Source organism: Microcebus murinus, chromosome 7 (genome assembly GCF_040939455.1).
Source record: "Microcebus murinus isolate Inina chromosome 7, M.murinus_Inina_mat1.0, whole genome shotgun sequence".
NCBI lineage: Eukaryota > Metazoa > Chordata > Mammalia > Primates > Cheirogaleidae > Microcebus > Microcebus murinus.
The window spans coordinates 7,606,446-7,678,534 of NC_134110.1; positions in this window are offsets into that span (position 1 = coordinate 7,606,446).

Below are 72,089 nucleotides of genomic sequence, written 5' to 3' on the forward strand. Positions count from 1 at the left end.
GGCATGAATATCAACAGCAGCTAGGATTCATTGGGGACCACCAATATAGCAAGGTTCTACCACCTGCCCTCTGGTTTATAATTATTTATATTCTTCCCACATGTAAAATATACTAACATCCCACCCCATAGGAGCCAAAAAGTGTGACCCCTATTTTAATTTCATGCTTGAGCTTGAGGTCCAAAATATTGTCTTCTAAAACTCAAGCTTAGATGTAGTTTATTGTGTGTTCTTCTTCAGGGTCAACTCAATGAGTGTACATCTTCTTAAAATGAAGACATGTAAATTGATTGTACACACCCAAGGATATGATGCAGAAATAGACATAGAAGTAGAATAACTGCAGAGGTCATAGCCATGCAAAAGTAATTAAAAATATATTTAATAAGATGCATGTCAGTCACTGGTCTGTAGAAATTGTGCAATCTACCAACCAAGGCACATATCATTAATTCCCTTATCCCAGGGATAGGAAATATTCCTTGGTTAGTGCTGCTCAGTTCTACCTCTTGGAAAGTGTGTGTGTGTGTGTGTGTGTGTGTGTGTGTGTGTGTCTTGGCTCTGCCCTTTGCATCATTCTTCCACATATTTTTATTTTTTTAGATGGTAAGCAAGGAACTGGAGTATCATTCTTCCTTTTAAATATGAAATGGCCTATGTTGGTAACTAAGTGGTTTTCTCAGCCTACTCTCTATCTATAGGTAAGATATCCAGAAGCCTCTTATCATCTTGAAATGTCCCTAACCCTTTTAGTGCAAGCTTCTAATGCTGCCATCAATATAATTATATTAAAAAACTTCATAGGTTTTCTATGAATCGTTTCAGTGTTTACTTCATCAGACAAAAGGCACACCTTCAAATGTCTTCAAGAGAAAAGGCACTGCGCTTTGGTCTGCTGTGATACAATACCCTTAAGATTCTTAGAGGTCCTTTTATCTAACTGAGTCCACAAGGCTCCACATTAATTCTTTCTGAGGCCTCGACAAAGGATTTACAGTTGCATTTCTGATTTGATTTTGACCCAGAGGCCATCTTTCACTGACAGAGCCTAGGATTTGGTCTTTTCCTGAGGCTAATTCTTACTTTGAGAATCTTTCCTTGATGGGGAAGCTGGGGATGAAACAGTGTTTAATTTTCCAAACTAGTGAGTTCAGATTTGGATTTTTTTTCACATCTAGATTCTACTCGCAAACTGAGCAATTTATTCTTTAGTTTGTCTCCCACTATTACCAAGCACAGCCATAGAAACGCAATTGGCATGTGTACCGCTCGACTGGATATCTCCCTAGCTAGATGTACAAATTTCTGTCATCTAAGTTACCAAAGGTGACAGTGTTTCCCAATGATCTGGCACTATATAACATGCATCACCTTTCCTCTAACCTTTATTTACCATTTTGTATTAGTCCGTTTTCTGTTGCCTTTAAAAGAATACTTGAAACTGGAAAATACATAAAGAAACAACATTTATTTCTTACTCTTACAGAGGCTGAGAAGTCCAAGACCTAGGGATTGCATCTGGTGAGAGCCTTCTTGTTGGTGGGGAGCCTCTGAAGAGGCCCAAGGCAACACAGGGTACCACATGGTGAGGGAGCTGAGCATACTAGCTCAGGTCTCTCCAATTCTTCTTATAAAGTCACCAGTTCTCTCCCATGATAACCCCTGTTAATCCATTAACCCGCCTATCTATTAATTCATTCCTGAGAGTACAGCCCGTATGATCCAATCCTCTCTTAAAGGCCCCACCTTTCAATGCCACCACATTGGGGATTAAGCTTCCAATACATGAAATCTGGGGGACACATTCATACCATAGCAAATGTCTTCATGTCTTTCTATTACCCAGTAACAGGCTTCTTGTTACCCTTTAGGTACCTGTTCCCCACTATATCCCAATGACAATATCACATATATTAGATGTGTATTATGGCATCACCTATGTACAGGTATCAATTTCAGTTTTAGATATCTATGACTGCACAACAAAAACCCCCAAAACATAGTGATTTAGAACAACACCATTTTATTTTCTCATAATCCTGTGAGTCAGGAATTTGCCCAGGTTCAGCTTGGCAATTCTACTGTTCCATATGTCTTTGGCTTGAGTCATTCACTTGGCTACATTCAGCAAGTGTCTGGGCTATTTTAAAGGTACAAGAAGGTTTCACACACATGTCTAGTCCTCCTGATCCTCCATATGCCCCTCTCCCCCTGTGGAGAGGTTGGGCTTCCTCATAGCATGGTGGTTTCAGAATAGTCATACCTTTTATATAATGTCTGTCTTCTGAGAGGGAGCATTCCAGAAGCAAGGGTAAGAACTAGGTAACTCTTTAGGTCCAATCTTGGAAATTACCCAGAATTACTTCTGCTGCAGTTTTATTAGTAAAGCCAGTCACAGGCACAGCCCAAATTGAAATGGAAGGGAAGACCCAAGAACCACAGTGTAATAGATTACATAAAGATTACTACAGTTTCCTTCCAGAATCTTCCTTCTGTAACAAGGGAAGCTGGTCTGTTTTTCTCTGGTCAATCTGCTAGAACCACTATAACTTGCAACATGCCACAATGTGTTCTAACTACTGTCTTGATTTGAAAATAAATCCTTCTCTTGCCCTGGGTAACCCTCTGTCACATGGGCTACAAAGTCTTCTATCTTGTAGTTTAAGGGTCCTACAGAGATGTTACTGAATCAGCTTTCTAATTTTCTTAATTCCAGCTCAGTTTTTTGATCCCTCTCCCCAGGTCTGTATGAGGTTATACAAGCTGAGCTTACTTGATTTGAACCAAAGAAATCTAGCTCATTCCAAAATTCCTAGGAGTCTAATTTATTCTTGTATTTTTTAAAATTAATTTCATTAAATTCTATTTTATTTACAATAAAATTTTATGCATACAGTTTGACGAGGTATGATAAATATACACACAGAATTAACTACCAACACAATCAATATAAACAACATTTCTATCACTCTTTCACAAACACTAGAAGGGGGTATGTCCCCCAGATAAATACTCTCTTTTAGTGTCCTCGCCCACAGGCAATTCCTAGCCGCAGGTAACCTTTGATATTTTATATCCCTTTAGATTCGTTTTGTTACAGAAATTTACATAAATGATATTATATAGAATATATCCTTTGGTGTCTGGCTTCTTTGAAAACATAATCATTTCAGACACATCTATCTTGTTCCATTTATTGGTAGTTAATCCTTATCACAAGCAACAGTCCATCATATGAAAACAGTATATCCAACCTGTTAATCTAAACCCTTGTTGGTATTTGAGTTGTTTCCCCCCCTTTTTTTTTTTTTTGGCTATTGTGAATAAAGTTGTTATGAATATTTATGGGAAAATTTTTTTATGATCACATATTTTTATTTTTCTTGGCTAAATAACTAGAAGTTGAAGAATTGTTCAGTTGCATGGTAAATGTTATACTATTCCCATCAGCAATGTTCAAGAGTTATAGTTATTTCAATCCTTGTCAACAATTGGTATGTTGGTCTTTTTCATTTTAGTCATTCTAGTGTGTGTATAGTGGTAAACTGTTACAATATGTATGTTCATAATGATTAATTATGGTAAGCCTATTCTCAAGTGCATATTAACCATTTGTATGTCTCTTTAATCAAGTATTTGTTCATATATTTGCCCATTTATTATTTCTATCTTTATTTTATTGAGTGATAGAGTATTTTTCTGTGTTTTGGATATAACTGCCTTGTCATATACAGACATTACAAAATTTTTCATATTCTATGGCTTCATTTTCTCTAATTGAAATCTTTTAAAGAAGAAAAGGTTTTAGTTTTGATGTGGTCCAATTTATCAATTGTGTTTGTTATTTTTCAATTTTTAATTATTATGAATGCATTATGATTGTACATATTTATGGGGTACATGTGGAATTTTGATACATGAATACAATGAATACAGATCAAATCAGGGTAATTGGGGCATTCATCACCTCAAGCATTTATCATTTTTATGTGTTAGGAACATTCCAATTCCAGTCTTGTTATTTTAAAATACACAGTAAATTATAGCTAATTATACTTGGCCTATTGTGCTGCCAAACACTAGATCTTATTCTTTTTATCTAATTGCATTTTTGTACCCATTAGGCTCTTTATCTTCCTTTCCCCACCACCCTTCTCAGCATCTGGTAACCATCATTCTACTCTTTACCTCCATGAGTTCAATTCTTTTTTAGGCCCCACATATGAGTGAAAACATACAATATTTTTATTTCTGTGCCTGGCTTATTTTACTTAACATAATGACCTCCAGTTCCATCCATGTTGTTGCAAATGACAGAATTTCATTCTTTCTTGTGGCTCAATAATACATCATTGTGTATGTATGTACCATATATTCTTTATCCATTCACCCATATTGATTCCATAGCTTGACTATTGTGAATACTACTGCAATAAACATAGGAGTGCAGCTATCTCTTCAATATCTTGATTTCCTCTCTTTTGGATATACACCCAGGAGTGGGATTGCTGGGTCATATTTAGTTCTATTTTTAGTTTTTGAGGAACCTCCATACTGTTCTCCATAGTGGCTATACTAATTTACATTTCCACCAACAGTGTAAGAGAGTTCCCTTTTCTCTACATCCTGGCCAGCAGTCATTATTGCCTGTTTTTTATAAAAACCATTTTAACTGGGGTGAGATGATATCTCCATGTAGTTTTGATTTGCATTTCTCTGATGATTAGTGATGTTGAGGATTTTTTCATATACCTGTTGGCCATTTTGTATGTCTTCTTTTGAGAAATGTCTATTCAGATCTTTTGCCCATTTTTTTAGTCAGATTATTTAGGGCTTTACTATTGAGTTGTTTGAGCTCCTTATATATTTTGCTTGTTCATTCTTTGTCAGATGAATGGTTTACAAATATTTTGCTTCACTTTGTTGATTGTTTCCTTTACTATGTAGAAGCTTTTTATCTTGATGTGATACCATTTGTCCATTTTTACTTTGATTGCCTGCACTTTTGAGGTCTTACTCAAGAAATTGTTGCCCAAACCAATGTCCTAAAGAGTTTCTCCAATGTTTTCTTCTAGCAATTTCATAAAAATAGATACACATAATAAATAGCACATAGAAAATATACACTATGTAATATGCAAATATATATCATATGGTAGATTAGTTTTTAAAAAAAGTACAATAAGGTAAGAGGGTTTTGGTAGTAATGCCAGTGAGAGAGGGTTATAATTTTAAGGGAATGATCAGGCTAGGCCTGATTGACAGATAATACTTGAGGAATGTATTAAACATGGTTAAGGAGGGAAACAGAGAGTAGTCTAAAGAGGCTCAGTCATTGCAAAGGCTCCACAGTAGGGGAATATTTGGCACATATGAGCCACAACAAATGGTTCTGTGTGGAGTGAGCAAGAAGAGTAGTAGTAAGAAATAATGCCAGAGAGACATTTAGAGGTCAGATTCCATAGGATTTTATGGGGCATTTCAAGAACTTTGGCATTTACTCTGAATAATATCTCACTCAGGAACCATTTGAATATTTCGAGAAGGGGTCTTGATTTGACTTACATTTTAAAAGAATCATTATGGCTGCTGTGTTGAGAATAGACTCTAGGGCAAAAAGGATATAAACACAGATTTGCTATATCTCCTTCCAGCTAGATGATCCTGTTTATTTGTCCTGCTGCAACTTCCTGGCGTTTCCAAGATGTAACATCCTTACATTTTGTATCCAAGTCCCCTAAATTTTGATTAAGGAGTTCTACTGGACTAGGGCTCAGGACAGTGACTGTCAATGTCATTTCATGGTCTACTGGCATCCAAGTCCAGCGTGAGTGAGATTCATTGTCTTTTGCATTGACTTAGTGAGATCACAGTGTCTCTGTGCTTCGAGTACCAGTTTTCATAATAGTTAAGATTCTTTCAGTTGCAAGCAACTTAAATAAAAACAAAGCATTTATTTATATTCACAGTCAATTTCATCAAGCTAAGGGCAGAAATGAAACCAAGATTCAGAGGGTGCCAGAATCAGAATCCATAAAGCAACTGGGCATGTACCCAATCCTTAGGAAAGTAAACAGGATTGGCCCAGTTTGGGTCAAATCCATTTCCATTTAGTTAATTATGTCCAATTGGATAGTCACATTGTATAAAAGTAGCCTTAGGGAGTTCTCTTATGGAAGAGTGGGCTATTTTCATAAAAGGTAAGATGGCTCAAGAATTGTACATTTATGTTATGATTATATAGTATAATATAAAACTAACTTATTTTAAGTTTAACATTTTAGTTCTTCTGACTGTAGCACTTGGTTAAAGCCTAAAATATCAGCTCAAGAAAAGAACCCAGCCAGATCTGTGCTGTCCAATGCAGTAGCCCCTAGCCACATGTAGCTATTGAACACTTAATATGAGACTAGCTCAAATTGGGATATACAAGAAGTATAAAATACACATTAGATTTTGAAGACTATATACAAAAACACAAAGTAAAATATCTCATTAATATTTTTATTAATTACATGTCTGTCTATACTGCATAAAATAAAATATATTATTGAAATAAATTTAATCTTTTTTTTTTCCTTTTTTAATGTGGCCACAGGAATATTTAAAATTATATACTTGGTTCACATTATATTTCCATTGCACAGCTCTGAGCAAGATTTATAATACATTTTGACACTGAACAGCATACAAAACATATGCAAATATTGGGAGATGTACACATAGCGTAGCAAACAGTCAACGCTTTTCCAAGTTCCCTTTGGAATCCCTTTATCAAATCTACACATTTGCCTCAAGTTTCCATGGACTTTGTTTCAAATGGCCTGTACTTGTTATTCTCCTCAGTTAAATGACCTTTGTTTAGGACAGCCACCTTACCCTGCTTGGCTGTGAGCTCACACCCTCCCCCCTCAAGGCAGCTTGTAGCCAATGCCTGACTCATAAGAGTGAATGACCAGTGCCTGTGCTCTGAGTTTTGGCAAACTGTGAGGTTTGCGAGGTGCAAAGTACACTCCAGAGCTCCCCATAGGATCAAGGGGAGATTAGAGTATGCCTGAAATCACATCCTTAATTAACTTCTTCCCCTTCCCTGTCTTACTTTGCTTATTCTTTCACCAGTTTATCCTGGGAGTGTTACCTTAATAAATTACTTGCAAGTGAATCCTCATTGCAGGCTCTGCTTCCGGAGAACTTAAAAAGGCACACAGTAATTTTCTGGAAGTGGCAGCTGGGGCAGATTTGTGTAATAAGGCTAGGATTCCCGGTGAGCCACAATTCTCCCATGCTGCAGACAATATTTTGCATAGGGACATGGAGTCCACAGAAATCTACAACTGCAGAGTTTTAATCAATATCTCAGTTCTCAAATGAAGGGAAAATAGTAATAAGTGGATATGACACCGAAGGATGATGTATGATTGTGAAAAGACTTTCCTTTGGTTACTGAGAAAACTAACATTTTTCCAAAGAAGACCAAATTGATTTGAAAAATCTCCTCTATGAGGACAGTGTGTTGGATTGCTCTTCCAAAGTCAAGTTTTGACATGCGCAGGACATGCATGGCATGCAAGGGTACGCCTTCGACTACTGAGGCCTTAAAACTTGCCAGGCCTATCTGTCAAATTAAATATGGAACAATTCCCAGCTTTGACTCTGGCAAAAACAGAACAAAGCAACAAAACAACAACAAATGAAGTCAAAACAATACTCTGTGCTAAAGTAACTATAATAAAATTGAAGGTATTGAAAAAGAATAAAACTTTAGTAAAGAACCTGAAGGGCAAAAAGTACAACAAATAATAAAAATCCATTTTGTTGCCCATGTTTAAAAAAATGTCATTTGACGTAAGATTACATTTTTTGTTTTCACTTAAGGCTGTTTTGTGTTAGCTTAGCACAACAGGGGAGCCATGTGTTCCTGTTTGGTGTAAAGCATATTTTCAAAGAGAACTATCTCTCTTGCCTCTTAATATATCTTCTTTCTTCAATTTTGTCACTGACTAATCCCTGACTTTGTAATTTGGTTACATCAGGGCACCACACATGTTGGGTTTGAAAAAAAGAAAAAAAAAAAAAAAAACCCTGAGAGGCAAATGAGAGAAAATATCAACAATCTCAGGAAATGTTTGGAAAGTTGCTTCCTTCTATACACAAAGCTGACACATAAAAAGATAAAGGAAAGTTGAATTTGTTCTGGATTACAGAAAGCCCAAGGTATTGTAGCAAGAACTCAAGAAGCCTGCAAATATATTTGCCTAAACATGAAAAAAATCCTTTTTTTATAACAGCAAATATTTGCCTTCAGTTGAGAGCAAATCGCTGTCACTCTTCTCTGAAGTAGTGCTGGTTGTATGGAAAAATGAGACCTGTGATGCTGTCCTCTGTCATTCCTCAACTCAGCAGCAGCACCTCATCCTGGAGCGAGGGGTGTATGGATATGGGCGAGAGGATGTCGGCTAGGCGCAGGTAGAGTGATAGAGGTTAAAGACACTGAAAATTGTGAAAAATATACCCAGTGAAGGAATGATTTTACTCATAAGGAGGTAGTAAATTGGTATATTTACCCAATATGGTTAGCAATGCCATTTCACAGATAAATTTATTTAGAAAAAGCTAAAAAGCAAGTTGCTCAAAACAGCTCAGTTCCTGTCCTCAAACCACCAGGAATGATTTTGCTGAGCTTACTTGCAACAGCATTGCTCTTTCTTCTCTTTCCTCATTTATTTGCCACCATGGCAGAACTGACTTTGATTATTGTTGTTTGTTGACCATCAGTGGTTTTCACGGAATCTATGACCAAGCACAGAGTAAATAGGGTGGAACAAATACCTGTTTTCATCACTAATGTTCAATAAGAAATACTCATATGTTCAAGTTGCCTCTGTGGAAAGAAAAATAATATCTAGGAATGTGGATCTTAAAACCATTGAGTATTCAGACAATGATATTCAAAACTGAGTTTAGCTCAGTCACGAAGATGGAATCAACTGTTCTTCATTATTTTTTATCTATTCAGTTGGTTAACCTTATATACACATGTCCACTATGAGATTTCTATATCCTTATAGATTATGCAAAAAATGTCCTGGATGTACAGTAGATGCATATAGCAATAGTGATAATAGAGACATCAACTGCAACCACAAATGAGCTATTCAGTATAAGCAATTTTCCAGATACCTTAAGTTTACTTTAAGTACTAAAACTTTTAATTTTAATAATTTTGCTTAGATGTATTTTAAAAGTACAGCTATCTCTTCCACTTATACTTAGGCAAAAGGAATAAATGGAATTTCATTTTTGCTTTATTATTGAGAAATATCTTTATATATCTTAATTAATGTGCTATCCTAGAAGCCATTGAGGGATGGAGTATTGGCTGTCTCTACAATAAAATGTCCAGAACTGCTATACATTTTTGTTTTGTGATTTTCTGTGTGTGCGCGTATGTATATGTGTGTGTGTGTGTGTGTGTGTGTGTGTGTGTGTTGATGTGTCTTATCTATGATTCTCTCCATTTATTAGCTATTTTGAGTTAGGAAATCAGATACTTGAGGGCAAAGATTATAGTGTAGAGATAGATAGATAGATATAGAAAAACACATTCTTGTTTCTGTACTGATTACCTTTTTGACATTGAAAATTAAATTAAACACTTTAAATCTCAATTTCCTCATTTTAAAATGGACATAATTTTATTTATCTCATGGGGTTTGTGGGAGGATGAAATAAGATATTGAATGTAAATTCTCATGAAGGGGTAGCTGCTGTTACTATTCCTCTTGTTGCTGTCATGTCCTTATTGTTATTATATAAATACAGTGTAGCTTCTTTGAAAGAGGATCTAAGAACAAAGCAAAGGGTAAAGTATTAGCACATAGGAGCTGCATGAACTATGGGCATTCTTTTTTGACCACTTAGACTCACTTTATTCTTGGTTACTAGTTTTGGTCTGCATTTACATTGAGTTCTCCTGGAAAGTGATCTCTGGATAAATGAGTTTTTTCATTCATATGTAGAGACATTGAGCCTCTGATGTTACAAAAACCACTCGTGGCTTTTTGAACCAAGAAGAGAGGCATTGTCTCCAACATGATGTAGCCTTAGAAAGAGACATTTTTAATGCATGAGTAGAAAAGGGGCTATGTCAAGGACCTACATGATTCTGTCATCAATTTAGTGAGCACATGTTTATTGAATGTTAGTTCTGTCCTGCTACTGTTCTAGGTTCATGGAACTGTGAACCAAATGTGTGGAGTCTATTGTTATGAAGTTTGCTTGTCTTTATGTTTTCTTATGTGGGGAGATAGGTAAGGGAGAGAGCATAGAAACAGAGGGGCAACGTTTTCCTTAAGACATGCACAATACCTTATGGGTCTCAGATATTTCCTTGCAGACCTCGGAGGAGCTGGACACACAGCACAAACTTAAACACGCTAACACGCTACCTGATCCTTTGAAGAGAGTCTCATAGAGTGTCACAAACTCTCTGTGAATGAATAAAATATTGTGCTCTGGTTTGTGCCACAAGTTTGGCAAAATGAGTGACCTGAAAAAGGTAGGAAATTCCTTTTTCTTTTTTAAATTATGGATAACGACACCTAAATTTAGATTGTAGATGAAAAAGGCATCCCCACTCTGCTGCTAGAATGTAAAACTATGAGGTATGGATTCTTGTTCACTGGGTTAACCCTATTGCATGGAATAGGACCCGATACCTAAAAAATTCTTAACAGATATTTGTTGAATGAGTGGATGATTTAAGAATATAAATGGTTAGGTAAGTTCGAATATTAATATCATTAGTATTATCATTGCTATAATTGAAGTATTATTCAGTTTACACATGAGATTAATCTTATATGAAACTGTGCACTTGAATAAATTTCATTCGGTTTAGTTATGCTATCACCGCATTTGAGTGCATAAGGGCTAGGTACCCTAAAAGGTGACACAGACACTAAATTGAACAAGAAACGCAGTGTCTGTGCCTGCATGACAGTTGCATTATGATAGAGCCTATAAAATATTTTCGTTTTTCCCATAGATAGAAGTTCTCATAAAGAAAATCTCACAAGTCACTGCGTTTAATATTTTGAGGTAGGTCAATAAGCAAATGGCACCAAAGTTTCCCACTTTCCAAGGTTATCATTGAAACAGAGTATTGGAGAATGTCCTCCTATTTTAGGTAAGGAAGCAAAGGCCTTAGAGGTAAGTATTTTGTTAGGTTTTTCTTTATGGGGAACATCTTTCCACCTCTTCTCAGCCCGGCAAGCCCCCCACTCATTTTTTAAGACACAGCTCAAATGTCCCTTTGTCGAAAAGGCCATCCGTCAGCCCTCCAGGCTGAGCCAAGTGCTAAGGCTGCACTTAATTCTTGTCTTTACTATAGCCATCAGAACAATGATGTGAAATGTGACAGAACATAAGAATCACCTACATGCTTTTGTTACAAACCCTGATTCCTGGGTCCCATCTTAGTAGTAGTGGGTCAGAATCTCTGTAAGAGTTAACAAGAATCTGGGTTTTAAACAAGAATCTGAGGAGACTCTCATGATTATGTAATGTGGAAAGCATTAAATTAAATCAGTGTTTAGTTAGGATGGTTTTGGCTATAAGTGGGTGAAAATTTAGTTCAGACTAAGTTAGGCAATAAAGTCATTTATGAGTTCATGTAACATGAAGTCCAGAGACAGAGCAAGAAGGCTTCAGCTTGCTTCATCCAGCTACGGATTTATATCACCCAGGGAGCAGTGTCCTTCCCTCTCTCCGCTCTGTGGTTGGCAGCTTTAACATCACCCTGAGGGTGGTGTACCTTACTGGCATTAGATGGTCTCTTCAGACCAAGAGCTTCTTTCTCCCAGAAGTCTCTAGAAAACCATTCCTAATGCTTCAGTATCCAAATTGTCTTAGATCCAAAACTCCAGCCCTAGGCCCACCAACAGCAGTGAGGTGGAGTGGAGGAGGAAGGACGAGATTACTACTATACAATTGGCAGAGATTAGTCAGCTGTGGGAAATGAGCCACAAAACGCTTTAGGAGACGAGCAGATATATTTATACTCATCCTGTCTCCTCCACTAGACCACTTCCAACAGAGTTCAAGAAGCATGCTGTATTTATTTCTATATCTGTAAACACCTAGCATAGAAAGTACTTAATGTATGCTGAATGGTTGTTGTATGAATCACGTAGCTTGGTAGGGGCTGAATGGGTAGACCTAAGTGGCTTGATTCCCACATTACTGACCTTACCTATGTGCATCATACTAGTTCATTAGTCAGGGTTCTCTAGAGAGACAGAAGCAGTAGAGTAGATGGGTAGCTACATACATACATTCATAGATGATAGATAGATGAGAGGGGGCTTATTAGAGACATAGGCTCACATGATTATGGAGGCTAATCCTCCATAGGCCATTTTGCAGAATAGGCCACCTGCAAAATGGAGAACCAGAGAAGCCAGGAAAGTGGCTTATTCCAAGTCTGAAGTCTGCGAACTAAGAACACCAGTGGTTCTATGCTCAGTCCAAGGCCAAAGGCCTGAGAATGCCAGGAGGCTGCTGGTACAAGTCCCAGACACCAAAAGCTGAAGAACCTACAGTTCTGATGTCCAAGAGTGGGAGAAGAAGAGCATACCTCCATAAAAAAGAGAGAATTCACCCTCTTCCTACCTCTTGTTCCATCAGGGCCCCCAGCTGATTAAATGGTGCCCACCCACACTGAGCACAGGTCATCCACACTCAGTCCACTGACTCACACACCCACCTTCTCTGAAAAAACCCTCAGAGCTGTGCCCAGAAACAAGGCTTCACCAGCCATGTAGGCATCCCTCTATCCAGTCATGTGGACACCTAACATTAACCATCATGCATGGCCACAGAAAGGAGTTCCTTTAAGCAAGCTTCTAACACATGATCCAGGGAAGTAGGGAGGTAGAAATATAATAGTATTCAGGGCAGGCCTCCTTATTCAGCCGTTCCCCCACAGGGCCTGGCAGTATGAATGATAAAAGAACTCCTCTGCCTAAAATGTCCAGGAGTAAAAAGCACTGAAATATCAGGGTACTTTTCTGTACCTCTTCCTTCTGATTCTGCCTTTGTAATGGACTTTATAATCACATATCCGTTAATCCAAATACTTCTTAAGAGGTAATCATAATAACTCGCCTAGATCTAATGTTGTAGAGAAACATTTTATGGCTCTAGGATACATTTTCATCCAAGTTATTAAAGTCCAATTACATCATGTTTTCTTCCAAGGAATGCCAAGTACTTGAGGGACAATATTGCAGTCACTCTCACTCTTCTCTTGGAAATAATTACACAGAAGTAGCCTTGATATTGCAGATAAAGCCTTCAGCCCTTCCTCCCCAAAGACATGGAGAATTTTACTTACTTGCCTAGGATCACACAACAGAATTAGAGAGGGGAAATTTGGGATAATAATGCAGATTCTCTCTTTTCCTTTAATACACTCAGGCTTGTTTGTGGGATAATCAGACTATATATTGTGGTGACAATGACAAAGAAACTACCATGTTGAATAAAGAGAATAAAACTTAAAGTTTTCTAAATAACATTCCTGGACTATATTATGACTCATATCAAAAGTGCCAGCTTTGAACCAAGCAACCTGTTGGAAATAATAGTACAAGCAAGAATGATAATAGTATTTACCATTCATTATTATCTATTATAGTTTGGGTACATTAAAATTATTTTGTAATGACTTACAGACTTGAATTTGCTATTTACTTATGTATTTATTTTTGTTAGAGACAAGGTCTCACTCGGTTGCCCAGGCTGAAGTGCAGTGGAACAATCATAGCTCATTGCAACCTTGAACTCCTGTGCCCAAGTGATCCTCCTGCCTCAGTCTCCAGAGTAGCTAGGACTACAGGTGTGTGCCACCATGCCCAGCTATATATTTTTTTCATATTTGTAGAGATGAGGTCTTGCTATATTGCCCAATCTGGTCTCAAACTCTCAGCCTCAAGCAATCCTCCCAACTTAGCCTCCTAAAGTCAACCAGAATAAACCCTCATAAATCCTATAATAAATGCTTCAAAAACAAAAGAAAAATTAGTTTACTCCTTTGCTCTAACTAGTTTAGGTTATTTTCAATGTTGTTGAAAAGTGCTAAACCACCTCTAAACAGCAGCTATTTCAGCTATAGTTGTTGCAAATAAACCAGGACCCTAGCAGGCATAGAGCACCAAGCTTCCTAAAGCCCAGGACTTGGGATGCTTTGGATGCCAATGGGAAATCCACTGACAAAGAACAAAAAGACCACAGAGTTGGCTTAGTTTCATCCAGCCTCCCCATCTTGCCAGACGTTTCAGATATTTAAATTTGAAAGGCTTTTTTTTTAATGATTATTTAATAAAATGAGGATAAAGTAAGCAAATAACAGCTGAAAAGTAACATTTAATTTCCAAGAGTTCCCCGAGAGACATATCATGGAGGAAAGCCATTGCAATTACTTGGAAATGCATTGCCAGAAACATTAAAATAATTCAGGCTACAGGAAAGTACCCAACAGTATTATGAAGTAGGTGTAAGTAGCCTTGGTCAGAAAACAAGCATCGCAGCAACAGCATCCGGGGCTGGCTTGAAGACTGGAAATTCCAAATCAAAGGCAAAATATTCAGCCAATTATCTCCCAGCTCAGAATCTTATAGTATCAAAGTGCAGAGCTGGGAAGAGATTTGAGACACCCTCAAGGGCAATTGGCTCCTTCTAGGTAAGGATGTATCTTAGCCATACTGAACTGATGGAATTTGACGGGTTTTTAATTTCAAGTTTCACTTTATATTTAGCTTCTAACTCCCCATCTGGTCTACTGTACTGCTCCAAATGCCAAAATTAATTTTTTTTTCATTGACCACAATGGACATGTTTAGGACGAGATTTAAAAGTAGTTCCTTTCTCATTTTAACACCAGTATTATCCTGTAGGAAAGATGTGGATACAGCCTTAACTCACATTCAGTATTTCTGTGCTCACTTCTCAATCCTCTGTCATTCCCTTCCATGTTATTGGTGCATAAGTTCCTCTCACCAGCTGACTGTGAACACTTTCCTTCAAGCTAAACTATTATGTCTTATTCAATGTTGTATCTCTACCTTTTGCCCCACTGAACCATATATTCAGGTGAAATATATTTTCTTAAACATTTTACATATATAATATTTTTTATTTTCCCTCCCAATGTAGAAAAGTATCCCAGAAAAATAGTTGATATGGAAAATAAAAAAATTAGGAAATTTGCTTTATGTTACAACATTCTTGTTGGATTTCTCTAAGCGGCATGGGCTGAATAGTGATGCAGGCTTGCAAGCGTGTGTATAATGAATTTGTGTATTCACACACACACACACACAGACACTGCAAGAAACTAATAGAAAGGGTCACCTTGATTTAAAACAGCATCTCTAAGCCTGTTCTCTTTCTCAGCATTTATATTTCTAAATAGTTATCTCTATTAAAAATTAGAGATAGTAGCCTCTGTTGGGTCTTTTATAAACCTCAACAGAAGAAAATTAAATTGGCTATTGTTTTTTTTTTTTTTTTAAGTTTCATGATGAGATAGCTCTATGGAAAATAAATGGAATATGTACCAGCTTGTTCTCATCTTGAAAACTTTGATGACTCTTTTATAGATATTCTGCAAAGTAATTAAAGTCCAATTAATTGGAAAAATATACACAATGGGTATTCTTAATATTATATCTCCAATGGAAGCAACTTTTATTACCTTAAATGAGTGGCTATAAGCCAATGTTGCAAGTTTAAATTTTGAGCTCCTAAGCAAATATCTCAGAAAATACACTCTTGCACTTTGTTGACTACAAAATAAACTCTCCAGTGGAGAGGTATCTCACCTCCTTTGGGAGTCCATTATAGTGCAGTCAGTTTGGGCAGCATGCTGGTACCCCTTTGACATATAATGACTATATCCACAAACTTATTCTATAAATGCAATACTTTTAAATTGACAGAAGAAGCTGACCATTGATAGGAATCTAAGGGGAATATTTTTGCAACATAAATAATTACCAAGTGATTTATCTAGTCCCCAAATCTGCACTTTCACTTCCAAAATAAATGTATATAAATTCAGTATGTATATATAATGTATACACATACTGTATATAAATGTATATAAAATGCATATATACAAATGTATATAAAATGCATATACATTTATATATGTGTGTATATATATTTCAAAATATATATAAATTCTGTAATGTCCCTCTTTTTTCTCTCATTTATGCCCTTTGTAAATAGTGCTAGCTGCTGTTACAAATTTCATATTCTCAATAGATTAACACAGTAAAGGTTTCTTTTCCATTCATTCTAGTCCAGTGCAGTTAGCATGGGGGTGGGCCTCTGTTCCATGTAACCATTCAGGGACTCAGGCTCCTACCATGTGATGGCTTTCCTTCAATATACTGCTCAAAGACGTTCTGGAGTCATCCAGCTGGCAGACGGGAGGGAGGTAGTGCATGGACAAAACATGTTTTTGTGTAACTTCTGTCACTTAACTGCAGGTAACAAATCACTTCCATTCACTACCCATTGGCAAGAACTGCTGACATGGTCTCCTATACATGCAAAGGACTCACTTACAGGAATGTGGCTGATGTGCACTTATAGGAAAAGGAAATGGGTTTAGTGGGCATCTAGCCAGCCTCTGCTACATTTCCTAGGCTTTGCCTCTGTATGACCTTCTCTTTCTCTCTTCCTAGCTGTATTAGTCAGGATTCTCCAGAGAGACAAAAGCAATAGGAAAGATAGACAGATAGAGAGATGAGAGGGGATTTATTAGGGAATTGGCTCATGTGATTACATAGGCTGGGAAGTCCCAACACAGGCCATATTCAAGCGGGAAAGCCAGAGAAGCCAATGGCGGATCTCTCGGTCCAAGGCTGAAGGCCTGAGAACTCAGAGTGGGAACTAGAGGATGCACACAAGACATGAAGTTCAAAGAACAGAGAACCCAGAGTGGCGATGTCCAAGGGCAGGAGAAGAAGAGTGTCCCGGCTCCACCGGAGACCAAGCTCACAGTTCCCCTGCCTTTTTGTTCTGTCTGGTCCTCAGCTGATGGTTTGGCACCTGCCCACACTGGCTGAGGGTGGATCTTCCTTACTTAATCTACTGATTGAAATACCAGTCTCTTCCACAAACACCTGCACAGAGACATCCAGAAACAATGCTCCACCAGCTATCTGAATGTTCCTTAATCCACTTAAGCTGACACCTAAAATTAACCATCACCTCCCCTTTCCTTCCCTCACCAGAGGAATCTATCTTGAGAAGGGAATAATCCAAATTTTCTTCTTTATGAATTTAATTCATTCCCCTTATAAAGGTTGTACGGATTTACTTTCAGATTCAAAAAATATCATTTAGAGTGCCCTGTCATGCCAGACTTGCTAAAAGGAATTGCCATGTACATTAGGCCATTTAACACAGAAACAGGTATTATAATCCTGGTTTTAAAATGAGAAATCTGAGACTCAGCAATCGACTAACCATACGAAGAGGTAACCTGTAGAGTCAGAATTCATATTTGCTCTTGTGATGGATTCACTTTGTGTCTAACCAAACTGATGGTTCCACCAGCAAGTGTTTTATATCTTTTTGATACCCATTTATTTTCTTAATTTCTTTCTTCTTTGTATTCTCACTCCCAACTTCTTATGTAGTTATCAAAACACCTGACCCTCTCTGTGTCCTTATCCATGTCTATTATGAACAAAACTAGTGCTAGCAACATATTTTTATCAAGAAGAAGTATGTAGTTTTATGAAGAAATTAGAAATAACAATATTGAACTGGTGATAACAATTTTAAAGGTCATACCAAAGTCCCTAATACCCACAAATTTTCCATTAAAACTGATTTTCTTGAGGAAGTAATATAGTTAAGCAATATATTTCTCTATCTTATTAGGGTTTATTTTGCTGCTATATCTAATATGTATCATTTTAAGAGTCTGGTGTTCTGTTATTTTCATTACAAATATATAGTATTTCAGCTGCCTTATTGTTAGATGTATTTCAAGCTATCCTAGGAACCTGAAAGCAATGTAATACATCGATTTCTTGGAAACATGAGCTACATATTTCAAATGACTATCAAAAACTTTTCCTGCAATAGCTTTATTTTTTTTTTAATGGCACCATTTCTGTGATTATTTTTTGGACTCTTTTTGTAGCCTCATTTGTCAACTGATTCTTACCAGATAAAAGAGAACTTAAACTAATTTTCTACTTTCTCTCGATCTATTTAGATAGATCATGGCTTAGTTTTTTTCCCTGCATTGCTTTATTTCTTGCTATATTTTGGGGATACCAAAACCCATCCCACCTAAAGCTCAACCTCCTAACTCATTTCTAACCCATGAGACCAGGCTTTAGGTCCTTTCTTTTCTCCCATTCTATTCATCAGAGGCTATACTCCAGGATTGGAATCTTGGCTCTGCGTGGCCTTGGACAGGTTGAAGTTACCTCTCTGAAGAGTTTCTTTTTTTTTTTTTTCTGTATCTTTGCATACCTGTATCTCAACCAAAGCCTTACCTTGTGGAATGATTGTTAAGAACCAATGAGATTCTGTGTATCAAGTCCCCACTGCGTTTGTGACTATTGAGTATGCCCTTCACAAGTGCTCTTCCTGTATAATCTACTGCTACGTAACACATTACAACAAACTTTGTGGCATAAAACAATACATAATTATTACCTCACAGTTGCTGTGGGTCTGTCTGGGCATGATGTACCTGGATTCTCTATGCCAGGGTCTTCAAGAGGCTGAAATTAAGATGTTGGCCAGGGCTGCTATCTCGTTGGAAGATTCAACTGTGAAAAGATTTACCTCCAACTGGTGTGGTTGCTGGCAGAATTTAGTTCTTCAAGGGCTGTTGAAGGGCCTCAGTTTCTAGATGGCTGTTGGCCAGAGACTATCCTCAATTCTTTGACCCTTGGGCCTCTTCAAGATGTCAACTTGCTTTATCAAAGCCGCTAAGGGAGAGAGTCAATAGAGAGAATTCACTAGAAATATAGAAGTTACAATCTCTTATAACCAATGGCTAAAGTGACATCCTACCACCTTTGCTATTATTTTATTACTTAAAAGCAAGTCACTAGGTCAGGTCACATTCAAGGGAAAGGGAGTACACAAAGCATAAATATCAGAAGGAAGACTCTTTAGGGACCATCTTAGAAGCTGCCTGCCACAATTTCCAATTATGTGTTTCCTTAAGACATCATAAAAACTCAATATATTACATACATATGTGTATATATACATCTCAATATATTATATATAGCTCAATTATATTTATATAAAGTACTAAAAAGTAAATATTATATAAAGTACAAAAATGTGCCATATATGTGTGTGTGTGTATATAGACAGAGAGAGAGAGAGAAAGGGAATGATGTCTACCATGTCTTGGCCAACATATTGTTTTTTGAATATAAGAAATATGAAATATGTTTTCTTCTCATTAAATAATGCACAGTTCAGGGGTTTATATTATCTTTTCCAATAAGTCTCTTTTATAGAAGGAACAGAGATATTAAGAATGTGGGTTTTGCCAACATGTTTAATGGCTTTCTCTGTGTAATTTAATAATCAAGTATTGAGAACTCATGAGAAAAAATACTCTACCAAGTCAATCAATCATAAAACCATAGACTCTAGGCCTATAGGATACAGTCTATCAAATGATCAATCAATATCTATTGTGCTATTTCTGTTTTCAAAGCCTTTTTTAGTTGCCAAAGTCCAAAGTCTGAAGGGGGAAAAAGCCAAAATTGAAAAGGAGCCTGATAAATTGAAGCTGAAAATTAATTTAGTCTTCAATTATTTTGATATATAAACATATGTTGAAGCAGTTTCCTGAGGGACAAGGGAAATTGAAGGAGAGGATACTTCTGGGAGAGAGTTAGAAAAAATAAAACTGCAAAACTGAAAGGAGACAGGGAAGAGAGGGCACTACAGGAGGCCACTGGGACCTGTGACTCTAATTAGGGAAGTTGGCCATGCATTTGGTTATCTCTGAGATACAACGTATGGAAATAAGAGAGAGGCATGCACAGTTAGACTCCGAAGTGCCATGAGACCAGGAAATGTGATTAGACCACATGCAAATCATTTAAGTTCAGAAGAGGGTTAGTGGATGAGGGACCAGCTCTATTCAGAGATGCATAATTGAACAAATACAGATCAAAACAACGAGAATGAAAAGAAATGCTATGAAATTCTTTTTTTTTCCTTTATTTCTATTTTCATTTTCAACTGCAGCTTTATAGAGATGGTTAAGACCAAGATGCTGTAAAAGCAAGTTTAATAATGGATATTTTCTGCACATGGCTTTTTGAAACAATGTTTAAAGCAATATACATTGGAATATTAAAGAGGAATAAAATAACAAAAGAAATCTTCATTGCTTATAAGTTTTGTTGTTGTTCTTGTTGTTGTTAATTTTAATAGTGATGAACTCAAAGTTTCCTCTTCCTGGCTTAAGTAAAATTTTAACAAGTGTGAGCAATATCATTGGTATTGATTTATAAATTATTATTCTCAGTCAAAAATATGCAGCAGGCTTTCAAGTAAAAGATGACAAACAGATCCAATTTATTTATTTTTGCTCATTCCAAAATCTATTGAAATTACCAAATATTTAATAATAAAATAAATCAGAACCAGCAATTCTTCTCCTAGGTAGATGCCTAATAGAAATGAACACATATGTTCATAAAGAAATGTAATAATTGTTTATATAGCAACCCTATTCATAATCATGCAATACTTCACAATAGCCAAATGCCCAACAATGACAGACAGTAAAGGCAAATTGGGTAATAATCACATGTCTGGTATTCTAAACAACAATGAAGACAAAATAAAATACAACTACATGCAGCAACATGGATGAATCTCCAAACATAAGATGAACTGACGGAAGCAAGACAAAAGTGTGTATACTATAGGATCCTGCTTATATAAAATACCTAAATAGGCAGAGGACGGGAGAGCAGACATCCTTGGGAATGGGGGATTAGGGTCTGGACTTTTGCAGAAGGTGAATTTCGGAAATACCTGGTAAGGATCTGCTGCTTGATCCCAGGGTTGGTTACACAAGTCTACTCTTTCCAAACACTAATAGAGTTATATCCTCATAATATGTTCTCTTCTCTATATGTTTGTACTTCAATAAAGATGGAATATGTGAAATGTGAACAAAATGGAAATGTGAACAAATGATTTATTCATATAAATGAATAAAATCCCCATAGCAGGGCAAGGAAGCTGGGAGAGGTGTCATCAGCCCACATAATCATTATAGAGATTATAAAAAGTATAAAGCTGTTGGAAATAGCTTAAAAAATCATAAAGATACTATGAAGTTGAGAAAATTGCAAACTCATCCAAGTGAAGAAGAAGATCTCTAAAAAGTGATCAGAATAATGTCATAATTACAGGCAGTGGTGTCATCAAATCAGAACTAGGGGGCTGGGGAAAATGTACTCTTACTACCAAGACTGATCAATGTAGATTCTTATTTACAAAGATAAAAAGATGATAAAGGATCCCCAAACATCTGAGCCAATCCACTCTGGTGAGAGGAAGCATCAAGCCAAACACAAGATTCAAATCCAGGAGAAAAAATGGTTAAAACTAAAAAGCAAAATCTGAATGTAGCAGAGTATAATTACTATACTCAGAGACAACAGTGGCAAAATACCATCACTTGGGTCAGGCAAGTTTTCCTCTATTATGTGTCTTCAAATATTTTCTCTTCTGTGGCTTCCTTCTGGAAATCATATTCAGAGCTTTTTGAACTTTTGACACATCTCTGCGTCTCCTACAATGCTTCCACCTCAGAAGTTTCATGGGAACAAATGTGTATCTATTTGGTTGAAGGCTGTGGCCTCTGAGATTTGGACAGATTGGTAAACTTCTCTATGTCTCAGTACCTCCATTTTAAAAGCAAAATGTACTATCTGCCTCACAGGATATTAGCATGGATTTGTGATCTGAGAGACCAACATAGATACCCCTATATCAACTAAGATGGACCCTTGGGTTAAGGAAATAAAAGGGTTTAGGGCCTGGTTGGCATGGCATATTTGTGGCTACAAGAAAAACCACACCGTCGATAAACTCCTTAACTAGAGGAGCTTATCAGGCTGTTTGACAACACAGACAAGTCTGATTGGACACAGGACAGGCCTTACAAAGATTCTTCCCTCATAAGCAATCGCAGACGTTAAGCCAATTTTAGCCAGTTTACAGAGGCTGCATACAAACTGTCTTTGTGTCCTATAGTTCACCTTTTGATGTAAAAGCTAAATCCCACCTCATTTTAATGCAAAAACCCTGCCCCAAAGAGAACATGGGATGCATGTTACACATATGTTTACCCATTGCACATGCGCCCAGCTCCCCTCATAAATGTGTATAGCTTTTCCCCCATATCTGCTGAACATGTAGGACACAAGCCCCGTGAGGCTTAAAACTCAACTGTCCTTCCCTTCCTTGAAGAGAGAGCACATTCTGCACACTGCAGAGACTGTCTCTTCCTGATTTGCAAACTGATATGCCTATAAAGCTCTCCTTTCTACTATTTAGCTATCCTGGTGGTCTTTTGGAGGACAGAGTAAAGGAAACGATGTAATAAAGTTTCCATCGCAGTTCCTGGCCAAAAAAAAAAAAAAAAAAACAAGCATAAAAACACCTCAACACCAAAATACTTATTAATAGTTTCATGCTTGGTACACATCATTTTAAAAAATAGTTCATTACAGTCTCAGATTTCATTGTATGGGTCAAAGATTTTAATTTACCTGGCTATATCAGTTGTGTTTGACCATTATATAAACCTAAGAAATAAACTGAAATGAAATCTTGCATGTATATTTACATGTTGCTATCACAGTGCCTGGCACATCGCTGGTAATTAATAAATTTTGTAATAAAGGTCTAAAAGGAAAATGAGAATTGATATACAAGTCTCTGATATGTTCTAAAATCAGCTTGTAGGGTGACTAATTGGGATATTTAAATATATCTTTGGAAAATCTTTTAATGGCTTATAAAATATAGAAGGGTATACATGATTTTTTAATACAACTTTGAAGGCAACTTTTCCTTAAGCATTTTTTCTTTGATCCTCATTTAATTCTTCAAGCTCTTTCATGATGAAGAAGCAAAATGATCTACTTCACTTGGTAGAAATAAATGTTTCACTTTTTCAGTGGCTGGGAAACTTTTAAAGACATTAGCCTATTCTGCATGACCACTGATCATTTCACACTTGACTGTTTCCATGGCTTGAGGTAGAAGGGTACAGCAGAGAGTATTTCAGTTATATCCTCTTTTGCCCTTCTTTTCCAACTACTCACAATTGTAATCAGTTAATATGTATATCACACATATACATTTCTCAATTAAAATCTTTCTCATGTTGTCCAAGTGAAATTCAGTGCTTTACTTTCTGAGCACTTTCTCAATTCTAAGGCTAGGCTTCCAATAAGTAATCTAATCTTCTGTGCTGTATTTGGAGGACTAATTTCCCACCAAAACTCACTTCTGGCTACTTTCTTTGATGCAGTGAGCTTCCTCTTTTGGTGGTCTCTGTTGGACAAACTTGAGTTCTTCTTCAATACCTCTATGATAGAACCTTGAAAGGAAATGTCAAGTTGGTTTTTGGCAGGGTGAGAAAGAATCTTGTGTAGAGCTCATGCTTGGATCAATATCTCTAAAACTCCTCTTACCCCCACCTCTCTGGAGGAGTGCTGGTTTCTCTCAAGGGCAGTCAATAAAGAAGGGTCGAAAGAGATACCTTTGCAAAGCAGACCAGTGTTAATAAAATGATAAAAAGCATACTCAGAAAAGGATCTGACATTTGAAGTGGAGATTCATTGAGCATCTTGCTTCAGGCAAAGGAAACTGTTGAATTTGGATAGATTTGCTCCCCCTCTTTTTAAGCTTTCATTGAAGAATAATATATAGCAAAAAAAGTACAACTAGTACAAATCATAAGTGGGAAACTCACTGAACTTTGACAAATGGAGCATACTCATATAACCAGAACCCAGATAAAAAAACAACAACACCAAACTTGTCCCTAGGAACCTTCCTCATATGCCCTTCAAGTTCCAACCTTCCCCCTCCCTCCTTAACTTCTCTCCTCTTTGCTATAGGAGAGGTAATAGACACATTTGCTATCAAAACTGTTCATTTATCTACTGACAGTAAGACTTAGGTAGCTCTGGTTAACTTTGTTTCTGTATCTATCATGGAGGGGATTTTAACACCTGTGTTGTTGCTATCACAGTGCCTGGTACATAGCTGGTACTCAATAAAGTTTTGTAATAAAGGTCTAAAACGAAAATGAGAGTTGATATACAAAACATCTTGGTAATAAACTGAGGTTCAGAGGAGAAAAAGAGGAACCTAGCTACTTAGGACAGTTTGCATTCAGTGAACTGTGATCATTTACGTATACTTCTTTTTATATTACATTTAGGGTATAATATTGATATCATTGATATTTTGAAACTATGTCAAATGTTATAACACCTTTGCTTTTTTTTCCCTTTTTTTTGTTGTTGTTGTCAGAGAGAAGGTCTCATTCTGTTGTCCAGACTGGAAGGCAGTGGCGTGATCATAGCCATCATAACTCACTGTAACCTCGAACTCCTGGGCTTAAGCAATCCTCTCACTTCAGCCTCCCAAATATCTAGGACTACAGCCACACAACACTATGCCTGGCTAATTTTTTAAAAATTTCTGTAGAGACGGGGGTCTCACTATGTCGCTCAGGCTGGTCTCGAACTCCTTCTGGTCTCAGCCGAGCCTCCCACCTTGGCCTCCAAAAGTGCTGGGATAAAAGGCACAAGCCACAATACCTGCACTCATCTTTGCTTTTTATTTTAGAATAATAAAGAAGGTATTATAAATAATAATCCTAAAAGAGGAGCATCCTCCAATTCCAGTTGAATTGAGGATCACTGCTCTATTCAAATTTTTCCTCTACACACTCATGTGTTTGCTTGGGACACTTCGGGGATGCTCATGCCTCTTTGCATTGCTCAAGTCATTCTTTCCATTTAAAACAGCCGCATGGAAGGACACTATGAACTAATAAAAAATTTAGAAAGGCGAGCCAGTAATAGAAGTTGTCCTGAAATGTGCATCAGATAGTCATTGTACAGTATTTAGCAATTTAGGTGTCATTGATATTGAGTGGGCTTAGAATTCAAACTCAGAGAGGCAGCAGCTCTGTGTTCATGACCACCTGGCCATTCATGGTAATATGTCCTAGATGAGGTAGGTGACACTTAAATCTAAGCACAATGCCAGTACCTGTCCAATAAGACTGGCAATTAAGAAAGGACTGTAGTTCCCGCTAGTAGCTGGTCACTGAAAAATAAATCTAACAGTATATATATCCAGCTCTATGTTCAGTACAACAGTCAAATTGTATGGTATACTGGAGGATGGAAAATGGAAGTAAAGATTTCAAGTTAAATAGAAATCTACTCTCGTATTAACCAAATATTTTCTGAGTATCTAATATGTAGCTGATACAGGGAAGATATACAGAAAAGCAAAGTCCACTGTCAGAGTCCATTCCCAGCTTACAGGACTTCTTTAGTAAAAACTTCATTCCAAATCCCTGGACCAAGGAAAGCTGAGATTGAGATTCTGAATGTCCTTGATAATTATTGAGGGAATTGTTATTGACCAGAATAAGTAAGTAGTCTTGTGAGCTAAGGGCAGAGAACTGATGCAGGTCCAAACAGGCATGCATCCTTGTGCTGCTCTATCTATATAAAGCACATACTAAATTCATATTAAAGCTCAAATTCTTGTTCCTCCTCATAGCCTTACCCAGTGCCCTCAGTCAAAAGTCATGTTTTCATCCTCTGAAATTGTCGTATTGCCTAGATCACCCTTCTGGAATTTGTCTTACATTGCCTTGGTTTGTCATTATATGTAGGTATCTTACCATGCTAACTTTAATGTAAACTCCTGCAGGGCAGTAGCCATTTATTGTAACACTGCTTACACCCATAGTATAGCACCTAACATAGTTCTCTACCCATAATAGGTGTTTCATAAATATTTTATGTTGGTGAATCTGAAGCACTAATGTCTGGGTTTGTCTGTTCCACATTCTAACCTAATCCTTTCACACTATTTAAACTTGATATTTCAGCCCACTGCTGTATCTCTCCAAGTACCACAAATCATGATGATATACCAAGATTCAAAAATATGGTTCTTCAATATATGCTCTCCATGACTGAAAAATTCTTGACCTTTGTATATATTATATATTGCATCATATACTAGAATACGTGAAATCACATGAGATATATAATATGTGTAATTATATGCATTATATATATAAATTATCATATAATACATATATAAATGCATGCATATGGTACACAGATGTGTGTATATATTGTATATCAATATTACATATGACAAAAGAATTTATTTCTATGCATACATATATGAAGATATATACCTATGTATGTTTGTATTTTTATACAAATACACACAATATTTTCTTCTATACTTTCTGTTTTCTCTTGATCTCTCATGAACTCTAGTTTTCCGGGCATTTTCCAAAGCAATTTTTAAAAAATTAACTAAATGTGAATCTACAATGAACAAAACAATATCTCAGGGACCTGGAGGATGTCACTCTTGGAAAAATGATAGAAATGAAAAAAAAAAAAAGAAAAAAGAAAAAGAAATGATGGAATGGCCAAGCACATATGAGCAATTGGGTGCTGAGAAAATTTCAGAGACACATGATTGACAGTTTTCTGCAAGAAATAATAACTTGGTCTTCTGTAGCATCACACTGAGAATGTACAAAGCTTTGATTAAACAAACACACAAACAAAAGAAAAAACTTGAAGAAAAAGATTTTTCTCTTTCTTTTCTGCCATTTGACCAGAGACAATTCAGATCCAGTTCTTAGGTATAAAGTGTAAGCAGTGAGGGATAGAATACAAGGAGACCTCTAGACATTCTGTTTATTTCTCCTTTTAGTATGTTACAAAAAAGTACATTGTGGCTTTCTGATACATGGAAACTAGTTACCCCTTTAAAAATGTGACCACAGCAGTAATAAAAGAATAAATTACATAATCATACTCATCCTTCACTCATATTAATAACAGAATCTTCTTGTATCAGCCCCAAGGGTGGAGATTTCTATCTGAAGAAACACATCCTAAAATCACAGACAGAGCCTCTCTGGCACTCCCAGGTGAGTCCCCAGACAGCCTGTAAACCTCCCCTATTGAGTTTTCACACACCAAGGAACCTCTGTCCCTTGCTCTCCCATGGGCCTTGAAACACCTTTGAAGGTAGACTTTGTTGGTTCTTCCCAGGCTTCCCAAAGATTAAAAGGGGAAATCCTTTAATGGTGTCTTCAAAAGAAGGGGAAAAAAACAATTGATAAAATTTAATAGCCCTTTATAATAATAATATTAAAACCCATATCATACATGGAATAGAAGAAACTCCCCTTAACCTAATAAAGTCTATCTACTAAAAATCAATCACAGCCTTGCGATTATGAATTGTGCTGCTATGAACATTCGAGTGCAGGTGTCTTTTTTTGTAGAGTGTCATTGGATCATTTGAGTAGATGCCCAGCAATGGGATTGCTGGATCAAATGGTAGATTCACTTGTATCGCTTTAAGGTATCTCCATATTGCTTTCCACAGAGGTTGAACTAGATTGCAGTCCCACCAGCAGTGTAGGAGTGTTCCTCTCTCTCCACATCCATGCCAGCATTTGTTATTTGGAGACTTTTTGATAAAGGCCATTCTCACTGGAGTTAAGTGATATCTCATTGTAGTTTTGATTTGCATTTCCCTGATGATTAGGGATGGTGAGCATTTTTTCATATGTTTGTTGGCCATTCTTCTGTCTTCTTTAGAAAAGTTTCTGTTCATGTCCTTTGCCCACTTTTTAATAGGGTTATTTGATTTTTTCTTGCTGATTTTCATGAGTTCTAAGTATATTCTAGTTATCAGCCCTTTATCGGATACGTAGGATGCAAAAATTTTCTCCCATTCTGTAGGTTGTCACCAGATATATTCTCCAGCAAACTGGTATTAACTGAGTAGCACCTAAGTGGACACATAGGTACTACAGTAATAGAGTATTGGGGAAGGGGGGGAGGGGGGGCAGGGATATACATACATAACGAGTGATAGGCGCACCATCTGAGGGATGGTCATGCTGGAGACTCAGACTTTTGGGGGGAGGAGGGGAAGGGCATTTATTGAAACTTTAAAATCTGTACCCCCATAATATGCCGAAATAAAAAAAAAAGATAAAAAAAATCAATCATATTTACAGGAAAAGCTGAGAAGCACTGCTTTACAAATCAGAAATAAGAAAATATATTGGAAATCACCATTTTTATTCATATTTTATCCAAAGTCCTAGCAAATAATAAAAAAATCAAATAAATACTTGTCATAAATAAAGCAAAAAAAATCTGTCAATTCCAAGATAATATGAATATTTATGTAAAAGAAGCATAGGAATCTGCAGTCAAAATACTAAACTTGATTATTAAAAAAGTATAGCTAGGTTTCTGGACATAAGACCAAAATATAAAATAATGTGCATTTTTATACACTAGTAATACACAGTTAAAAAGTGTAATTTAATATACTATTTGCATTGCCAAAATATTTAAAACTGAATAAACTTGAGATAAATCTAACAAAAGATACATGAAGAAAATGATAAATCTTTATTTAAGTCAGTAAGAAAGGCAAATGTAAATCGATTTTTAATAAGTCTATTCACTATTATAAAAATATAATTCTCCCCAAATTAATCTATAAAATGTAATGTCATTGCAGTCTACATCAAAAAGATATGAGTATTTCAAAAAAGAGAAATAAGAATCAATAGTAGGCAAAACATTTACCAAGAAAATGTTGGTGTTTACTTACCAAAAATAAAACCTTAAAGGGATATCTGTTTGCATGCATCAAGTTGAGAACGACATAGAAAGTAAGTACTAAGAGTTGAATACATGTAGAACAGGCAGTAATCTTATTCACTAGTGTGACTGTAAATTGGTATAAACACTTTGGAAAAGAAGTTATTACTGTCTTGTAAAACTAAAGAGGTATCTTGTTTGTTGTTGTTGGGCCTCCCCTTTATTTCCTGTCTTTTTATCCAGCTCCAATTTAGTCACATGCAGGGTATTTTATCCCTCAATTCAACTCCTAGAAATATACAATTGGAAACTCTTTCACATATACACTAGGAGATATGCATAAGAATGTTCATAGTGAAGAAGTTTGTAATGGCAAAAAGTGGTGACCTAACCAAATGGACTTTGACAGACAATTGGATCATTTTAATCTGCAGTGTTCATAGAGATGAATGGTACAGGTCAATGAAAGTAAATAAACCATAGTGTCACATATCATTCTAGATGTATCTTAAAAACATACTATTATTAAGAAATGGACAAAACAAGTTTTGATGGAATATATGTGGAATGATACCAGTAATATAAAGTCACAAACATACAAATGTTTACAATAGATTGCTTATGAAAATATAAATAATGTTTGGTAAAAAATATGATGGTCCAAGGATATGATAAAAATTAAAAGAGTGATTATCATTAGCAGGAATATATCTCACCATATTTACAAAATAAAAGAGAGGAAACATATTTATACCATTAGATGCAGAGAAAGCATTTGATAAAGATCAATATCTATTAATAATAAAAACTGCCAATAAAATAGAAACAGAAGTGAAACATTTCAACCTGATAAAAGGCCACTATGAAAAACCAGGCAAGTTATACCTCTTTTATCTAATAATGTAGAAAGAATACTTAGCCAGTTCAATAAGTCAAGTAAGGAGATAAAAGGCATACAAATTGAAAAGAAGTTAAACTGTCTTATTTGCAGATGATTAAATCATGAATATAGAAAATTCTAAATATCTACCAAAAAGTTACTAGAAATAATAAGTGATTTTGTGATGGTGGATAGGGTGCTAAATCAATTGTCTATTTATACACTAGCAATAGCAATTATAAATGAAATGTAAGTAATACTATTGATAACGGCATCAGTAAAAAATTAATTACTAAGTACTACTAAAATAAAATTAATAAAAAACAAATGAATGGAGAGATATAAAATGTTCATGTATTGGAACACTCAATATTAAGATGTCTATTCTCCTGAATTGATCTATAAATTCAACACAATCCCAGCCTAAATCACAGTAGGTGGCTCTTTCTCCTTCTCCCCCTCCCCCTCATCTTCTCCCTCCCCCTCCTCTCTCCCCGCCCCGTTATTTTTGTGGAAATGGACAAGTTGATTCTAAAACATATATGGATATGCAAAAACCATACAACAGCCAAAACAATTTTGAAAAAGGGCAAAAATGGAGGAATAACAGTACCTGGTTTAAACATATTATAAAGTAATCAACATAATATGGTACTGGCAAAAGTACACATACACACACACACACACACATATACACACTCACATACACATATGTATATGTACATGTACATGGAACAACCTTTACAAGACAATGGAACAAACTGGGAATCCAGAAATACATGCACACATATCAATTGAATTTTACAAATTGTACCTAGACAATAGCAGAAATAAAATTTTGTGTGTGTTTTTAAATTTTTAACAAATGTTGCTAGGACAATTGATATTCACGTGAAAAAAGAGAATCTTGACACACATACTTCACATTGCACACAAAAATAAACTCAAAATAAAACATTTGATTAAATGAAATAGTTAAAGCTATAAAAACGTTTCCTCTTTGAATGGCATGCTTTGGATAATGAAAAGGTAAGCCTTAGAATGGAAGGAAATATTGGCAAAACACATTATCTAATAAAATTGTAACAAAAAAATTCCTACAAATACAAAATGGGAACACAAACAATATAAAATGGATAAAATTTTGAATAGATACATCCCCCAAAAGTTTAAAGATGGCAAATAAGCATACGAAAAGCTGTTTAGCAGCATTAGTCATCAGAAGAAAGCAAATTAAAACCATAATATGAGGTCACCACATACACATTAGCATTCTAAAATTAAAAAGGCTGATGATGCCAAATGTTGATGAGCTATAGAGCAAATGAAATTCTCACACATTGCTAGTAGGACTGTAACATGATACAACTATGAGAAAATCATTAGGCAGTTTCTGATTAAGTTAAACATAACCTACCATATAAACCAGCTATTCCATTACTAGATATTTACCCAAGAGGAATGAAAATAGATGCCCACACAAAAAACTTGCACATGAATGTCAATAGCAGCTTTATTCACAATAAGCGAAAACCAGATGTATTCCAAATGCCCATTGACAAGAGAATGAGAAAACACAATGTAGCATATCTATGCAATGGAATATTATTTTACCAGAAAAAGCAGCGAACTATTAAACTAAGCAACAATATGGATGAATCTCCATGAATTAATCATTATGCTGTGCAAAAGATGCCAAAAATAAAAACTGAACATTTCTATTTATATAAAACCTAGAAAATGCAAACCAACCTATTTTGATAGAGGGCAGATCATCAGTTGCCTATGATAAGCCGGAAGTGGAGGCAACATAGAAGTATTGTGTGTATTTTTTGTGGTGGTGGTTTAACAAGAGTATGAATCTGTCAAAACTCATCAAATTGTGAACATTAAATGGAAATTTGGAAAAAAAATGACACCATTAAGAAAATGAAAAGCCATGCTACTAACTGGGAAAAATATTTCATATATATATGTATATGAAAAAGGTTGTATATGCCAAATATATGAAGAACAGGTTTAACTCAATAAGAAAACAACCTAATTTGAAAAATATACCAAAAAATGTCAATAGATTCATTTCAAAGAAGTTATATGAATGACCAATAATCATATGAAAAGATGTTGAACATCATTAGATCTCAAGGAATGCAAAGTAAAATCACAGTAGCTAATATTAAAACAAAATAAAACATTGAACCAGACCTATCTAATGAGTATGGATTATCTGAAACCTCCATACGTGTCTGGCAGGAATGTATAACATGGGTATTAACACTTTGGAAATGTTTTGATGTTAAAGATAGACTTACCTAGTATATTATTATAATAAACAATATGTTCTATAAATAATGAAATTTGAAAAACGCATAACTGAAACATTTAAAACCATCCTACATGTTGTTTAGGATTGCATAACTATAGAATTAAATACAAATAAATTCTTAGTGATAATAAACCCTTTGGAGGTGAGCAGTAGCTTTTTTCTACTTTTGGGGGAGGGCATTAAGAAGAATCTGATGGACAGGAGGCCTTCAATCCTTTGGTGATAATCATTTCTCAAGCTGATTATTCATTACATGAGTGTTCATGATATCTTTATGCATATATTAATATTTTTTCTGTTTTAAATATTTCACATTGTGATCTTAAAAATAATTATAAGAAGTAAAACAGATAAAGAATGAGGAGAATTGTGTGGTCCTAAGAAGCATCATTCTGATGGATGAAGATATGCTTATGTTGGGTTGTAGTCTGTTCTGTTCCCATTTCTTGGTGTGCTCTTGGCCAAAGAATGACCAAACACACCAAAAGCAAGGCAAGCATGAAACAAAGTTTATTGAGGAAGAACAAGATAGTTTCATAGAGCAACATACATTTGCCCCAGACAATAAACAGACCCTCTGTCATAACAAAAAGGGGCTTGGTTATTATCTGGGGTCTTTTTTTTTAGGGTCTGGACTGGGCCCTCCTCACAGTTCAGAAGTCACAATGGAACCGCTCTGATGGATGTTAGGGGTTTTCTGACCTGGGTCTTACTACACCTGAGGATTTCCTATGAGCCTCTCTGAAAGCGCATTTAGGGGGACTGAACCACAATGTATATTTAAACTAATGACATGATAATTAGCCTTAGGTTGTTCTAGGTCACCTTCCAGACCCCATTGTACCCCAATGCTGCTTGGCCCACTGCTAGAGAAACTTCTTCATTTTTTTGGAGTTGGCACACTAAGTTCTGATTGGTAGATTGGTAGGAAGTGCTCTCCTCCCCCAGGTGTGGCAATTGCTGGAGGCACCTGCTTTTGTCCCCAGGAGGGACCAGAGGTCCCTTGCTGTCTCCCTAACACTTAACCTGCCTCTCCTGATATAATTCAGCTCAAGTGTCTTTATAAGTCTGACCATTTAGAATGATGATGGATCTTGTTTTGTCCCAGGACAACGTTGTAATCGGAAGCTGTTATAGTCACAGAGATTCAAAGAAAAAAAAGTTTAAATCAAGCAAGTGCATTCATTTCAAACTCACAAAAAGTGCAACTATACCTATTAAAAAAGTTTCAAAAGTAGCCTACATTTGTGTGCCTAATAACAAAGAATCAAAGTCCATGACCAAGGTTTATGTCATAACTTTGTGAGGAACAACACTTATAAGTCAAGGAAGGAAATCAAGGACATACATGAATAAAATACTCATAAAATAGTCACAGAGCCAAGAGACATATCGAGGTACTTCTTATAAGCAATTAATGAAATGCAAATTAAACAAAAATGTAGCTTTTATGTCCATCAAACAGACAAAGTTTGAAAAATAATGACCATGGTGTTGCACAGAATACAGTAAGAATGACACTCTCCAATGCAGCTAATGAGAAGGAAAACTGACAAAAATTTTTCTGGAAAGCACATTATTAAAATATACCAATAATTTTAAAATATTCATGTGTCCTGGTTAAGTAATTAATATTGTGAAATGTTTAATAAGGAATAAGTAGAAGATGTGAACAGAGGTGTTTTTATAATGATGTTTTTGAAGCATAATTTATAATATTTAATAATTAGATAAAGCTTAAATGTTCAGACAAATAAATCATTGTAGTTTAAAATAATGCATTATATAATTTTGATTTTTAGAGTATTAATAGCAAGGGTAATAAGTAAGAACTTACAATATTTCATGAAAAGGCCTGATGCAAGACTAGTATGGTGTGAATGTTGAATTATGTGTGACTGGTGGAATACATATTTTTATCCATTTATGAGACAAATGAAGGAAGCATATTTTCTAAACAAATCTCTTTAATATCTTGCTTCATTCTATAACTTAGGAGAGTTTACAACCTTGGAGGAGAAATGGAAGTTGCTTTTTAAATATCATTGTCAGAGGATTAGACTTCAGAGGGAAGCTGCCGTAGTGGGATTTTCTGGGTCATTTCCCTTTCACAATTTTTGCAGCCCCTTTGTAGTCTGTAACTGACTCTGACATTCATATACACAGTAGCCAATGCTATTTTCTAGAATGTTCCCTCAGGTGGCAAAATCTCCTATTCAAATCACCCATTCACTACAGTTTAAAATCACAATAACACAGAAAAAAGCAATCAGCATGCAGCTCAAACTCCTGACCACCCCCTATAAACAGGTAGTTAAATTCTTATACCAATTCCTTGAAGGATATTGGCTAAAAATCAATGGCATAAACTCCCCTTCTTAAACTTCCTAGTTTAAGACTAGGATCTGATTACTGAGTTGAGCTGCTCTAGGAGGGTCAAGAATTCAGGACTGAGGGTGAAACTAATTAAGGTATTTAAGGTTTCTTTTAAGAAGCCTCTTCGTAGATATTAATCCCAACACTTTCTCAAACCATATTTGAGACTATGGGCTTTGGGGGAGAGGAAAGGAAAGGAAAGTGACAAATTGTTCTTAGCTATTTAAGAGTCTCTTAACAGATTCCAGCAAAAAAAAAAAAAAAAAAAACTACTTAGTGAATTTTTCTCTGTTGGTACGGGATAGGAGAGGGGGAAAGAGAGGTGTGGATAGGATGGGTGCATGAGGGGTGCTGCACTCTAATATTGTTTCAAGTTCATCAAGAAAGTGCAAAACAATGGTGAACTAGCACCTGGAGCTAGAACCCATCCTTCGAAGCAAAGTATCACAAGAATGGAAAAAAAGCACCACATGAACTCGCCATCAAATTGGTACTAACTGAGCAAAACTTAGGTGCTCACATGTAAGTAATATTCATCGGATTCCAGGAGGGTGGGAGAGGGGTAGTGGGGATGGGTAAACTTACAACTCATAGGTGCAAGCACACTGTATGGGGGATGGGCATGCTTGTAGTTCTGGCTTGGGGAAGGCAAAGGCATTATATGTAACCAAAATGCTTGTACCCCATAATATTCTGAAATTTAAAAAATAAATAAGTAAAAATAAAGTGCCACTGTGTCACTTTTGTTAATTAACTTACCTGTGTGTTTTTGAATAATTATTAGTAAAGAACTAATCTAAAATTATATCACATATTAAACAAAGCAAGATAAAACACATATTAAACAAAGCAAGATAATGTTGTCATCTGAGGAAATTTAGAGAAATACATGTGCCTTATAGTTGTAGATACTCATAATATTAGAAGTAAGATACACCTGCATTTATGTTAGCATTTTGAACATTGCTCTGTATTTCCCACACTGCCATAATGAATTTTTCTTAGAGACTTATTCTTCATGGTTTATATTTTAATTGCTCAGATAGACACGTCTTTAGCATTTTAATAGTTCAAGGCCAAGTGGTCAAAATTTATAGAAATGACTTGGTTTTAATGACAAGTTAGATGAAAGCAACATCAAGCATTTCAAGTAGGATTTTACTACTCATACTGTGTCATGCCAGTGAATATAATAAAGGTTTTCTGAAGCTGATACCTGCACCAGTTCCAGAATGCTTAACACAGACACATTAACATTTTCCCTCAGTTTGAATATGAATTTAAAAAGCAAGAACTCATTAGATTACTTCTGTCTGCTTTCTGCCTCAATTTTCCACCTCTCATGAGTTCCCTCTTACTGGGCCCATTGGGCTATGTAAGTTCAGTGTGTCCCCAAGGAGAAAGTAGACTTAAGACCAGAAGTGCTAAGAGGCTCAGCATCTTGCCAGACCTAGAGGGCTTATTATTGTTACTTGTTCTTCCGGGTGAACAGCAAACAGTGACCTAGAGCTAACTGCTGAATCTCCCCCTGCTGTCTGACTCACAGCTTGATCCCAGAGATGCTGGCCTGATCATGGGGCCTTCAGTAACCATGTGTTCACTCCTTCACTTTGGATCCATCCTTGGAGCTTGTTTTCTGCTCTGGCCCATATTTTGGTCATTGATCAGTAACTTTTTCTGAGCTACTAGCCTTCCTTTAAGGAATACTTTATATTATCTTTCTTAAGGAACTGACCTGGTCCTTAAACCTTCCCCAAGTAAATCAGGCTCTGCAGCTCACATACATCTCACAGAAGTTGTCCACTTGAATTGCTTATTGCTAAATTTGGCCTCTCTCCTACTTTTAGGACCAGTGGATATTTATGACCACCATTAATGTGTGTGCCATAACTGAAACTTATAGTGCCTTTGTACTTTCTCTCTGATCAATTCCATTGACACTATTCCCCTACCCTAGGACAATAACCTCAGTGTATTTTCTTAGTCTTACTGCAAGTCTATGTATGGTACTTTAGTTTTGAAGATTTCTTCCTAAGCACTAGCCTACATGTAAAGCAACAGCCAACAGTGATTTATTAATAGCCTATAACTGTGGCTAATGGAGTTACTAATAGACATTCTTAACTAAATCAGAAAAGTTAACATTAATTTTAAAATAATGCTGCTTTTTATCCAGAAAAATTATTTTGTAAAAGGAGACTACACAATAGTTTTAGAAACATGACAGTCTGGACAATAATTTTGATAAGATTTAACATCTATTTCTTCTTTTAAGTATTCTTAGTAAATCAGGAATAGAATGATTCTTCTAAATCATGATAAAGAATATATATCTAGAGATAAAAACCAAACTTAATAGATAAACTTAAGAGCCAATTCTCCTTAAATTGGAAGATTAAGACATATTTTTCATTCACTAATCCACATTGATCTGAAAGTTCTTAAGTAAGCAATAAAATAAGAAAATAATAGAAATAACAATATAAAATAGGATACAGATTCATAATCTATTTGCAATAAAATAAAATCTAGTAGAATTAAGTAATTAATTACATATTACATTTATAAAACCCAGTAATCTTTATATCTTCAGAGAAATATAATGGTAAGAAAAATCTCATTTATAATCACAACAGAAATTGAATGCTTAGGTCTAAACTTGACAAATACTGTGTTGGGGTTAAAAAAGAAAATGAAAAAAAAATTTTGAGGCATATAAAAGATTTGAGAAAAAAACAGGACCAAAAAGAACTTTCCAGCAATTGTTCCCTGGTAGGAACATCAATAGTGGACAACTATCCACACAAAAAATCTTCTTAAAAACCAAAAATCAAGTTACTGATCACAGCACTCGATTTGAACATAATAACAAGGAAAGAGGTACTGGAGAGGGTGAGAAGGACAGTCTTGCATTGCTTACAAGACTCTCCCCCTCAAAGTAGTGGTCCTCAGAAAGCACAGCATGAAGCGAGAATCTGTGTGCTGGGGAAGGAGAGCAAAGTGAGTGAGGGACTTGCACTGGAACTCAGTGTTGCCCTGGCACAAAAGAACACAACACAGGGCAGAATTCTGCTAGTGCCCACGGAGGGAGCATTTAGACGAGCCCTGGCGAGGGGTGAATCCTACATCCCAGCAGGAGGAAACTGAGTTCTGGACAGCTTCACTATAGCTGGCTAAAGTGGCCTCAGGCCCTGAATAAATTTGAGTGGCAGTCAGGCACAAAGACTGCATTCTTTGGGCAAACCCTGGTGCTACACTGGTCTCAGAGGCGATAGACTTGGGGTGCAACCCAGGATGACACCAGCTGAGTTGGCCATAGGGGTGCCTGCATAACCCCTTTCCCAACTCCAGGCAGAGCAACTCAGGGAGAGACTTCTTCCACTTTGGAGAAGGAGAAGGAGAAGGAAGAGTACAGAGAAATTTGTCTTGCAAAGTAGGAACCAGCTTGGCCACGGTAAAAGAAAGCACCAGGCAGACTCATGAAACCCGGAAAGCCTGGAAATGCTCCTGGGTGGTGTTTCTAGACCAACCCTGGGCCAGAAGGGAATCCACTGCCCTGATGGGACAAACCTAGTCCTGGCAGGATTCATCATCTACAGACAAAAGTAGCCTTGGGTTTTGAACAAACAATAGCAGTGGCCACACAGCAGTGGCCGTACTGATCTGGAAGGCTGTAGATTCAGGTGTGACCCAGTGTGGTGCCAGCGATAGTGGCAATGGGAGTGCCAGCATCCAGGCAGCCCAACATGGAGAGAGATTTCTTGAGTGGGGGATAGTGAAGGAACAGACTGACAGAATTCCCCTGGTATTCCAGGGAATTCTCCCTTACCTTCCCCAAGTTCACCAAGACTGTGTATCTAGGGCTCTGCAAGAGTCACAGCATTCCTATGCTTAGGGTACCCTCTAATGCTGAAACAGCCATAGTAGCCACAGGCTCAGGTTACAACACTCAATCCCCTTTGAATTCTTGGAAAGCCATTTCAAGAAGGATAGGTATAAACAAGCCCAAAGAAGACAGTTTGGAATAAATAATTAACTTTTTAATGCCCACACATCAACCAGCATCCTCAAGCACCAAGAACATGAAGGAAAACACGATCTCTCCAACTTGACTAAATAAAGCACCAGTTACCAGTCTTGAAGTAATGGAGATATGAGACTTCTCAGACAGGGAATTTAAAATAGCTATCGTAAGGAAATTAATTGAACTGCAAGATAGTACAGAGAAGGAATTTCTAATTGTATCAGAGAAATTTAACAAAGGGATTGAAATCTTAAAAATCAAGCAGAAATACTGAAGCTGAAAAATTTAATTGACAAACAGAAAAATGCATCAGAGTCTTTCAACAGCAAAGATGATCAAGAAGAAGAAAAAGTGATGAGTTTGAGGACAGGCTATATGAAAATACACAGTCAGAAGATGAAAAAGAAAAAAAGAATAAAAAAGAGTAAAGCACACTTACAAAATCAAGAAGATAGCCTCAAATGGACAAACACAAGAGTTATTGGCCTTGAAGAAGATGTAGCGAGAGAATCACAGTAGAAAGTTTATTCAAACAAATAATATTAGAGAACTTTCCAAACCTAAAGAAAGATATCAATATCCACATACAACAAGATCAAAGATCACCAAACAGATTCAACCTAAATAAGACTACCTCAAGGCATATAATGATCAAACTCTCAAAGGTCCAGAATAGAGAAAGAACCCTATAAGTAGCAAGAGTAAAGATGCAAATAACATATAAAGGTACTCAGATACCTCTGGCAGCAGAATTCTCAGCAGAAACCTTACAGGTCAGGAGGGAGAGGGATGACATATTCAAAAGGTAGAAGGAAAAAATCTTGCAACCTAGAATATTATACCCAGCAAAGTTATCCTTCAAACATGAAGGAGAAATACAGGTTTCCCCAGACAAACAAAAGTTGAGGGATTTTTGTTTAAACCAGACCTACCTTACAATAAATGTTAAAGGGAATACTTCAATCTGAAAGAAAAGCAGCATCATCTGAGAATATAAAACTCACTGGTATAGTAAGTACACAGACAAATACAGAATACTATAACACTGTAGTTGCAGTATATAAACTACTCATATCTTTAGTAGGAAGACTAAAGGACAAATGTATGAAAATTAATAACTATAATCATTTTAAAGAGATAAACAGTATAAAAATATTAATAAAGATAATGAAAAGTCAAAAAGCATTAAGATGGAAAAGAATAGAGTTTTTTTTAGTTTTCTATTTGCTTACGTTTTTGTTATCAGAGTTGTCATTATTTTAAAATAATTGGTTATAAGATGTTATTTGCAAGCCTCATGATAACAATAAAACAAAACCTATAATAGATATACAAAAAAATAAAATATAAAAAATTAAAATGCACCACCAGAGAAATCACTCTTACAAAAAGGAGCCCAGGAAGGAAGGGAGAAAAAAAAAGACCAACAAAAGAAGCAGAAAACAAATAACAGAATGGCAGTAGTGAGTCATTTCCCATCAGTAATAACATTGAATGTAAATGGGCTAAATTATGTATACCATGGAGTACTATTCAGCTCTAAGAAACAATGGTGATATAGCACATCTTATATTTTCCTGGTTAGAGCTGGAACCCATATTACTAAGTGAAGTATCCCAAGAATGGAAAAACAAGCACCAGATATATTCTCCAGCAAACTGGTATTAACTGAGTAGCACCTAAGTGGACACATAGGTACTACAGTAATAGGGTATTGGGGAGGGGGGGAGGGGGGCAGGTATATACATACATAACGAGTGATATGCGCACCATCTGAGGGATGGTCATGCTGGAGACTCAGACTTGTGGGGGGAGAGGGGGAAGGGCATTTATTGAAACCTTAAAATCTGTACCCCCATAATATGCTGAAATAAAAAAAAATGGAAAAAGAAAAAAAAAAGACATATAATGACTGAATGGATTTTTTAGAAAGACTGAATTATATACTGCCTACAAGAAATTCATTTTATCTATAAAGACATATAGACTGAAAGTGAAAGGATGGGAAAAGAGCAGGAGTAGCTATACTTATTTCCAGAAAAGTGAATTTAAAGAAAAAACTTTAAAAAGAGCCAAAGTAGTAATAATATAATGATAAAGGAGTTGATTCAGCAAGAGAAATAACAATTGTAAATATATTTTCACCCTACACTGGAGCATCTAGATATATAAAGCAAATATTACTAGAATTAATGAGATATATAGACCCCAATATAACAATATCCAGGGATTCCAACACCCCACTTTCAGCATAAGAGAAATCATCTAGATAGAAAGTCGACAAATGAATATCAGAATTAATTTCAACTATAAACCAAATGGACCTAGACATTTACAGAACATTTCATCCAAGAGTATAGAATACACATTCTTCTCTTTAGCACATAGAACATCCTCAATAATAGACCATAGGTTAGGCCACAAAACAAATCTCAAAAAAATTAAAAAAAAATTGAAATCATATCAGGTGTATGTTTTGACTACATAGAATAAAACTAGAAATCAATAACTAGACGAACATTAGAAACTATACAAACACATGAAAATTACACAATATGCTCCTGAATGACCACTGGGTCAATGAAAAAATTAAAAGGGAAATTTAAAAATTTATTGAAAGAAAACACAAACACAAAATACCAAAAACTATGCAACACAGTAAAAGCAATACTAAGAGGGAGATTTATAACAATAAATGCCTACATATAAAAAGTATAAAAACTTCCAATAAGCAACCTAATGGTGCATCTTTAAGACCTAGAAAAGCAAGAGCAAACCAAACACAAAATTAGTACAAAAAAAGAACTAATAAAGATCAGAGAAAAAAATAATGAAATGAAAATGAGACTAAAAATAATACAAAAAATTGAGATAACAAAAGATTGGGTTTTTTAAAAAAGAGAAACAAAATCAACATACCTTTAGTCAGACTGAGAACAAAAGAGAGAAGACACAAATAAATAAAATCAGAGATGAAAAAGGAGATATTAAACTGACACCACAGAAATTCAAAGTATCATTGGAGATTATTATGAGCAACTATATGCCAATAACTTGGAAAACCTACAAAAAACTGGTAAATTATTAGACATATAAAACCTACTAAGACTGAGCCATGAAGAAATCAAAAACCTGAATAGACCAGTAGCAACTAATGGGATGTAAGTGGTAATAAAAAGTCGCCCAACAAAGCCCATGACCTAATGGGATCACTACTGAATTTTGCCACATTTAAAGAATAACTATTACCAATCCTACTCAAACTATTCCAAAAGATCAAGGAAGAGGGAATACTTTTAAACTCATTCTACAAGGCCAGTATTACCATGATACCTAAACCAGACAAAGACATAACAAAAAAGGAAAACTACAGACCAATACTTCAGAGTAACACAGATGCAAAAATTCTCAACAAAACACTAGCAAACCAATGGAACAACATATTAAAAAATTACTCATTATGATCAAGTGGGATGTAAGCATGGCTCAACATATGGAAATTACTAAATGTCATACCTCACATCAACAGAATCCATACGATCATGTCAGTAGATATAAAAAAAGCATTCAACAAAATTTAGCATCCCATTCATATAAAAATGCTTAATAAACTGAGCATAGAAGGAACATACCTAAACATGATGAAAGTCACATATAACAAACCCATAGGTAGTATTATATTGAATTGGTATGCAATGAAAACTTTCCCTCTAGGTTTGGGAATAAGAAAAGGACCCACACTTTAACCATTTTATTCAACATAGTACTGGTAGTACAAGCACTATGTTTGGACTATGCACTAAGCTAGAGCAGTTAGAAAATATAAAGAAATAAAACACAACCAAATTAAAAAGCAAGAAGTCAAATTGTCCTTGTTTTCAGACAATATGATCTCATAATTAGAAAAACCTAAAGACTATAACAAAAAACTATTAGAACTTGTTAATTCAGCAAAGTTGCAGGATACAAAACCAACATGCAAAAACCAGTATTATTCCTATATGCCAACAGCAAACAATCTGAAAAAGAAACAAAGGAAGTAATCTCATTTGCAATAGCTACAAATAAAATAAAATACCGAGAAATAAATTAGACCAAAGAAATGAAAGATCTACAATGACAGCTATAAAACATTGATGAGAGAAATTGAAGAGGACAACAAAATGGTAATATATTCCATATTCATGAGTTAGATTAATCTATATTGTTAAAATGCTCATACTACCTAAAGCAATCTATTGATTCAATGCAATCGCTTTAAAAAGCCAGTGACACTTTCACAGAAATAAAAAAATAATAACCTGAAAATTTATATGAAGCCACAAAATACCCAGTATAACCAAAGCAATCCTGAATGAAAAGAACAAAGTTGGAGGCATCAAATCGCCTGACTTTGAATTACACTACAAAGTTATAGTAACCAAAACAGCATGATACAAGCATAAAAACCGACACATAAGCAGATAGAACAGAAGAGAGAACCCAGAAATAAATCCAAAGATTTACAGTCAACTCATTTTGACAAAGGCCCCAATTTGGAGAAAGGACAGTCTCTTCAATAAGTGGTGCTGGGAAAACTGGACATCCATATGCAGAAGTATGAAACTAGACCTCTCTATTGACACATATAAAAGCCAAAGTGGATTAAAACCTTAAATCTAAGATCTGAAACTACAGAACTACCACGAAACTATGCAATTAGTAGAAGAAAACACTGGAGAAATACTGCAGGACACTGATCTGGGCAAAGATTTCTTCAGTAAGACCTCAAAAACACAGACAACAAAAGGGAAAACAGACAAAGGGAATCACGTCAAGATGAAAAGCTCCTGCACAGCAAAGGAAGTGATCAACAAAGTGAAGAGACAACATACCACATCAAAGAAATATTTTCAAACTACTCATCTGACCAGGGATGAACAACCAGAATATATAAGGGGCTCAAACAACAGCCAACAAAAAAAGAAAAAAAACAAAACAACAACAACAACAAAAAAAAACATCTGCCTTAAAAATGGGCAAAAGATCTGAATAGACATTTCTCAAAAGAAGACATACAAATGACCAACAGGCATATGAACAAAAGCTCAACGTCACTAATCATCAGAAAAATGCAAATCAAAACTACAAGAAAATATCATCTCACCTCAGTCAAAATGGCTTTTATCAAAAAGTTAGGCAACAAGGGATGCTGATGAGGATGTGGAGAAAGGAGAACCCTCATACACTGCTGGTGGGAATGTAGACCAGTAAGACCACTGTGGAGAACAGTATGGAGGTTCCTCAATAATCTAAAATTAGAGCTACCATTTGATCCATCTACTGCTGGGTGTATAGTCAAAAGAGAGGAAATCAGTAGGCTGAAGAGTTCCCAGCACTTCCATGTTTATTGCAGTAGCACTCACAATAATCAAGATACAGAATTAACCTAAGGGACCATCAAAAGGTAAGTGGATAAAGAAAATGTGGTACATATATGCAAAGGAATGTCATTCAGCCGTAAAAAGAATGAAATCTTGTCATTTGCCACAACATGAGTGGAACCAAAGGATGTTATGTTAAGTGAAATAAGCCAGGCAAAGAAAGGCAAATATTGCACTTTCTCACTCATATGTGGGAGATAAAAAGAATTGAACTTGTAGAAATAGAGAATAGAATGATGATTAACAGAGGGTCGGAATGGTAATGAAGAGTAGGAGATAATGAGGGTTTAGTGAACGGGTACAAAACGACAGTTAGAAAGAAGGAACATGATCTAGTGTTTGGTAGCACAGTAGCACAAGTATAGTTAACAATAATTTTTTGTATATTTCAAGATAACTGCGATACTGGAATTGGAATGTTCCTAACACAAAGAAATTATAAATGCTTGAGGTAATAGATAGCCCAATTACCCTGACTTGATCATTACATGTTGCATACTTGTATCAAAATATTACATGTATACCATAAATATGTACAACTATTATATATGCATAATAATTAAAAATAAAAAATTGACAAAATAAAAAGATTTGAATAAAGGCACAAATATAATCTCTAATTCTAATTTTAACATACAATGACAATCTCAATGGTATTAGATGAATTATTTTTATCTGTAAAAACAAATGCATCACAATAGCAAAACAAAGCTTTAATAAAGAAAAATGTGTAATGAGGAACTTACCACATTTTATAATATACTTTAAAATTACACTAATAAAGGAGTTTTTAGGCATTAGAATAACAGATCATTACAACTGCATAGAAAACCCAGTGCCAAAATCAAATACATGTAAGAATTGCTATGTGTTATGAGTGGCATGTGAATAAAAGAATGAATTTTTATATAGGATATTAATAAAGATGTAAAACACACACACACACACACACACACACCATAAAATACCTGAAGAGGATAATAAAGATGTTAACTTTTAGCATATTAAAATGTGTCATTGTACAACAAACCAACAAATCAAAAATTAAAAAGCATCAGCAAACTGAGAAAATGTAATATGCTATAATTATGTTATAAGCATCTTTAAAATATATAAAACACATAAATCACTAAGAAAAAAGATAAACATCTTGAATGAAGAAAGCAACAAATACATACATAATATGAGCAAAATAAGTTGTTTTTCAAATGGTAAATATGTATAAGTATGAATAAATATATGTGCATGTATGTATGTGTTTATATATAAATTCAATCCCATTTGCAATAAAAAGTACAAATCAAAAAATACAAATTTCATCTATCAACTTGGAAGAGTCAGAAAGGCAAATATGAAATAATATTGTGGAGGTGAGTATAACTGAATACTAATATTCTTACATCTCATGGTGTGAGAGCTTTGGAATCACTTTCCTTTTAAAGAAAATTTGGCAGCATGCATTACAATATTAGAACCAGTAATTCCACATTTAGAAATTTAGTCTAAGAAAAAGGCATGCAAAATTTAGCAAAACAGTTGTTTATTCTAGCATGTTGATAATAAAATATTTAAATCATCCAAATGCCAACAGTAAGCTTTATTTATATAAACTTGGATACTTGGGAGGGGGGAGCACCACAATGCTACCTAGCTATTAAAATTGATTTTGACAAAGAACATTTAATACCTTGAAAAAATTTTATGATGTATTTCTAAGTTGTAAAAACAAGCTTATGAAGAATATAGGCCCAATAATCCAAAATTACACACATAAACATATTTATATATGTATGTATATATAGTACAGATATGTAAGCATATATATTACTAGGATGGATTATAATGTCTTAAATAATATGCTTTGTTAATACATAAATAAATAAGTAAAATAATAAATACAAATATAATATAATAAATAATTATTCATGTGTGATAGAAATAAAATATTTCTATCTTATTTATACTTTTGTATTGCTAAAGTTATCTGCATAGAATATTATTTGTAACTAATATAAAAGAAAATACATTTATAACTTGAAAGTATTATATATGGTTTCTTTGTTCACTTAGTTATTCATCCGTGTGCTCAGCAATTATTATTGAGCAGCTGCAGACACTTTATTGGGTACTAAGTAAAACTGCCTTTGCTGTCATGGGGCTTGTAGTTTAATAGGATAGCCAGGCCAATCATGCAGAAACTCCATGTTTTCAAACACTTTGGCTATATAAGGTAAGAGCTGAACAGGTGCCTTTGAGAATGTATAACTGGGGGTCATATTTAGTCTGAAGACTCATGGGATGTTCTCCTGAAGAAGTGACATTTAAACTAAAAGATACAGTCTGAGTGTAGGATAATGAAGTAAAAATTAGGAAAGAGAGTCTCAGAGAAGAAAGGGTATCATTTGCAGAAGCACTTTGTGGCAGAAAGGAGCCTCGTGAGTTAGAAAAATTGCAAATGTTTGCTGATGAGGTTGGAGCATAGAAAGCAATGGGGATGTTTAGAGAGGGGGTCTCAACTTGTTAAATAAGATAAAGATTTAGTCTATATCCTAAGAGCAATGGGAAGCCATTGGTGGATTTTTATATTATGGCTCCTGTCAAAAGCTCCTTGGGGCAGGGTGGGGAACATACTTGGTTCTCTCTCCAGAGCCTCAGAACTGATGAGAAATGAAGGAGTCGTCCGAAAACCACTTCTTTCAGAGACCTCATATTCCCTTGTCAAAACTGCCTGACATGAAAACGATGAAAAGGCTCCAATTCCAACCCCTTTCCCCAAAATTATTCTGTCTCAGATCCCCACTCAGGTACAACAAAATAATCACCCAGAAGTATGATTTCTCTATTGTCGACCCACTAGGTTGTTACCTCTAACCTACATGGAGTAATTTCCACCACCTCCCCAACTAACTTGCTTGAGAGTCTGTTCCTCATCCGGCCCAGAGTGGAAAATCAAAAACTGATACTTATAATTAGTTAGCATTGCTCATGTTTTCTCTGTTCTGATCACCCTTCTTATTTATTTATTTTTTTAAATTCTTTGCAGAACATCGATATATTTATATAAATATTCATGGCACATTGCAGAAGTTTCCAAAGCATTAAGAACAGTGGGCAATAGGAAAGTGTTATAATTCCACTTTTCAATGAGGAAACAGATTCAGGGATGTAAAATGAATTACTGAAAGACAAGTCTGGGAAAGCGAGGTCTCCCAACACTTGAAAGAATGTTCTTTCTACCGCAACATACTGCTTCTCAGTAAGTGTAAAGATCCTCTATCCTTCTCCCTGGAGAACAGAAGGTGCTGGCTTGCTGGGACTACATCTGTGAAATGCACTTTGCACAGTAGTTAGCATAGCATTATTCTCTTTTAGGTGCCTAATAAATGCCTTTGAATGATTGATAGCCAACTTGTGATTTTTTCCTGATTGTGCTAGGCCAACCTGACATGAGAAGTCTTGGAAGGAAATGGTTCCCTAAACAGCAGGTAAGTTTTCTGACACTGAGTGACATAGAAATGACAGAAAGTCAGCTGAAATTGCTACCATAGTTAAAATGTCCTTTTTAAGTAATTATATGCAAAATAGATTTCTCACCATTAAGAAGCTTCAACTGTTGATGGTGTAGCAACTAACAATAGTTGATTAAGTCACAAAAGTTAGTTTAGGTCTCTTGGGCATAAAATCATTAGGGACATGATGCTGTTCACATGTCACCATGTTCTTCATGTCATAATTTAATGTCATTGGAGTTATAAAGAAGGAATAATGACAGCAGATAATACACACTGAGTGCTAACTAATGGGACTGCTAAGCACATCTATTCATCATTTACAACAAGTTTACAGCATCATTAATACATATTATTACTACTCTTTCACAAGTGCCAAAACCGAGTCTTAGAGCAGTTTTGAGGTTCACCAAAGGTCACACAGCCCAGAAAGGTGCAAAAATCTAATTCATCTGATCCAAATTCTTTGCTCGTAACCACTCAGCTATACTATTTATGCCTACAGTATAATGAAAGAAACAGATGGTTACCCCAGAACATTATTTTTTTCTTTTACGTTTCTCTGAGAGTTCGGTGTTTTCTGGTTTAGCTATTCTATTGAAAAGCACATCCCCTTGCCCCATGTCCACATCCCTGGGTTAGTAAGAATCACATAGGTGAGGAAAGATTTAGCATTTATAGCAACTGGTAACATTTATAAACATGCCTTCCTTTGTTATAGCATGCTATTTAGAGCAGGGTGCTAAGGGGACATAGAGTAGATGGTAGTGATTATCTCACCACGTCATGGAACATAGGTCTAAATGGAATCATATTCATAAAAAGGCAAAAGGAAAATACTTCTCTCAGGATTTAAGAGGCCTGGCAATTTTGGGTTCCGTCAAGATCAAAGTATGACATAGGCTGGGCATGGTAGCTCACGCCTGTAATCCTAGCACTCTGGGAGGCCGAGGCCAGAGGATCGTTTGAGCTCAGGAGTTCGAGACCAGTCTGAGCAAGAGCCAGACCCCATCTCTACTAAAAACAGAAAGAAATTAGCTGGACAACTAAAGATATATAGAGAAAAAATTAGCCAGCTATGGTGGCACATGCCTGTAGTCTCAGCTACTTGGGAGGCTGAGGCAGGGGGATCACATGAGCCCAGGAGTTTGAGGATGCGTGAACTAGGCTGACACCAGGACCCTCTAGCCTGAGCAACAGAGTGAGACTCTGTCTCAAAAAAAGAAAAAGTATGACAGTATACTTGTCCCAGTTCATGGAGATAACAATGGAACCAAGAGATGAAATAAACCATTCATCTTGGGTACTTGGGCTTGTTAATTTTTTTAGAACCATTTTGAAGTACATTACTCCCTGGGTATCTTTGGGGAACTTTGGTTTGAGGACCCCCATGGATACCCTAATCCATGGATACCGAAGTTCCTTACATAAAATGGCATACTCTTTGCACACAATCAATGCACATCCTCCCAAATACTTTAAATCACCTCTAGAATACTTAGGATACCTAATGCAGTGTAAATTCTATATAAATATAATAGTTGTTATCCCGCACTGTTTTTATTATTTTTATTGTTATTTTTTATTAGTTGTTTTACAAATATTTTTGCTCCCTAGTTGGTTAAATCAGTGGATGTGGAGCCAGCAGACATGGAGAGCCCATACTGTTTTATAATTCAGACATCTGGGGGAAAATTTCAGCTAACTTCCATCCACTGTGCATATGGAGACTAAATTTGGTCAGAACACACTGAATTTTGTGAATTGTTTTGTGATTTTCCCTTGCTAGGCTAAGCTATCACATATTGATTTTTGTATTACCAAATCAAACTTAAGTACTAATATAGCAGTTTAGAAAATAAACCATGAGATTAAAGACAATTTGGGATGTATTAGACATGAATTCAAACCATGGCTCCACCATTGTGACTTGGGCAGGTAGCTTAACATCTTCAAACCTGACTTCCTGCCTCAATAAAATGGACCTATTAATATAGACCACATTCAGTTGCTCTGAAAATAAATTTAAATCTGGTCATATATTTAATGCACCTAGTAAAATGCCTGACATACAATTGGAGATTCTTGCTATAAATAATAACAAGAAGCAACAATGAATTCTAAAACTCTTCAAATGGTGTTTGTTCATACTAAGTGTCATAGAAGGATTTGTTACTATTATTAATACTGCTGTACTGAGATTGGACTTTATTTCTTTTTTCCTGCTTCATAGGAGCTCAAGAGCTTATTCTGAGATTGCTCTGAGGGATGAAAAGAAAGTCTGCATCCAATATTTCCAATGCCACCTTGCCCACGGCTCTATTCACTTTCCCGATGAAATAGAGAATAAACCACCAAAGTTGTTGGCAGACTCTTGAGTTCTCTATGGCTTTACTTCTGAATCCCATCCTGCTTAATCTTGATCCAACTTTTTCCCATAAAGCAGCTCTCACCCACCACCCAGCTATGAGGAATCCCAACATAGCTGGGGAAAATTCAACATGAAAGTCAGAGTATGAAAAACCCTTTCCATTGTTCATGGTTTTTAAAGTTAATTTCAACTGCACTCTTCTCACATTCCTCTGTGAGGCAACTGTAAGCCAATACGCTGCTTTCTTAAATTCCAGCTACAAGTTCAATGAGAGAGAACGTTATTCTATTTCCACTTTCTCCTCCTCCCCACTTCTATCTTTATGACATATTCAGAAATGTATGCATATTCTACCAACAAACAAATACCCCCAGGCATACACTCACATCTATTCTCACATCTACACCTACATATACCAATGCACATATACACAAAATAAAATGAACACATACCCACAAAAACATTCCCATGCAAACGTCACATATATGCATATGCTTGTGCAGAAACACTCACACACACACTGATAAACATACTTGCCTATGCACATATTTAAAGGTGAATGTGCTGGTACACATGCATGTATACTCACTGACTCTGGTTCAGCACATGGCAGAGACCTAAGCCTTTTGGCTACCTGCACTTCATTTTCTTTTATCCCATGATTACCAGTTCCAAAGAGAACAGGTTATATCTTGCAACAATTTAGGTTGAAGGAATAACATGTCTATGCTTTGAGTTAAGTTGGTCTAGTACTATGGTCTGAATGTTTGTGGAGTGCATTGTGAAAAGCAGATAATTTGTCTGATTTCAAAGGCTCATAGCTGTAAGAGAATGGATTGTACTTTGAGTCTGATTTAGATGACACTTCGGACTTTAAATTTTTGAGTTGATGGTGGAACAAGTTAAGAATTTAAGTGCCAATGGGATGAAATGAACATATTTTGCATGTGAGAAGGATATAAATTTTAGTGGACCAGAGGAAGACTGCTATGGTCTGAATATTTGTTTTTCCTGAAAATTTATTTGTTGAAATCTAATCTGCAAAGTGATGGCATTAAGAGGTGGGGCTTTCAGAAAGTGATTAGGTTATAAGGTCTCTCCCCCTTGAATGGGATTAGTGCTCTTATAAAAGAGGCCTAAGAAAGCTTGTTTGCCCTTTCTGCTACGTAAGAAAACCAAAAGAGGTATCCACCTTTGAATAATAATCCTGAACCAGACACTGAATCTACTGGCATCTTGATCTTGCACTTTACAGTCTACAGAACTCTGAGCAATAAATACTGATTTTTATAAATTATCCATTCTAAGTATGTTGTTATAGCAGCCTGAAGGGACTAAGACAGTCAGAGATATATTTAATCCATTACCATAGTGTGGGATCAGGGAGGCAGCTAGAGGGATCATTGGGTCTGCTTTTCCTAATTCCTATGCCAAGGCTTAGAGTGAGATCAAACCGAATTTTGTGACATGGTAAAGGCACAAGGCTAAGATTGCTTGTCTCGTTGCTTCCAAGTCTCTTAATTGCATAGAAAAAATTTTTAAAGTATTGTGCTATTTTCCTATAAAATGATCACCTTCAGCCATTTCTATCCATTGCAAAATGTTATCTAAGCAATCATATATATGTTTTGAAGCAATCAAGTTGATGTTTGAAGCAATTTGTGCTTAGGAGTTTTTATTTTAAATTGAATATTACATCTAATCTTTACATTAACCCCATGAAATAGTGAGCATTATTGCCATTATATAAATATGAGGTTCAAATATGAAGCTTAGAGACTACTAGCCCTTGAGGGTCAAAGAGACAGTAATCATTTGAGGAGGTCTAGAGACTAGGTCTTCTTTCTGACTCCAATTACAGGATCATTGCCACTGCCCCAAACTATACCTTGGGTGACCCTTATATGTTCCTTATATGTCCCTTATATGTTCTTTATAAGGTGATCCTTATATGTTCAGGAAAGGATTCTCCTGTCTTTTGAAGTGGGGCAATATTACCAGGTCCCTTTCTGCAAAAAATAAATAAATAAAAAAGAGAATTCAATATTTTGTTGGAAATTATTCAATCCCTTGCCTAAATTCAGACTAGCCTTGAGCTCTGTTATAGCTATTTTCGTGTTTTGTTTTTATTTTATATTATAAAATACTACAGAGTCCCTCATATCTTAGCCCTTTATTGTTATTCTACCTGAAATAGCAATTTTGGTAATACTTGCAAAATAAGGTTCAGATGGGCAAAATGGAAGGCCTTCTCTTGTTTTAGGTGACCTTGAAAACCATTTGTTAAAGAAAAACTTTCCATTATTTCTACTGCCACCTTGTGTAGAAAAGCAGCCTATTAGTATTCACAGAATCGTATGGTGGATCCCATTGGAAGAACAAGATCCACAGATGATGTCCACAGTAGCAAGGTAATCATGATGGATTTGATTAGATGTGGATAACATGGTCTTCTTTTCTTTCATAACCTCTCCAGACAAATGCGCGTGGCCCTGCATTTGCACCATTGGGTTCAGTTGCTGATCTTCAAGGAAATGGCAATTTTAAATTGGTTGTTGGTGTGTTAAAGGAAGGCAGCAGAAGAGCAGTAAAATCCCTTCATTATTCAAGGAGCTGAAGAAGGGTAGGTGTTTGTGGTGCTGAGAGGGCAAAGACATTGGGCTAAGAGGCAAGAAATATGTTTACTCTTCAAGAAGAGAAGGCTCTGTTGTGGTTCCTTACACTGGGGCTCACAGTTGAGGGACAAGCTCCCATTTCTCCTTGTTCTTACTTTTCCTTCTCCTTCTCGTTTTCCTTGTCTTTCTCTTTATCTTTCTTCTTTTTTCATCTTTATTTTCTATCCTTAAGTTATATTTTTTTCCCCTAAGGAAACATAATGCTATTTCTCATACTAAAGGTTTAATCTTTATTCCCGACCAGCCCAGCTGCTATGATTTCCTGAATGAACCAACAAACTAATCTACAACACCTGAAAGGAAAATTGAGAACCCCAAAGATTCTACCATGAACCCTAGCCTAGTTTAAGAAGACAAAACAAATGATCTCCTAACTCCTTTCCTTTGAGTTCTACCAAAGTACTTTTTTGATTTTCCAGAATCACAGGGTTTTCTAATTCAAAAGTCATGCCAAACCCTTAAACTGAATGTGACAAAATCTTCGCTGTATCCCCTAAAACCTTAAGAAATTCCCCAAAACACCAATATAGCCATCTTATATTTATAAACACCTCCCTATATTTCTGGTCTAGCAAAGGTTGTTCATTCCATGTCATGATGCTGTTTATTCCCAGTGCACTGAAATATTTACATATTATGCTTTATCTTCATGGAAAGTACCTTGGTTTATATCTTCCTCTCTCACCTTCTTTTCTGTGTCTCAAATACCATTTTCTGCATATTTTGAGCCATCATTGCCACACTTACTCCTTAGCTTCTTGTAAACCCTAAACAAACTTCATCCTGTCATTCTTCTTTTTTATAAATAAGAATACTCCTTATATAATTGATATGAATATCATCAATTAAATTTCATTAAAATAACCCTGTCCTCATATTTTGGGTTACCTCATCTTTAGGAAATAGTTTCTAAACCAAAATCTGGGGACTTTTGTGAGACTTCCCTCGGTAACATGGAATTATTTTTAAAATAGGCAGGGGCTGACTCAGCTGATTTTCATACCTAGATGTTTGGGGTTGGGGTTGTATGGAATCCAAGATTTGGAAAGGATGCCTTTCCTAAGGTATCTTAAAATTAAGGCAAAGTAGTTTATTAAAAGGAAGCCTTTTATTTCTTTTAGAAGTAGAAGTGGCTGCAGGCAAACCCACAGAACCATCTGCATTAAGGAGGTTATGTAAGTGGGTTCACGTTCAAGAGATGGTTTACTGTAACATGCGCACAGTAAGGATCCTAGGTACCTACTATAAATAGAACAGTAGTTCCCAATTGGAGATGATTTTCTCCCAGGGGACATTTGGCCATTTATGGATGTGTTTTTGGTTATCACAACTGAGGGTGGGGGTGGGGAATGTGCTTCTGACAGCTAGTGGGCAGAGTTCAGGGGCACTTCTAAACATCCTACAATACATAGTGTGACCTCCCCCACACACAACAATAATTATCCTGCCCCACATGCCAATAGTGCTGAATTTAAGAAACCTTGAAATAGAGTGATTAAGAATGCTAGCTTTACAGTCAAACAGAGATAGGTTTAATTCGTAATTTGGCCACTGACTAGCTATGAACTTAACCTCTCTGAGTATAACTTCCCTCAACTGTAAAATTAGCATAATAACACTGTCTTCCAAATTGTTTGAAGTAACACACACACACACACACACACACACACACACACGAAGCTTCCTAGCTCAGATCTTCCATTAATCTAATTGCTTGCAAAGCTGGCTTTCTATTCTTAAATTATGCCAGTGTTTTACCCTTATAATCACTTATAATTTTTTCTCCAAGATCTCTTATCTCTGGCTTTACAAGTATGAACTCTGAGCCCAGCTCGGCACTAGGTAGTGCTGGGAAAAATCAGACACTCGTCCACTAGGAAGCTACTGTCTTCAGAGAACCATTGTTCAGAAAATCATTGAACACTGGTTCAATGAGAAAGGCAGTAACTCAAAAAGAAAGGACTAACACGGAGACTTTGGGAGAGAGAGGGAGTCTCTTACTCCACCCTCTACTGCAGTGATTCTCCACTAACTCTGAGTGATGTGAATATACACAGATTAAAAACGGGGCTTTTTCTAGATGCTTAATCATACTTTGACACCTAATATTTGTCATGTATGTTTCCTACTTATGGAACTTCCTGCTATAACTTTGCAGTATGCATGTTTTCCACATGGTAGATTGTTTATAATCCAACTAATATACTAGATTATGTGCCCTTGGATTGAAAAGTTTATGTCTTTTCAATCTGAGGACAGTACTGGTCCAAAGAGGGCATTTTTAAATGGTATAATTAACCAGTGAGTGAATAAATGTTAAGATAGATATTTTCAAACTATTAGAATATTTCTAAATGACATGTGGTCCTCTTAGAAGAATGCAGATAAAAGGAAGATTCTGTATATAATGTGTCACTAAAATAATGCCTGTATGCTATTAAATGACTTTCTCTTCTCCCTAGCAAATGTTGTTAAGTCCTAATCAGGTGAGAGTTGTGGCTTGGCTCTAAGTTCCCCATATCCTTTGTCATTCTGATTTCCTAATATATGCTGACCCAGTTATTTTGATCCAGACCTGATGCTGATATGTGTTAATTCAAACTGGTCACTTATTAAAAGATTACATGATATTTTAATGTAATTTTTAATGCTTTGCAATTAATTGCTCAGTGCTCAAATTTTAAAAGAAAATGCCATTAACCTTAATTATGTGATTCTAGTTTGCATTTTCCAATATGCATGCATAAATGTGTGAAATCCATATACTTCGAAAGTATGAGTCTCCTAAAATGATTTTTCTCAAACTTTTTGTGTACCTGAACTACCTGGGGATCTTGCACACGATGCAAGATTCTCATTCAAAAGCTCTGGAGCAGAACCAGAGTTTCCACACTTCTAATAATCTCCAAAGAGTTGTCAATATTGCTATTCCCACAACCACACTTTGAACAGCAAGGTCCTTAATAGGCCTGCTTCAAAATATGTTTTGTAAGTGTTCGTGATTTTTCATGGAAAGAGAATATTTTGAGATGTGACTTGTATCTTCAATGGTATGTCCTCCATGACCTTAAATCTAGTTATTCTGATCATTGTTTCCCTAAGTGAGCTTTGTGAAACAAGTTCTGAGAACTATTAATAAGGATTATTAAGAAAAATGTTTTTAGGTGAAGCAAATATGGGGAATGCTAGATAAACAAAGTAAAAAGAGATTTCTTCTAGAATTTTTAGAATCTTAGATGTGTTAGTATGCTTTGTGAATGGTCGTAAAAAAAATTGTCCCTCCATAGCATCTTTTGGAAATTCTATTCCAGTGACACACAAATCCAGGATTCTCTAATATCTCAACATCAAAAATCCTCTCTCCCACTGCCACACCAGTTTGGACCTGGAAACTGTCCATTTTCAATTTTGCTGAGGCTTATGTTTAACGCTTTTGTATCTACACATGTATTTATAAACCTGGGTGCAAGTTGTTTTTCTTTTCAAACACTGCTAAGCTTATTGGTTAGCCGTCTCCAGGATAATTGAATTTGAGAATTGAATTTGCAATTTGTAATAGAAAATGGTAACATCATATGACTGCAAATAAGGACTCGCCAATACATCGCAACAGATTTGTTTAGTGCTTTTTGGGGAGAAATGATGATTTATCCTCACATCCAGGCTTTTCGGACATTACAACATCAAGTTGATTTCGTGTCCTTCTAAATAGTACTGGCTGTTCCATGGCCTTCACTGCCCTCTCCAGGGATGCTGAATCCAGAATATCTTAGTCTCCATGGTGATAGGGTCACAATTTCTGACCAGTTTTTCAGGAATCCTATAGTAGAGTCACAGTGTGGACCCTCATTGGCTTTTTTTGCTTTTTAGAGAGAGAGAGAGAGAGAAGGCGCTGAAGCCTGTGTAGATTTAGAAGTACTCAGAGGTCACAGCGATGACTCTTTCTATTTCTAACTTTATTAAGTTATTATTGACAAAAATTGTGTACATTTAAGATGCACAACATAATTTGATATAGTTACATATTGAGAACTGATTGCCACAATCAAGCTAATTAACATATCAATCACTTCACATAGTTACTGTGTGTGTGTGTGTGTGTGTGTGGTGAGAATACTAGAAATCTACACTTCTAGCCAATTTCAAGTATACAATAGAGTATTATTAAATACAGTTACCACACTGTACATGAGGTCTCTAGAACTAATTCATCTTATAAATAAAAGTTTGTACTCTTTGACCAACATTTCCTCATTTTCCACTGCCTCCCCCACCAGCTCCTGGCAACCACCATTCTACTGTATGTTTCTATGAGTTTGACTTTTTTAGATTCTACATATAAGTGAGATCATGCAGTGTGTTTCTGTCTAGCTTATTTCACTTAGCTTAATATCTTCCAGTTTCATCCATGTTATCACAATGGAAGGTTTCCTTCTTTTTTATGGCTGAATGATATTATATATATATATATATATATATATATATATATATATCTCCATTTACTGATAGATACTTAGATTGGTTTCATACTTGACTGTTGTGACTAATGTTGCAACACACACAGGAGTTCACATATCTCTTTGAGATGTTCATTTATTTTTTTGAATATATACCTAGTAGTGGGACTTCTGGATGATATGGTACTTACTTCTATTTTTAATTTCTTGTGGAACCTGCATAATGTTTTTCATAATAGCTGTACCAATGCACATTTTTACCAAGTGTATAGGGTTCTGTTTCTCCACATCCTTGACAATACTAATCTTTTGATGTTTTGACAATGACTCCCTTTTGTGTCACTCTCTACTTGCATCTCATCTGTGCCCTTTGGAAATAAAGTGAAAGTGGTAGATTTGGTTCATTTTGAACAGATAATCCATATCTCTTAATAATATGGGGTTACCTATAGTTTATAGATCTGAGTGAATAGGTAATACAAGGGAACAGAAGCTATGAAATAGAGTGATAAGGGGCTTAAGTGGATATATGATCTGGAAGTAGCTCCCTAAGAAAAAAAAACTAACAGGCATCAATTCCAATCCTGTGTCTGAATCAGCTTAATGACTAAGAAGGTATTGAGTCAGACTGTGTGGAAAGCAAGAAAAATAGTACCCTCTATTTTTTATCATGTGTTCTTTTGTTTATAATTCAGCATAGAAAGGTTAAAGAAGTAGGAGGACTTCAGTTGAATTTTTAAAAAACATTTCAAAATATTATCTACTCTTTATTTCCTCCAAAAGAGTTCTTGTACATCTTCACGGATGACACAATTTAAGAAGAGCTAATCCCATTTCCCACAAAAGACAAATGAACAGAGCAATAAAGACCCAGTGTGGCTCTGGAAACATCCAATCAATAGTCCACTTGTTAAGCTAAGTCTGACCTAGGACTAGAGAAGTGGGGAGAGACTCAGATAAGAATAATGTGCATCATTATTTTGGCTTTGGATGAAAATGATAAGGCCGGTTAAAGGACATTAAAGCAAATGAGCACAGACATGAATGTGTTTAAGTGAGAAAAAGAAGGAAAGAGTGAGGAGGAAGAGAAGAGGGAGAAGCTCATTAATAAACAGGAAGAAAAATAGGGTTGGCCTATCCATTATTCCATTAAATACGGAACTTGAGTTTTAATTCATCCCTGCGGAAAAAGTTACAAAGCAAAACGAAGGCTTTGAATGTATGTGTGTTGCAATGATGATCTCATAAGCAAAAACTCTTCAAAGTAGGAAAGAGAAAATACATACTATGAAAGTACATATTGCAAGTCAGTCTCTATTAGGAAATGAGGAGCCACTTGTGATAAAAGCAGAGAACATACCATTTCCCATACAGGCACACATTTTTAGGGGAAGAATTCAAATGTAAAGCATGCATTTGAGTTCTTAGCTACATGACTAGCATTTGAACTACTTATTTTAATTGTATTTATTGTATTTGTATATTTCTAAGTAGGTTTAATTTTATTCCTGAACATTAAACATAGATTTGATCAAGCGGTTAAAAACAATGAATAACACCTTATATTTTTACTATGAGAATACTTCTACATACAGAAAAATAAAGCAAAAAGAAAATTTATTTTATGTTTGATGGAAAAATATTAACAGATACTAATTTTGTGACATTTGCTTCAGAACTCTTTTTTTTCAAACTACAGATTTGGGCACATTTGTACTTAAAATCTCACATCATCCTTTTGCTGTTCCCTAATAGGAATCTATATACTTAATACATTTGTAGACAACTTTAAACAATTATGTATTGTTTTGAGTGTTTTAACATTTAAATATTTGCTATCTTACCATAAGTACACTTTGCAATTTCCTTCCTTTCCTTGACATTATATTTCTGAGGTTTATTCATATGGACATTTTAAAATCCAGCTAATTCATTTTAACAGACATGTAGTATTCCAGTGAATTAAAAATAAAGTTTATTTATCTTAATGATGGATAGTAAAATGGTTTGCATGCTTTTGCTATTAAAAACTTTGCCAAAATGAGTATCTTCTTAAAAATCTCTTTGAATATATGCGTGAAGTTTTTCTAAGATTGATTTTTAGAAATTAAAATGCTGGCGGAAGTTCGTGTACTGCCTCAATGTTGCAATCAGGTCTTTACATTTAGTTTTTAATCAAGAAATTTGTTTCTGTATAGTATAGAGACCTATTTGATTAATCACTTTCTATAAACAGCTAATTGTTACAGGACATTTTATCAAATTCTTCTCCATTAATTTCTACTCACACTTTTATATATGCCAAATGTCCATGAATGTAGGTCTGATTCTTCTTTCTTCCTCTCTGTAATTATGCTACTTGTCTATACCTATGCCAATGTCAAATGGTTTTCATTACTTTTTCTCAGTAGTTCTCAGCCTGGGGAAGTTTTTCTTCTGGGGGGCATTTGGCAGTCTGGAGACACTACAATCATCACTGTGGGATTAGAGGCCAGGGATGCTTCTGGACATCCTATGATACACAGGAAGGCCTCACTCTTCCACCTCAAAATTGTATTTGATGTGCTACCTTTTTTATTCCCCCATATAAATTTGGATTGGGAACATAAATTTGGATTAGGAACATAAATCCTAAGAAAAAACTTTCAACATTTTTATGGAATTAACATTTATTTTATGGATTAATGTGATAAGAATTGACAGTTTATTATATTGACTTTTCCTATTTATTATGCACTAGATCTACATTTGTTATGAGTTTTTAAAGACACTTTAAATTTATTTTTTATTTTATATTTTAACTCCAAAACATCAGCCATATTTTTGTTAACTATATTAAGGATACTGTAATCATTTTAATTACATATTTAATTATTTGCTACTACTTCTTACATATTGATATTTTACATTCTATATGAATCCAGCAATTTTACTAAATTCTTCCTCTATATTTAAATATTTTTCTATAGATTCCTTTAGATCTTTCTTTGTAGACGTACATCTATCATCTCAGAAAAATGAGAAGTTTTTAACTTTCTTCCAACCATTATACATTGTATTTAAATTTCTTCTGTTAGGGACTATGACCTTCGTAAATGTAATGATAGAGGTGATGGTGATGTCAACCTTAAAAGAGTGAAATTTCTTGTATAATCTTAGTAGATATGTTTACAAGGTTCACTAATTGTCCTTTAATATCAATGTGTCATAAAATATTTAATAAAAATTTTAAAATAGTTTGCCTGTGTGTTGAATTAAGTTATTAAACTTGATTTCAGATTCCACAAGCACAGATTAAGTCAATCATGCTACACAATTCCTAAATAACAGTTTCCCTTTTCATCAGACCATGTATATAGCATCTCTAATTTTTCAAGTCTTTTTTCCCTTCTAGTATTCCAGTACTTTTGCATCCTTCCTTCTGAACCTCCACTTTATTTTCAATAATCTATGTCATTTTAATCCATTTTGTACATACAAATATGTGTATAGCATTGTGTGTTGCATGTGTTTAACTTTTATAAATATTGTTTTTCATTCCACTCAGTTTCTTAATTATTTCACTAATAATATTTTTAAGATATCACTACATTGCTCCATGAAAATGTAGCTCTTTTCTTCTGATTGCAAAATAATAATTCATCTTTGGCATATGTGATCTTTGGCAACTTGGCTAGAAAATGCTGACCAGTTGTTTGGTCAAACACTAGTCTAGATGCTTCTGCAAAGGTATTTTTTTTTAAGATATAACTAACATTTGCAATCAGTTGGCTTTAAGTAAAGTAGATTGCCCATCATGACATGGATAGACCTTATCTAATCAGTTGCAAAGCAACCATGGAGGTTTCCCAAAGAATAAGAAATTCTGCCTCCAGACTACAGCATATAAGTTATGTCTGAAACCAGCCTTTAAACCCAAGACTGTAACATAAACTCTTACTGGAATCTCCATCTTGCTGGCTTGCCCTATGGAATTTGAACTTGCCAGCCTCCACAACTGTGTGAGCCAATTGTTTCAAATCTGTCTCCCATACAGATAGATAGATAGATAGGGATATAGATACAAACATATCCTATTGGTTCTGTTTCTCTGGATAACCCTAACTAATATAGCATTTATGACTTTTTCCTTCTCTATTTTCCTAGTGAATGGACCCATTAATTGTCTACAATCTCTTGCTACAGTAAACAATGTTATTTGAGATTTTCTTGTGACTGGTTTCTTATGAACTGCATTCTTCTATTTACCTAGACTTGGCACATAGTGCACATAGCGTAGATGGGTACTTAATTTCATTATAAAATGCTAGACTGTTTCCTAAAACTATAGCTTCATGTCTTACTCTCACCAGCAATACATGAAGGTATCTGTTTCTCCATGTCTGAAATAACATACACTACTGAATTTTAATTTTGTACATTTTTGTATAAAGTTTTATGTTCTAAAACCTTTCCTATATGAGAGAAGGCTTAGAATTCCATTTAAACATATTAAAATATAGTCTAATTGATTTTTAAATTTTCCTCTTCAAAATCTGGTTGTTAATATATTTTCAGAAATTAATTCATTTCATGTAATTTTATGCATTTAATCATGTATATTTCCTAGTACCTTTTCAACACTTTAGAAACCTCTGTTAATTTTATCATTATAGCTACTTTATATTCAGTAGTCATTTTAATCATTCTTTTTCTTAATTATACTTGTCAGAGGTTTGTCTATTTTTTCTTTTTGCAAACTAAGGTTTAGTTTTATTTTCACAACTTTTTCTATTTTATTCATCTTTTCTCATATGTTCATCATTTGTTTCTGCTTTTTCATTTGGATTTACTCATTTCTATTTCTCCCATCTTGGGTTGAATTCTTTATTCCTTTCTTTAAGAACTTATTTGTTTTCTGATAAAGGTAGTTAGAGTTGCATAGTTCCCACTAAGTACTATTTCGTTAGCAACCCACTCAGTAGGATTTTTATTATGATTATGTGTTTCACTTTAAAGTATTTGCTAATTGTGTTTAAGACATTTTTAAAAAATTTTAGCTGCAATGGACATTTAATAACATGTATTTTAACTTTAGATATATATGATATTGAAACTTTCCTATTTAGTAAACATTTACTGGAATGAACATATATACATCATTTGCACAAAACTTAAAGCAAAAATAATAATTAGAATTGTGGGGTTCATAAAATATGTAGCAATAAAATGTATGGCAGCCATAGAACAAGGGCCCAGAGAGGAGAAATGGAATATATTTTTGTAGGATTCTCATACTATATGAGTTATTACCAAAATGTTTATCAAAGTGCTTAATCATCAATACTTCTTTTATTAATATCTTCTTATCCTCACCAATGTCAACTTAAAAATCGGGACATCTACATAAATTTGGAGAGGAGACTCTCTTTCTTATAAAGGTGGGTTGCAAACTGTAATAATAATTTCTTGCAAGGCTCAGAAGCATAGACTCTGGCAAAGACCAAAAGGCAAGCAATCTGAGGGAGGGGAGGGTGGAACAAGGATTTATGTGGAATGCATTAGCCAAGTATACATATTCAACAGGTCATAGGAGGAGCTATGAATATTCATGAAGGGGCTTCTAATGCATGCACGATAAGCAAGCATGCATGTTATGTACACCCAATGTTCATTTTGGGATTGAGGCTTAACATTTAAATATATTAGGGACTATATTTCAAAAAGTGAAGTAGGGACATGAAGGAACTCAAGTGTGCAGCCTCCATAAGCTAGTGAGAACCAGTCCATGGCAGATGATCTTCTCAGGAGAAAGTTACTGAAGTCAGTCTCTTTTACAATCAAAGTTATAGTTACGGCTTGTGGGACAGGAGCTCAGTTAGCCAGTGTCTAGTGGTGGATGAGCTGCAATTATGTCAATATTGCTTATCTGCAGGCCAGTGCTTGTTTAGTTCCCAGAGAAAAGGAAAAATGTGTCGCAGTTATCACACAGTTTATTTTTTAATTATAGGGGTGCATGGCTTAACCCTTGCCTGGCATGACCTTAGGTCCTGTTTAGAATTTGATATCTTATTATCACAAAGAGTCAGTTCTGTAAGTCTTTTTTTTATTTTATTTTAGTGGATTATGGGGGTACAAGTGTTAAGGTTACACATATTGCCCATGCCCCTCCCCTCAAGTCAGATCCTCAAGCTGACCATCCCCCAAACATTGCACATCTCATTCATTGTAAGTTCTGTAAGTCTTATGATCTCTACTTCAACATTAATGCTTGTAAATTGTGTCTAACCCCCCAAAAGGAGAAGATATAACAAAGCATGTCTGGTCTCTCATCCCATCATGATTGGAAACTCAGTTTTTAAGGTTTCTCTGGGGTCCCAATGACCAAAAAGGGTCCTTTCAGTTAGTTGCAAAGCTTGGGATTTTATTTTTAGTTCTTGTTAATACTCAAAATCAAGTCCAGGAGTACCATGAAGCATATGAGGCAGTGAAGGTAAAAAATCTATGAAGGTGCTCATTCTCATTGACTTTTGTACCTGGCATCACTTGCAGGGACTTGAGAGGCTCTCTCCTTAGGAATTAGATGCCTAGGGCACAAAATTTAAGGAGGCACCAACTTTCAAGTTTGTGCAGAACTCTGCATTTCATCAAACTTGAGAGTAAGTGCACCACAGACACACCTCCTCTACCTCATTCTACTCTCAACCCTGCTTGAGATCGTTTTTGGGTTTTTTTCCCGTTTCTTTAGGGAGTGAGTAGTGGTATTACATTGTGTTTTTTATTTACATTTCCTTGATGATTAATGATGTTGAACACATTTTCACATGTTCATTAAACATTTTGATGTCCTCTTTTGTGAATTGCTCCTCTAAGTCTTTTGTCCAATTTTAATTGGATTAGCTATGTTTTCTTTCATTAATTATGTGAAGATCTTTTTATGTATTCTTCACAGATCCTTTGTTGGATTTCTGTCTTGAAAATATATTTTACTCTGACTTTCCTTTTCATACTCTAATGGTTTCTAATAACAAATAAAATTTCTTGATTTTTAATTGAGTTTAACTTACATAAATTTTTTTTCCTTGTTGGTTACTGCTTTTTTATCCTACTTATGTGATATCTTCCTTCTTCTTGTATTTGTAAAATTTATGATGCTGTCCCTTTTACTATTCCTGCTATTTCTTTAAACTCTTGGTTGAATTCTATAAATTTGTCTTTCAAAAATATTTATTTGATTTTATGCATGTTTTCTGTTGTAAACTTGTTTTGTATTCCATTAGTCTATATTATTTTTTATTATTCATCGTTTTAACTTTATTTGGGTTTAATTGGCTATTTTTTTTCCTAGCTTCTTGAGCTGGATACATAGGTTATTGGTTTCTAGGGATTGCTTTTTAACATTACATTCATTTAAAATTATATTTTATTTAGATTATTTCTCATTTAAATAGAGATTTAATTTCATCACGCATGTCTTAATAGAGCATATTTTCATTGACCTGTAGTTCAAAATATTTTCTAATATCCAGGGTGTTTTCTTTGACCCTTGTCTTATTTAGAAGTACTTATTAATTTCCAAAAAGCTGAGAATTTACTTTTTGTTTTTGATTTATAGCTTGATTCCACTGTGATCAGAGAACATACTCTGAATACAACCATTCCTTAGAAATTTGCTGAACTTACTTTAAGACCTCACATATGATTACTTTTGATAAATGTCTTATGTTTGATTAAAAATTTATGCATTTGGCTATCATTCAGTGTAATCAGGTTCTACATGTGTCAATTAAGTCAAGTTCATAAATCATCTATGAATTCTCCATATCCTTGGTAATTTCTTATTTTTTGTTCTATCAGTTATTAAGTTATGTTAATATCTCCTACTATAATTATGAAATTGTCTATTTATCATTTTAATTCTTTTAATTTTGACTTTACATACCTCAAAACATTTTATACATATAAAAATTTGGAAATGTTATATGATCTTTGTAGAATAGATTGACCCTTTTGTTATTATGTAACCCCCTTTTTTAGCAGTATTTTTTGTCTTAGAGTCTACCTAATTATTAATACATTCAAGCCAACTTTATTTGGATTATTTGACAGCTTCAAACACCTGTGTTTGCCTCTCTACTCTGATGAGTTCCAATTATTTTTCTAGTTAATTTATGTCTTAACAGTGGCCTTCTGCCTGAATTGGCATCAAAAATTTGAAAATTTCTTGAAGGCTGAAGCACTCACGAAACATGGGCATACCATTCTATCATTTCCTTCTTTCTGGGATCTTAGCCCATCAATTCTTATTTTCTTAGCAGGTCTCTGATGTCTTCAAACAATTTTTTAAAAATTTCATATTGATTTTATAATTTTTTTTCCATTAGAAATACTGGTCTGCTGCAACCTACTCTATCAAAAAGAGAAACAAATTCTAATGAGTGACCATATTTTTATTTTTTCATTTAAGAAAATTATCTGCCATTATTCACTATAGTATTTTTTTATTTTCTTCTAAAAATCACCTGTTGGAACTTTTATAAGACTTTTTTGGTAGTTTTTATTCTATTTCTTTAGTATGGAGTTCAAAGTTAGGTCAGAGGTTAGCAAACATTTTCTTAAATGAAGATGTTTTAGGTTTGGGCTATGTGGCCAATATACTACCTGCCACAACTATTCCATATTGCTGTGGTAGTACAAGAGCATCCTAGATGTTACAGAAATGAATGTCTATGTCTGTGCTCCAAAACATTTAATTTACAAAAAGAGGTGTACGGGCCTATATGTTTTTGGTTGCCAATCCCTGAGCTAGGTTATACTACTGTAACAAATAATCCCCAAATTTCAGTGGTCCAAGATATCAAATATTTATTTCATTTGTCTCTTTTTCATGCTACATGTTAATTTTAGATTCATCTGAAATGGGACTCTCCTCATTGTAATTACTCAATTACTTGGGAATCTTAGCTAAGGGATCCTGTGGACATTCATAAAAAAGAAAAAAAAAGAATGCTCTGGCAAGTAAATGTTTACTAGAAGAGAAACTCATCATACATGCATTTATTTTTCACTGGCCAGAATTATGATGGGCCATGCATGGTCCCACGCAGGCATAAAATGACCAGGAAGTGCAATCCTATATGTGTCAGAATGGCAGTCAAAAAACAGACAAACTTAATGAGTGGCAGCTGTGCCTACTCATGTGAGTTTTAATCTTCCATAATTTTCATTTCTTTTTCCATCCAATATTAATATTTTTATGTTTACCTTCTGATTTACCAGAATCAGGTAAGACGTTACTTAAGTCTTAACTCAGATTTATCCGTATTTTTATTTTAAATCTCTATTTAATTTTAATGACTACTTTTGATTTCTAAAAATGCTATATGTTTTTTTTTTCAAATCTACCACTTAAAAATATTGTTCTGTACTTTCCTTGTTGTTTTCTAAGCCTTCATTTATTTATTTAACCTCTTTAACAGTTTGCAGGATATTTCACAGACATCTGTCTGTTTGATGGTGCTGGTCACAATCCACCACTGTTCCCCCATTCAAGGTGCCAGAGTGTCACCACACTTGCTTCCTCCCAGGGCTCTTGGTTCTCTTCTTGCTTCTGTCACTCTGGGCACTTTCATGCTAGTATACCCACCACCTTGCAGAAATGAAAGTCTTTCTTTCATCTTTTTAGGTAAGGACAACAACAACATCATGTTAATGGGGGAAATTTTTCTAGGTGATTTAGAAAGAAAAAAACTTAAGCTAAAGCAGATCATTATGTATTTCTTCCAAAGTCCGTTAATTATCAACAGATATAGCAGACCCAATATTGTATTTTTTGTGTAAAGCTCAAGGAAAGAGAAAACAACGTCAGATACTCTGTATAGATTATTTCGTATAATCATCACAACAACTTCATGAATTGGGTATTTTAACTTGAGGAATAAAATGAGAAATATGAGGCAAACTTTTTGTAAGTCATTCAGCTGCTACATGGTGAAGCTGGGATTTGAACCCTGGATCCCACTCAATGCTACACTCTTTCAACTATCTCATGCTCATTTCCTTCTTTCAGTGTTGTAAAGCAAAACATAATTTACTAGCTGATAACGAAATTATGACAAAGTTTGACATTTAAAAAATCGATTAATGAAAACTTCCCTGGAATTAGCTCAGTAATCATTTCCCTTCCCACCCAGAAGACTTGGTCAGGCAACCATTTTAAAGTTCTACAATTTATCTTCAAATGATTGAGTCTAAGAACAACATAAAATATGAAATATCTGACATAAAATCTACCTAAAGCAATTTATGAAATACTCAAAGGAATACTAAATATTAAACACCAGCGATATAAATTTAGGTCAAGTCAATAAGATAAGGTTGTCAGGTTTCAGGACTAGAAATTATGCACATGTGAGTAACTGTTGCTCAATTCTGTGATCATTTAAAACAATTACTAAAATATGAAATTAAATGGCTGATGAAATCCAAGAATATGCCTAGTCAACAGGAGCCAGGCAGTTTTCTATTCAGTAGAATAAGCAAGGATTTCCTACCACCCTTCCCAAATCTAGCATGCAATTGCCACAGAAACAGCAAGGGTAATCTTTGTGTTTCTAGCTGATTGAGTGTTCCATGGATGGATGTGAGCCCTGGCAGGGAGTATGGCCATCTCCTGAAAAGGTACCTCCAAGAACATAAAGCCCAGATGAAAAGATGCTACACGGATATTTAAATTATAAACAGAAACATGCCAGGGGATGAATTAATTCTTAACTTCCTTTCTCCTACCCCCATAATCTTCATTAGCATCTCCTGAGACACCTAAACATTAATAATGATAATAAATATCTTAATAAATTAGTAAAAGGTGTGCGGCCTCATGTCTTAATTTATGGAGAGAATAAATTAAGTAAATTCTATAAGCTATATAAACTGGCATTAGAATAAACTCCACTATGAAGAAAAAGAAAATCCTACATGTTATATCCTTGAAACCCAGTGAAGTATTCAAATCATGGGAATGGAGTTTGAATTTTTATTAATTTCAGCATTGTTTTAATTTTCTGGTGATCAGGCAAGCCCCAGTCTGCTCAGCACATCACTTGTGCATCGAACTTTTCAATAAATGTTCCAGAGGCTTCTTTTAACCAAATAGTGGTCCCTTAATACTGTCCATAATAAAATTTAGGGTTACAATTAGTGACCTAGGATGATCCTAGGGAGCTATCTTTGAAAGAAATTTGAATTTGGAGTAGGGAAATGTGAGTTAAAATTCCCACCCTACCTTAAAATACCTGTTTGACTTTGAGCAATTAAGTTAATCTTTCAGAAATTCTGATTCTGAAACTGTAAAATAAGAATTATAATACCTGTCTATTGTTGAGTAGATCAAATCAGATAATGCACATGAAAGCACTTTAATGTGAAAGTGCTATACGTTTGGGAAGAATTATTATTCTTTAACTCTGAGCTGTCCTTCAGCTGAATCCACTTGTAAAATCCTTGGTGAGGTCCAAAAGTAACTTTTTAAAGTACAGACTCCCAAAATTGCTGACTAGAAAGACTGAGTTAAGCTAGAAAATATGATCTGTAAGAGTATACACACACACACATCATTCTATTATCCAATGAATCAATTAAGATGATTTTAATAGGTTGTAGCATTTTTTCACTATCTTTTCTCCTGCCCAAAGAATGGAAATAAATTAGTAAACTGTTTTTTTTTCTTATCTTTATATATTGTGAGCTCCTTCCATGGTTTGAAATATTTTATTTATAACATTCTATTAACTGCTTACTATGTCATCATTATACAAGAGCATTGTAACACTTGACTATTTGCTTATTACTATTATTTATTGCCTTGACACTGTGACACCGTGAACAGTGATGTGACAAATTTCATGATATCTATCTACACAATGACCATACCTTCCTCTCCGCCTAGAATAGAACAGGTTCACACCTGTTGTCCTGCTGTCATTATTTAGAGCAAACCCTTTCCTTCACAAAAGTGTCCCTAGTTTGGTCAGTAAATTATATTGCCACTCTAGCTTAGTGATTCTTATTTATTGCCCTTAGGACAAAAACTCCTGAAAATGGAATTGCTGTGTGAAAGATAATATCCCATTATACTTGTTTTCTTACTACTGTGAAATGCATATTCATTTCTGAAGATGAAGGCGTTAAAAACACAGATTACATGTATAGGTGCCACACAGTCTTTCTTGGGAGACTTTAAGTACTGTATCTCTATCCATTTCTATTTCAGTTCTCCCATTCACATCAATCCCATGTGACCTCAACATTGATAAAGTGCTGAGCAAAGACATGTCCTGTCCGATATAATGTCTCCTCCTCACCAGGATCAATTTTGAATTGATGCTCTGACTCAGCTCAGTGTATTCCCAAAATAGTGCTGCATGTTCTCCGTGCATGTGGTCCTCCAATCTGGAGCATCCTTGTCCTCACTTTTTGCCTGACTCCTACTCAACTTTAAGGTCCTGTCCCAGATTTCACTTCATCTTAAAAAGACGTTTTTGACATAATATATGTTATATGTTGCAGCGGAGAAAGTTTACGGTCCATGAGTATTCCATGCTCTGCCTACATTTTCTAATTTCCCTGCAGTGAGGCTGGGGCCATTTGACTGCTTCTGGACAATAGGTGGGAAGTAGATGTGACCTATGTTGTATCAGGGATTCCACAATTAATGGAAATTATAAATGCTGTTTTGTAAACTTAATTTTCTCTATGTCTTGAGATATTATGATGTCTTCCCATGTTTTCGACGTCAGGGTATAAGATTTGCACGAAGTTTTCCCAGTAGAATGGCTATTTGTCTTCTCCCCTGCCATGCTGATCTTAAAGGTTGTATGTTCCAGATATGTAGTTTCAGGATAGAATAGGGCTGTTCAATATTCTCCAGCAAACTGGTATTAACTGAGTAGCACCTAAGTGGACACATAGGTACTACAGTAATAGGGTATTGGGCAGGTGGGAGGGGGGAGGGGGGCGGGTATATACATACATAATGAGTGAGATGTGCACCATCTGGGGGATGGTCATGATGGAGACTCAGACTTTTGGGGGGAGGGGGGGAAATGCGCATTTATTGAAACCTTAAAATCTGTACCCCCATAATATGCTGAAATAAAAATATATATATATGTCAGAATTGGACTAAATGAGAAAAACATTCTCTATTCTTTTAAGTCACTGAAATTTTAAAATTTTTTTATTGTAACAGTAAACATCAATGATTTCGACTACTAGGAATACTGTTTCCAAAAGTGGGATACTGACATCACAAAAATCTAATGTATGTGGCACTGAATAAGAGGTTGGACAGTAAACACTGAAGGACGTGGAACCAGAGGCTGAGAAGATGTTGATCCATGTTTAAGAAGCAAGCAGTGCAAACAGGTGCAATGTGCCTGTAGTACAACAAGCAAAGAATGAAAAAACAGTTGTTACTAGTGAGGTATTAACTACTACTTGTGGATTGGGAAGGTGTTACAAGAAGACACAAGCTCATTATTAATTAGCTTGTTTATAAGCAGAAATGTGCTGAAATGAAATAGAGAGTCCAGAAAATTGGGCCCTTACAAGGTTGAAAAAGCTAACTGCTTCTGAAACTCAAACAGTTAAGAGAAGGGATTGGAAAAGGCTTTGAATGACAAATGCCCAGTAGGATAAATTGAGTCGAGGCAAAGATCAGACTGAGCTTTAAGGTCTTTTAATTAAGTTGAAAGAGCACTGTGTGGAAAAAAGTGAAATGTAATATAATGACTCTAAAACATATATCTCATCAGATATCTGGGTGTGGTTACTGGCACATGGAACTGATGAAAGTACATGAATCAGAATCCGATTAACTTTGCCAGAATAAATAACCTAAGAAGCCACGAGCCCAGAACTAAGATAAAGTCCTGTTGTCTGAAACAGGTCTAGAATCCTTAGAAGAGACTCCCAGGCAGCAGAGCCAGGAGATATAGAAGAAATGGTCAAACCAGCCCTTCCTGGAACAAAATCATGACCTCATTTGATCCCTCCCCACCTTGGGCTAAAAAAAGCTTCTGAGTCTTCCCAGCACAATTGCTATGACTGAGTGATTGCTGCTTTACTCTCCCTTTTCCAAATGGGAATGTGCACTGCAGGTAGCTTGTTCTGGTTATACCACTGTGCACTGCATGAGTGTGTTTACTGGTGAAGGATTTAATGATGAGAGTGACATTTTAGTTCCCAACTTTCTGGATCAGAATGGACACTTTTGGCCTAATGAAAAAAGTACTGTCCATTGCCCAGTTAGAGCTGGATGACTTTGCTATTTATCCATCTATTGCCTCTCAGCTGCAAATACACTCTTTTTTGACTGCCTTATGAAAATGGATCTGAACACTTAACTATTTTTCCTTCTCCAGTTAGCACTGATGCAGTCCATGGCACTGGAGAGAGATTCCAGGAGGAAAGGGTCCCCCCCCCCCCCCCCGCACTGGGTGTCTCCCTGGGCATACTCCTGGCATGTGCACAGCTTCTCCTGAATTCTGGTAGCCAGCAGCTCCCTATGCCTAGCACCTTTCCTGGCACCTTGCCTGGCATCCCCTACCTTTTATAGTAGGAGCCTCCACTAGTAAGACATCTCCTTGTGAATAGCTTTCCTGGAAGGCAGGAAAGGATAGATTTCCAGCAAGGTCCACCAGCTAGACACTGTGACTTCTTGGCCACCAGTGAGCCATGCAATATCCTTTCCAACAAGATTGTTTCTCAGCCTGGTATGGGGGTGGCTGCTGCAGAGAGCTCTTGCTTGAGTGTGCTATCTCAGCATCACAGTTGTGACCACTCCTTATGTTTAGCATTCCTACATTCTTTAGCGTTCTCTTGACTTTAAAATACCTAGTCACTGATTAATCCTCTGTTTAATAGTTCTTTATAGTACCATTGCCCTGTTTAAATTATTGTGTGCTTTCTTTCTCCTGGTTGGACTAGATAAATACAACGTACTGACTGAGTTGAACTTTACGTTGTCTCTCTGAGAAAGGGTAAATATTAAAT